General features: G+C 36.7%; 12 protein-coding genes across 13 annotated transcripts in view; 7 read left to right on the top strand and 5 right to left on the bottom strand.

Annotated features, from left to right (window-relative positions):
* Nucleotides 1–6,085, top strand: part of LOC117638302 (phosphate transporter PHO1) — a 7,996-nt gene extending 1,911 nt beyond the window's left edge. The window contains exons 3-15 of the mRNA XM_034373441.1: nt 1–28; nt 1,211–1,553; nt 2,233–2,281; nt 2,463–2,534; nt 2,673–2,802; nt 3,218–3,338; nt 3,796–4,042; nt 4,209–4,313; nt 4,423–4,467; nt 4,576–4,728; nt 5,026–5,307; nt 5,410–5,549; nt 5,704–6,085. The exon at nt 1–28 is cut by the window's left edge and continues 210 nt beyond it. Of these exons, the coding sequence (XP_034229332.1) occupies nt 1–28; nt 1,211–1,553; nt 2,233–2,281; nt 2,463–2,534; nt 2,673–2,802; nt 3,218–3,338; nt 3,796–4,042; nt 4,209–4,313; nt 4,423–4,467; nt 4,576–4,728; nt 5,026–5,307; nt 5,410–5,549; nt 5,704–5,794 (1,806 nt within the window). The 3' untranslated portion in view covers nt 5,795–6,085. The remainder of the gene's footprint in view (nt 29–1,210; nt 1,554–2,232; nt 2,282–2,462; nt 2,535–2,672; nt 2,803–3,217; nt 3,339–3,795; nt 4,043–4,208; nt 4,314–4,422; nt 4,468–4,575; nt 4,729–5,025; nt 5,308–5,409; nt 5,550–5,703) is intronic.
* Nucleotides 6,086–6,662: 577 nt separating this feature from the next.
* LOC117625116 (long-chain-alcohol oxidase FAO1) lies at nt 6,663–11,534 on the bottom strand. Its single transcript, XM_034356745.1, has 3 exons — nt 11,271–11,534; nt 9,552–9,824; nt 6,663–8,624 (listed from the first exon to the last, which is right to left on the bottom strand). Exons 1-3 carry the CDS (start codon nt 11,496–11,498, stop codon nt 6,831–6,833), a joined length of 2,295 nt encoding a protein of 764 aa, XP_034212636.1. The 5' UTR covers nt 11,499–11,534; the 3' UTR covers nt 6,663–6,830.
* Nucleotides 11,535–18,955: 7,421 nt separating this feature from the next.
* Nucleotides 18,956–22,906, bottom strand: LOC117625029 (KIN14B-interacting protein At4g14310). The gene is made up of 3 exons (XM_034356629.1): nt 20,988–22,906; nt 20,040–20,653; nt 18,956–19,678 (listed from the first exon to the last, which is right to left on the bottom strand). The coding sequence occupies exons 1-3, from the start codon at nt 22,806–22,808 to the stop codon at nt 19,150–19,152; spliced, it is 2,964 nt and encodes a 987-aa protein (XP_034212520.1). The 5' UTR covers nt 22,809–22,906; the 3' UTR covers nt 18,956–19,149.
* Nucleotides 22,907–23,588: 682 nt separating this feature from the next.
* Nucleotides 23,589–26,317, top strand: LOC117624942 (plastid-lipid-associated protein 6, chloroplastic). The gene is made up of 4 exons (XM_034356515.1): nt 23,589–24,062; nt 24,866–25,102; nt 25,645–25,771; nt 25,866–26,317. The coding sequence occupies exons 1-4, from the start codon at nt 23,787–23,789 to the stop codon at nt 26,078–26,080; spliced, it is 855 nt and encodes a 284-aa protein (XP_034212406.1). The 5' UTR covers nt 23,589–23,786; the 3' UTR covers nt 26,081–26,317.
* Nucleotides 26,318–28,762: 2,445 nt separating this feature from the next.
* Nucleotides 28,763–33,035, top strand: LOC117624811 (kinesin-like protein KIN-10A). 2 transcript variants are annotated; one of them, XM_034356393.1, is made up of 7 exons: nt 28,763–29,582; nt 30,217–30,372; nt 30,463–30,570; nt 30,669–30,779; nt 30,880–32,178; nt 32,266–32,400; nt 32,583–33,035. In XM_034356393.1, the coding sequence occupies exons 1-7, from the start codon at nt 28,941–28,943 to the stop codon at nt 32,865–32,867; spliced, it is 2,736 nt and encodes a 911-aa protein (XP_034212284.1). In that variant the 5' UTR covers nt 28,763–28,940; the 3' UTR covers nt 32,868–33,035. The 2 variants fall into 2 exon arrangements, with proteins under 2 accessions (XP_034212284.1, XP_034212203.1); XM_034356312.1 differs by having other exon boundaries at nt 28,828–29,582; nt 30,880–32,139; nt 32,227–32,400.
* A 974-nt stretch (nt 33,036–34,009) lies between these two features.
* Nucleotides 34,010–35,011, top strand: LOC117615569 (polyubiquitin-like). The gene is made up of 3 exons (XM_034344669.1): nt 34,010–34,027; nt 34,122–34,886; nt 34,934–35,011. The coding sequence occupies exons 1-3, from the start codon at nt 34,010–34,012 to the stop codon at nt 35,009–35,011; spliced, it is 861 nt and encodes a 286-aa protein (XP_034200560.1).
* A 6,365-nt stretch (nt 35,012–41,376) lies between these two features.
* On the top strand, nt 41,377–43,694 carry LOC117615397 (polyubiquitin-like). Its single transcript, XM_034344473.1, has 2 exons — nt 41,377–41,474; nt 42,573–43,694. Exons 1-2 carry the CDS (start codon nt 41,394–41,396, stop codon nt 43,482–43,484), a joined length of 993 nt encoding a protein of 330 aa, XP_034200364.1. The 5' UTR covers nt 41,377–41,393; the 3' UTR covers nt 43,485–43,694.
* A 659-nt stretch (nt 43,695–44,353) lies between these two features.
* On the top strand, nt 44,354–45,493 carry LOC117615558 (polyubiquitin-like). Its single transcript, XM_034344659.1, has 2 exons — nt 44,354–44,440; nt 44,591–45,493. The coding sequence occupies exons 1-2, from the start codon at nt 44,354–44,356 to the stop codon at nt 45,464–45,466; spliced, it is 963 nt and encodes a 320-aa protein (XP_034200550.1). The 3' UTR covers nt 45,467–45,493.
* Nucleotides 45,494–46,136: 643 nt separating this feature from the next.
* LOC117614053 (CRIB domain-containing protein RIC7) lies at nt 46,137–48,318 on the bottom strand. Its single transcript, XM_034342729.1, has 5 exons — nt 47,973–48,318; nt 47,585–47,769; nt 47,193–47,293; nt 47,038–47,110; nt 46,137–46,813 (listed from the first exon to the last, which is right to left on the bottom strand). Exons 2-5 carry the CDS (start codon nt 47,640–47,642, stop codon nt 46,338–46,340), a joined length of 708 nt encoding a protein of 235 aa, XP_034198620.1. The 5' UTR covers nt 47,643–47,769; nt 47,973–48,318; the 3' UTR covers nt 46,137–46,337.
* Nucleotides 48,319–49,758: 1,440 nt separating this feature from the next.
* Nucleotides 49,759–52,897, bottom strand: LOC117615849 (glycolipid transfer protein 1). Its single transcript, XM_034345013.1, has 8 exons — nt 52,654–52,897; nt 52,497–52,549; nt 52,143–52,272; nt 51,853–51,908; nt 51,460–51,590; nt 51,214–51,349; nt 50,517–50,648; nt 49,759–50,051 (listed from the first exon to the last, which is right to left on the bottom strand). Exons 3-8 carry the CDS (start codon nt 52,258–52,260, stop codon nt 50,016–50,018), a joined length of 609 nt encoding a protein of 202 aa, XP_034200904.1. The 5' UTR covers nt 52,261–52,272; nt 52,497–52,549; nt 52,654–52,897; the 3' UTR covers nt 49,759–50,015.
* Nucleotides 52,898–56,340: 3,443 nt separating this feature from the next.
* Nucleotides 56,341–57,739, bottom strand: LOC117615292 (dCTP pyrophosphatase 1-like). The gene is made up of 2 exons (XM_034344350.1): nt 57,585–57,739; nt 56,341–56,685 (listed from the first exon to the last, which is right to left on the bottom strand). Exons 1-2 carry the CDS (start codon nt 57,726–57,728, stop codon nt 56,452–56,454), a joined length of 378 nt encoding a protein of 125 aa, XP_034200241.1. The 5' UTR covers nt 57,729–57,739; the 3' UTR covers nt 56,341–56,451.
* A 10,041-nt stretch (nt 57,740–67,780) lies between these two features.
* LOC117634365 (60S ribosomal protein L14-1-like) overlaps nt 67,781–68,121 on the top strand; it is a 2,086-nt gene continuing 1,745 nt past the window's right edge. The window contains exons 1-2 of the mRNA XM_034368451.1: nt 67,781–67,900; nt 68,032–68,121. The exon at nt 68,032–68,121 is cut by the window's right edge and continues 12 nt beyond it. Of these exons, the coding sequence (XP_034224342.1) occupies nt 67,898–67,900; nt 68,032–68,121 (93 nt within the window). The 5' untranslated portion in view covers nt 67,781–67,897. The remainder of the gene's footprint in view (nt 67,901–68,031) is intronic.

Here is a 68,121-nt window from a genome sequence, read left to right as displayed (position 1 = left end):
TCTCCCCGGAATTCTGACTGTAGTAGTGGTAAGCCCTCTTCTTTTGAAATAGTAGGGCATGTGCTTATGTTTTTTATGCCGATATTACACTTAGTATTAGAACGACGTAGTTTTGCATTTAAGCACACAAAAAACCCATTAGGAGAAGACGCAACCTTTACATGTACATGATGAGGTCAGTGGAAACACATGGAAACTTGGAGACTATTTAGACCAATTAATGTTGGTTTTGGATTAGGACAAAGCCATGGGCCACATACGTAATTTCAAGAAATGGAGAAAGATGGGTCATGTCACAATTTCAATAATACCAAGAAAAAATTCCACCTCCTCTCTTCAGGATGATATGGCTTCTTTAGGCTAGGCCTAGGTGCATAAAGAAGCAATATATTTTTGTTTCATTAATTTTTTTCTTAAATGCTTCAAACTAAAATATGATAAGTAGCTCATCCTAAAAAAGTACCATAACAGTTACTAATTTACAATATATGATACATTCTCGATAAAATATCGGGTAAATCCTGATTGCAAGTGCATGCTTTCATTTCTCAATAATCCTCTTTCACATACATCTCCATTTGCAAGTGTTAATTAGTCAAAGTTGTAGGTTTAAGGGATATATATATATATATATATATATATATATAGATGAGCAAAGAAATCATTTTGGTATGCAAAACGTATGGGAATTTTCGTTTCCTTTATGACACAACTTTGGCTCTCAAGTCGCAAGTCTTATCGTTAGTGCACCTATCTATCACAGCTGGAGAAAGATAGATTTCGGACGAATCCAAATCCTTAACGCTATTGTTCATGAACGGTTCTCCTTTTTTGAGAAAGCGATAGAGGAAATCTGTTAAAACCTTGCCCTTTCACTTTATGTCACAAATATTTCCCACTATAGATAAATTAATTAGCTCTCAATAACTGAAAACTATTAAAATGAACAAAAAAAAATGTTGTTAGATTAGTCACGAAATGATACGATAGCGACAAGAAAATGAGGTAGAACCAAAAAAAATGTCTTGGTACTTGTTTTTTTAGCTCTCTCACATAGTGCGGGGTCTTAAATGAGTTACACAAATGTTATACATCTTATATAATGCGAGAAGTAGAAAAAATAGTTGAGAAAATAGTTGGATTCGAAAGCATTTTCTAACAAGAAAATTTGTTTGCTAGCATTAATTACTAATTATAGACCTTGATGCAGAGTGCTTGGCGGAATCCAATACGACCCCTACAGAAATAACACAAAGAGGTGAAGCAATTGCTGCACTAGAAAAAAATGGTGTTAACTTCATTAACGGGGCAACTAGGGGTAAGACCAAGAAAGGCAAACCGAAAGTGGCCATGAGGATTGATATTCCAAACACAACACCAACACGAACCATCACAGCCGTTACATCAATGCTTTGGGAAGATTTAGTGAACAATCCCAAAAAGGAAGGCCCTGGAGAATTCATCAATAGAAAGAAGATACAGTGTGCTGAAAAAATGATTAGAGGGGCTTTTGTGGAGCTCTACAGAGGCCTTGGTCTACTTAGAACTTACAGGTTCTTTCTCTTTCTTTATTTATATAAATTTTTTTGTTATTTTTATAAAATTATTATGATTTATACAAGGGATAAGAAAATAAATTAAAAATAGTAAGGTTGAGTTACAATTACTATTTTAGCCACTGTTGAAAGCAATCAAACCAATAGGTCTATTTGGAATATATTTTTGCTGGCCAGTTCTTTGAAGCAATAAGACCAATTGACAAAACATGGGTCTTATCTCGGTTTAGAGGGTAGTTAGATGATCAGTAAATGTGGCTTAAATAGTTTGTCAGAAATGGACGGGATTCTCATTAGTTTGGACAGCATTTTGTACTTTCTTTCTAGAGTATGAAATGTTTAAGCACATAGGTAACATCTTTTCAGAAATCCCTCACTTCATCAAATGTTTTGAGTAAATATCCTCAAGTAGGAAGTAAGAGAAATGTTTACGAAAGTAGTATAAGAAATGTATTCTTTCACTGAACTGCTGATGTCGGCGTTGGGTGAAATTTTTCAAAATGGTGATAGTTGCATTGCTCTTTCTAGAACTAGAACAGTTTTTAAAAATGAACTCTACTTATATATATATGTAGTTCCTACATTGGATCTACACGTCATTTACCTTTAGTTTGCAAGAAAATTTTTTTTTAACTCGATTAACGTTCTAACCGAAAATTGCTACTAATTTTGGCAGCTCACTGAACATGGTGGCTTTCACAAAGATCCTGAAGAAGTTCGACAAGGTGAGATATATATAAATGGTGCCATTTTTTCAGCCTTCATGACACAAGATAGAATATACAAGATATTTTGGGTACCCATTTATATCAATCTTGTTGTTTCTTATATGCATTTACCACACTAACTTTTGGTGCAAGTAAACTGAAGCAAACTACCTTTTTTTTCCCCTTTTCCTTTGTGTAGGTATCAAACCAGCAGGCGTCAGCAAGCTATCTGAAAGCAGTGAAGAGATCACATTTTATCAGTTCTGATAAGGTAACTGATCAGATGCCCTGCAACCCTAGCTCATTGTCCTGAATATGATATATTTCTAAGTACTTTTTTTTGTTGGGAAGAATGGGTTAATGGTTTTCTGATTGGGATTCTGTGTGTTATTATATTTGGTTTGGATAGGTTGTTAAACTAATGGATGAAGTGGAGTCCATTTTCACAAAGCATTTTGCCAGTAATGACAAGAAAAAGGCAATGAAGTTTTTGAGGCCCCAACAAAACAAAGATTCTCATATGCTCACCTTTTTTGTTGGTAATCTCTCTCTCCTGCCTTAACAGTATAATCAAATTGGCTACAAAAGCTAAACAGTATAATCACTGAAAATGTCTGATATCTTCCCATTAATGACAGCAACATCACTTGTGTAATGCAATATCATGTACGTATGGTTTAATCTTTGGGCCAACATGAACCGCATTATAATTCTCCATGTAAAATGCACTACGAAGCTCTGCTTCCCACTAATCCAGAAAGTGGGATTGCTCAATACTTAATTGAATGAATCATCACCACACATGTTCCTGGGGCCCACCAAGCAGGGGCCCAATTTTTGTATGAGTTTTCTTTTTTATTGTTTTTAGTTTTTTTGTGGTGACTTTTTAATAAAGTCGTTTTCCTCTGTCTTATTTCTAGAAAATAAAGAAGTTTTTTCTTTCTGTTGCTGCAGGTTTGTTTACAGGTTGTTTTGTATCATTGTTTAGTGTGTACGCAATCTTAGCGCACTTGTCTGGTATATTTTCCCCTACCACGGAAAGAGATTACTTGGAAACTGTCTACCCTGTTTTCAGGTGCCCTCTTCATCTCATTAGCCTTTTCTGTTTTCACATATACTGCAATTAAAATAATAAAAACAAATAGAAACTATATCATGATAATGAGAAAGTTTCTGTCATGAACTCCTCAAATAAAATTATTTGGACTATAATTGTGAACTATATTGTGCATAATAGAGGTGGGAGAGTGTGGAATATGATCTTTCTGTCACTCTTGAATGCATTGATTTAAGCTATGTATCCCTAACATCTCATTAGCTGCTAGATAATGAAGTTTTTAAGCTTACTTGTTGGCTCATTCCGTAACAACTTAACCTTTTCCGGGACAGTAATTGGCTAATAAACTATCATAGCTCTGGTTGTAGGAGGTCCTGAGTTCAAAATCTCTTTGTCAGCATTTCTCTGCAATCTTAAAATGAGGGAAACTTAACTTTATCAGTGTGCTAATTGTGCGGGTATGAATTTTGTGCAGTGTTTTTGCTTTGCTCAGCCTGCACTTGTTTATGTATGGTTGCAACCTATTCATGTGGAAGAATACAAGAATCAATTACAACTTCATATTTGAATTTCAACCAAGCACAGCCCTAAAATATCGCGATGCCTTCCTCATATGTACAACCTTCATGACAGCTGTGGTTGGTGCAATGGTTGTGCACTTGATATTAAGGGCAAATGGCTTCTCAAGCCAAGTTGATGCCATTCCTGGAATTTTCCTTCTGGTTAGTTCTGTTACTTTCATCAAGGTCTTGTTCAAGTCAAGGTAGCTAGGACTTGAGTAACTTATGTGGAACATAATAATCATAACTCAGGCTTCAAAGAAAGTAACTAAGAAAATTGAGACACATAGCATGAAGCATTGTACTAATCATCAATTGAATTTTGCAGTTCTCCATTGCCCTGCTCATATGCCCGTTCGACATCTTCTATCGACCAACTCGTTACTGCTTCATCAGAGTAATTCGCAACATAGTCTGCTCCCCACTTTACAAGGTACATTTACTTCTTTGCACATTGTCTCATCAATTACTTGGCTTATTTTAAGCAAATGTTTTGAAATTAGCATTAAGAAGCATTGCTTTTTTATCTGAAACCTGTGCAGGTTTTGATGGTAGACTTTTTTATGGCTGATCAACTAACTAGCCAGGTAATTACATTATGATCCACTGATAAAAGAAAATTTCTAATGCCACCATAAACCAATTCACAAAAGAAAATTTCATTAATCAAACACCTTTTATCTCCCTGCTTGTAGATCCCATTGCTGAGACACATGGAATCCACAGCCTGTTACTTTCTTGCTGGAAGTTTCAGAACGCACCACTACGAAACCTGCCGAACTGGAAGGCTGTTTAGAGAGCTGCTTTATGTTATCTCATTCTTGCCATACTACTGGCGTGCCATGCAAGTAAGACCACAAAAACCTTATGCAGATTCTCCCATTATTTTATTGTGTTATTATTTTCATTCTTACGCCAAATTTATCAGCATCGATATCAGTTTTCCCCTGGAAATTAGTTTGAAATAAATCCATTATAGGATTAACAAACAGCATTTGACTCAAAATTATGATTGGAAGTATGAATGTCAATGTGTATTCTTTTTTTACTTGAAGAACCAATATAATAGACATTTGAACACTTCTGCAAAGTTATAATTATTTAGTCCAACTAACATGTGGCCTTTGAATGCAATGAACTACCAGTGTGCAAGACGATGGTTTGACGAATGTGACGTTAACCATTTGGCTAACATGGGAAAGTATGTCTCGGCCATGGTGGCAGCCGGAGCCAGGATTACATATTCTAATAACCCCGGCAACCATCTATGGTTTTATATGGTAGTGATCACATCTGTGGTGGCTACAGTGTACCAGTTGTACTGGGATTTTGTCATGGACTGGGGGCTTTTCAACCCAAAATCCAAGAACCTATGGCTAAGAGATGATCTCATTCTGAAAAACAAAAGCATCTATTATGCTTCCATTGTAAGTTTTTCTTTAAATTTCTGTGATCTATTACTTCATTGTCTCCTTAATTAAAACAGATGCAGACAAATTTCTCAAACCAAATGTTAAAATTTGATCCAGATCTTGAATGCTGTTTTAAGAGTTGCTTGGGTGGAAACAGTGATGGGGTTCCAGAGAATTCCGTATGTTGAATCACGATTGCTAGACTTTCTCTTGGCTTCATTAGAAGTTATCCGGCGAGGGCATTGGAACTTTTACAGGTACTATATGTCTCACAAGTTTGATAATCAATTCAAATAGTTATCCTCTGTTACCAGAGGAATGTTTTTCAAAACCTGAGCCACATATTCTTCAGTGCAAGCACTAGAAATAAAAGCACAAGCTTCTCAACATGCTTTCTTTTGTATCAAACAGGATAGAGAATGAGCATCTGAATAATGTTGGGAAGTACAGGGCAGTGAAGGCAGTTCCTCTACCATTCCGTGAGACAGATTCTGATGGCTGAGAAAATTTAGTCTTGATATGTACAGAAACCCCGAAATGCTGATATGGGACAATTTAAGCCAAGGCAGAAGGAATCCACATTTTCTTATATCAATGTGTGAGATCCTGCCATCCATTCATCTCATATCCAATTCGGAACATGAATTGTAAAGCGCTAAGTGTAATGAAGAAAAGCGCTTCTCAAATGGAATTATGTTTCTTTGTCGTACGTTTGGCATTTTAATTTGGATTTGCTAATGTAGGTGTATCATATATTTCTGGAAAGACAGATCCTTCTTCGATTGACTATCAAGATGCTGCATTTAAAAAGATATATAGCCATCTATATGAACCCTGCTACATGAAATAAAAATTGGAATGACTGATCTGATTCCAACACATTGTCTTAATTGGATGAGAATAAGCAGAAAATGATTCTTTGTTATCTGATGACTGTCACAGAAAGAATAGCATGATTAGGGGCTTACCATTTCTTTATGGAAATTGGTCAAATATGATTCTTCAAAGCAAAGTTTCATCTTGGAAGTTCTGCATTAGAAATGTTAATGTGAGAATGAGGCTTTGTAGTCAAAGTTTCCTGATTTGTAATCCTAGTGGCAGATTAAGTAATGTTACATATGCAATGGCAGGAAAGGAAGCTCTATAAGCACACCAGCTCTCTCCCTACATAAATGGCGAGTCTTAAAGAACTTGAATGAAGTTCAAGCCATAGAGCCTCTTACATTGTAGTTTTTCCTTAGTATTTAAACATGCAAAGAATGTGCATAACATGCATAGTATGCGTAATACATTGTGCTACAATGCTTGAGCTGGTTCCCATAAGGTAGTAGTATAGGATATAATTTGAATCTTACCAAGCTCTGCATGCATTGGAAAAGAAAGCATCCATCGTTAAATAAGTATACATCCAAAGAAATATTGGAGCACTTATATGCACCTGCTAAAACATTATAATACATGATAATTTAGAAGTTTGCTATCGACTCTGTCGGGCAGTGTCTTGTGTATGTGTCTCTGCACACCTTCAGAACAAGGCATCAATCAACTTTACTAGACTGTTCCTTTTTTAAAGAGCCTGCTATTCTCTTACTAGACTGTTCCTTTTTTAAAGAGCCTGCAATTCTCTTTGAGAGACAGTAAGCAGTTGATTGGATGGTGATCATGGGATTGACACCAACAGCACTAGGCAGAACACTGGCATCACAGACGAAAAGGCCTTCTGCTTCCCAACTCTCCCCATTCTCATCAACCGCTCCTTCTTTTTCATTGATTCCCATTCTACAGCTCCCCATCTGATGAGCTGAGGAATAGGTTGTCCAATTCTCTACCAGTGACTGTGGCCCTTTCTCTGCAGAGACCATGTCTAAAAACTCCTCTAGTTTCTCCTTTTCAATCCCTTTACATTTGATTCTCAGCCCGTCACTCCGATGAGTGCCAACTTCAACTGCTCCTGCTGCTATCAGGATTCTAAGCGCCTGCCTCAAACCAGCCTCCAAGTTCTCTTTGTCTGATGCCTCAAACTCATAGCTTACTCTTCCTCCTTTCATAACTATCCCCGAACCCCTATCCCTGATAATTGAAATCAAATGGCAAGTTCTTCCATACTTCAGCATTCTTTTCTTTATGTCTTCCCCAGACTCCCAAGGGCACAAAGAAGAAAATGCTCCAGGCCCTAATGCAGGCGTTTCGATGATTGCTTTTACCTTGGAGTCAACTGAGGCCACCTTATGCACCGATGTAATTATTCCACCCTCATAGATTTTACCCTTGAACTCAGAATTTGATTCAGGAAAGTATCCCCAGGCCATTAAAACAGGGTGGAGATGAAGATTTCGACTGATGTTCTTGTTCTTGAGTCCACTAGAGATCATTAAAGGGGGTGTCAAAAGAGCTCCACACGCTGAGATTGTCACTTTGGCCTCAATTTGCAACTTTTTACTTATATTGTTGCTTAAACTTTTTGCCATTACTCCGGAGCATTTCTTTTTCCTTAAACTTCCACTTTTGATGTTCTCCAATACAAATTTCTCAGCTCTGCATCCAGTTAAGATCACTGCACCATGATCCACAGCATCTATCAGCCATGTAGAGTCCGTCCCCTTTTTCTCTCCTTTTCTGCAGCCATAACCACAAGATCCACAATAATGCTTCTCCGACGAATTTCGAGGCACAAAATCAACTCCAAGGCCCAGATTTTCACACCCTTTCCGAAGCACTTGATTTTGGAATCCCTCCTCTACACAATTGTCTGTAACACCAATTCTCTCACACACAGTATCCATGGCAGAAACATATTCAGGTTCTCCAAAGAATCTGATCTCATGATCCTTAGCCCATTCCTCAAGCACATTATCTGGTGTTTTGATGCAGGCTGACCAGTTAACAGCAGAGCCGCCACCAACTGTTGATCCGGCCTGGATCATCAATTTCCCATCAATAGTTGCAAAAATACCTCCTGACTCATACATTTGATCCTGGGAAGGACCTTCCAAAGAAGAATAATCTGAATGAGTGTAATAGTTTCCTTTTTCAAGAACGACGACTTTCTGGCCAGAACTTGCAAGAACAGCAGCTGCAACACCTCCTCCACAACCAGAGCCAACAACTACAACATCACATTTGATCTTGTAAAGCTTCTCTTGAGGGTCATGTCTGACTGTGAGGCCTTTTTCAGCAAGGGAGTGCAGAAGGGTAGTATCAGTTTCATAAATGGTTTCTATTATTCCCTTCTGAAGAGGTCTCTCTTTTGGGGCTGTTGGGGTGTTCTGATCATCAGTGTCTACATGATATCCAATGGCTTGCCATATTGGGTTTTCAGCATTTTTATCAACCTGAGAAAAGAACAAACATAGAAAAATTAAAATGCTCTTTGACTGCTTGGAATCCGCTCTTTGGTTAATTACTGGTAAATCATGGTTATCTTTCCCATGTACTTTGACATCAATGTGAAATTATTCGACGTAACTGTCACACACCACCACATGTTGTTACATTATTCGACGTGATTGTCACAAAAAGAAACTTAATTAAACACTATATGCTTGCTTGAGCCTTGAGAACACACAATTAATATCCCCTGATTTTAAGGGCATGACATATATACTAGCATTATGAAGAGAGTGGTTGGTGTAGGTGATACATCACGTGACATCACGTGAGACACTCTCAAAGCTTAATTGATTATAAATTTGTCCAGTGTACCAAAAAAGTCCTAATTAAATGTCTAAAAATATAGTTGATGGGCAGCCACCTGATTAGCTCAAAGGCATCGGCGGTGATGATGATGATGTTTCAACCACTGGTTGATTTAAATATGTTATTTTATCATGTCTCATTTGACTATGATTTGATACAGCGTTTGCAAATTCAATATTTCTTAATTTATTGGAATCAATACCATATTATTATTTTAGAGCATGCTCTTTGTCAACCAAAAGATTATGCCCTCTTTTTTTGGGAACTAGGGGAAAACCTCGAGGGTATGGACAAATATTTTCAACCACTTAAACTACAAACTTCTTTTACGCAGTAATATTTAGCAACTCGAACCGTAATGTTTCATTATATAAGAATGTTGAATTGAAATTTTTTATGAAAAACTCATATATATGTTGACTGCCCAATAACTCAAAAACAATAACGTTATATGATAAAAAAATTAAAAAATAATAATAAGTAAGCTAAATATCATAAATTCAAAATTATGAAAACTGTTGAGAGAGAGAGAGAGAGAGAGAGAGAGAGAGAGGAAATATTACCCGAGAGAAGAAAATGTAGAGGCAAAGGAACTTGATGTAAACAAATGCAAGCCTAATGGGTGTCAAAAACCTGTGCTTGAACCACTTCTGCAGCAGCCTCTCTCTTTTCGCCAACGGCAAACTTGAAAAGTTGAGAATGAAGGGCCATCTCTCACCAAAACAAAGCGAGCCACAAAGCAGTAGGGTCCCCAACCGAGTAGACAGGACCCATAAAACCACTCTAACCAACACCACAGCTTCTATAAAGGCCCTCTTCACCAGTAGTTCTGCAACCTGCAGTCCACGAGCGTCCCCAAATGATATAAAGTTAATTGAAGGAAAATCTTATATAATGATATTATTGATGTTTCTCTCTATTTTTGGTCGAAGAAGTTTTAGATTCAAATATTCTCTTTTTTTCTGTTTTTTGGTAAATACCACGAGGTGTCTCCACACTTGAAGGGTGGGATTAATCCCCGCTCAGGGTTTGGCTTGTCCAAAAGTGCTTTCAACGGATTTCGAACCCTTGTCATTGAGACACCAAGTAGCTCGCCAGCTAGAGGTGGCAATTTGCCAACTGCACCATAGCTTCCGGTTAAATCCCATAAAAAGAAAAAGAAATATTCTTTAATTATATATTTTTTATTATTTTGTACAAGTTACATTGGGAGAATGGGGAATCGAACTTATAAAATTTGTGTACAACACCTTGCATACTTTTAATACATCATATGTTGGCTACAATCATAATTAATATTTTTAGAAAAGTTGATATAGATTCAAATTCTTATTAAGGAGTTGTGTTTAATCCTCGAATTTAGTGACTTTGATCCAAGTCTTTTGACTTTTGTGCCACATAGAATTACATTCCTTTTTTAATATTTTATAATGTAATATTTTTATATTTTATTTTTAAAATTATTTTTTGTTCCAATGTTGCCCCTTTTGACTTGAATCGGTACATACAATTTTATGTGGAGACACCTATAAAATATGTAATAGTATTTTATGTACCTTTTTTTTTATAGGTAACATACAATTTTATTTTATCTATTTTTGTATGTCAGGTACATAATTTAATATGTGTGCTTGTATGATCGATTGGCATTATATGTGGGTCTTTATTTTTTATTGATTAAATTGTATTTTATCCATATATTAGGAATATTATCAAAGAAAGAATTTATAATTAATAATTTAAATTCTGGAATTCAATTATAAGGAAATAATGCATTAAATTTAGACTTTTAATGTTTTTTCCTTATTTACCTTAAAGGTAAAATCAACACAACAAAAAAAATAATAAATATCAAAGAATCTATATCTAAAATAAAAAACACAAAAACTAAACCCGATGACAATTAATCATTTTGAACCTAAATTTAATAACCCTTAATATTTCGTCGACAAAAGAGATTATAGTATAAGTGCAGTCCATGTACACCTAACCTGTTTATTTATTTTTTGTGTCAACTAGTACACCTAACCTGCAATTTAATATAATTATCTTTCTCATTAAAATATTTTCTAAAGTGTAAGTGGTGAGATTTTTTTTTCATTTCTTTTCATATGTGATATTGTAAAAGGAGGATTCGAACACAATACCTCAAGTATATGAATAAATACAATCTTAATCACTTGAGCTTTAAGCCCACTTGCAAAAGTGGTGACATCTTCATTACATCATAACACATAAAAATTGCTACCACTAGAGAGAGAGAGAGAGAGAGAGAGATGAACCTCATCAGGGATTGGAGTTTGAGCCCCAGAAGCCTGGTGGAAGGCCTGAACAGCCTTATTTGTCGGTTGTTCATCCTTCCCTTCAAAACAAAAATCATTTAATGGCAAAGCAGGCAATAGAGCCTCACAAACACTTGCCAAAGACTGCATCTCAGCTGAAGAGAATCCATGACTGTATTTTCCTGATCTTCTCCCTCCACTCAACAAAGGATGACACTCTTTTCTCATCTCTCTCTCTCTCTCTCTCTCTCTCTCTCTCTGAAAACTAAGTATGTTGTGTTATACACAGTGGAGCATTTCAAGAGAGAAAAAAAAGGGAAAAGACTCCCACCAAAGTTATTATGATACAAAACTATCACTCACTATATATATTTAGGCAGATGCATATAGGGCCATTTGCTTGGTTAGTTTCAGGCTTATCATAAAGTCATCATTGCAGCATGCATACGTGCCACTTTTATAAACCAGAATTGGGTTGCCCCACCAATAAAGGCTTTAAAATTCCCTAACCATAGTTACTATAGAACCAATTTGATATGATTTTCTAGACTATAGCAACAGTTTTGTCTAGGGGGTTTTTTTTTGGAGGGGGTAGACTTTTTTCTTTGAGAATGAGAGAAACTTATTGTTTAAGAAATATTGTGAAGCTATATATTTGATTAGATTAATGTTCTTGGTAGTCCAAAAAATTGATCATGCATTTCTCTTTATCTTTTTATAAAACTGGAAAAAAATACATGACAACTTTTTTAACGTGTCAATATCCGTTCTAAAAAAAACTCTTTATTATATTTACAAGTAAAATATTAGTACTTTGCATTAAATACACAAATTTATGTGTTAGTGGAATACACATAATATAAAGTGAATGAAAAAGGCAAGAAAAAAAAGACAAGAGAAAAGGTAGCTAGCATTCATATCATATATGAAAAATCTTCACTAACCAAAAGCATCTAAAACAAAATATAAATTGTCACAAATGTTTAAAATGAAAAAAATGTGTTGAAAGAGGTGGGGATCCTAATTTTATCTATTTGAATTTGAGCATCACCTCTCACAATTATTAATGCCATAATTTTTTTTATCTTATATAGTCTTTTTTAATATTTTTTACTATAACATACAGAGGAGTGTAAGTGGACAAAAGAGGAGCGAGAACACAAAATTTTTATCAAAATGAGTGTAAGTGAATAAAAGAAGAGTCGGAAAATCAGCTCTTTTTATTTTATTTTAAAAAATAAATAGACGTCTTTTATTCCATAATATGTTTACACCTACACGTGGCAAGAGAATAACCAACCATTAATAGTAGTCAAGTATCATTTTCTTGAAGTTGATGTTACAGCCAATCGGTGGGCACAAGAGGGCACCATCAGTCCACAATCATACGGGTTTATGTCCAATCAGCGAAAGCTGTCGTCTAAAATAGACTGATCCTCTGATTTAACCAAAATTGTTGAAGCCATTTTTGTAGCTTAAATTGGATACACACACACTGCCAAATATTGCAAAATAAGAGAGTGGATGTTAAAAAATTTAAGTAGCCGACAATATAGGTAATCTTCCGTATATATGAAGCTTCTGCGCTACATGAGAGTCACAGACACACCAAGCTTCTCCGTACCAAGCTTCTACGCACGGCACCAAACAAAAGTATATGATCCGTCAAGAAAGAGCTTTCAAATGTAAACAAATATGTAACTTGATAATCAGGAAGCGTCAAGGTTGACCATCTGTTGACTGTTTTAGCCATTTCGTGACGGGTTTTACCCGTTAGCAAACCCTTTTGTTTGATGGATCAAAAGCTTCAAGAATACAGATGAACGGAACTAGGATTGTATGTGTGGAGGAGCTGAATTATAACACAAGTTTTTGAAAAGAAAATTAAGTCTTAAAACAGTAAATAATAGACTGAAAAGGAAAAAAAAAAACATTGGTCTTGATTATGGACGATTAATAAACTGGAAAAAAAAAAAAAAGATTTACTATTATAACCAATATAGGAGCCTAAATTATAAAATAAAAAAACCTTATATGAAATGGACTTTAGAAACACACCCAAAATTCATTTACAATATGACAAAAAGGCTTTTAACTTCTTTTGAATTAAAAACCCTAAACTCTAAAACCCCATTAAAAAAAAAAAGCCACAAAGTAATTTAATAATCAAAATTAAATTCAATAAGGTCAGCTGTCATTTTTTGGGTTTGTTTATAGAAATCAAATGATGTATGGTTTATTTATAATTTTGGTGCTAAGAATGGGTATATGACTAAATATCTTCAAACAAAAAAAAGAAATTGTAAATAATACAACCTTTTTACTTTATATTAATATAAGCGTGTATATTGGACTTAAAAGTCTAATTGAATTTCCTAATCTTTTGTCTCAAATCCATGGTTAAACTAGTAATGTAAAGCTTGTATTTTTTCGTTGCGGGACAAATATTTTCAACTCATCCCGTGACGTGCATATACTTCCAGACTCCAGTTCCTCTATAGGACAAATACTTGACTGTCAGCTTGAAGGATCATGAAGGGTACGTGTTCTTGCCAGTTGCCACCAGCTACAACTCCTTTTATAAAGGTTTCACGCTCTCCAAATCCTTCTCTAGGAATATGACTTCCATTAACCCAACCAATATAAAGTCTTCTTTATTTTCTAGGTCAAGCAACCAATATTAAGCTTCTTTTGTTTAATTTCGCAATGAATCAAATCTAATGTTTGTAATTTGTTTAACTTCGACATTGGCGGACTAAACGATTGAAAAACATAAATTATGTCGGATGAAGTTTTGAATTCAAATCTCATGTAATGCCGTTGTTAAATCAAAACTAACAAATAAAAATAAATAAATAATGTGAAACATGTCTATTACTTCCCTTCTTTGTCATAATGGCCTTACCCTACAAATCAATTGGAGAGGGCTCAATGCAGTCTGGGCAGTGCACCTGTTTTTTCCTTCCTCTTTTGCGCACACAAATTATAGAATCACAACAATCACATTCATTTGGGATTGATATCACCTTACATTTATTTCTAGAGGGGTTAGGTTAGGTGTAGGGCCGTACAGGATCCAAACTATTAAAAATAGATGTAAATATTTGCCTTTTCCAGCGTTCAAACCTAAACCACTTTTCACGTTTCATTTTAACACACTAGCACAACTTTGTTGACATTCTTTCGAAAAATATATTTATATAGCATAAAAATTCTAGATTTCTAAGTTTTTGTGTTAACTTTAGCATTTCTTTTTTTAAGGAATGGATGTAACTTGAACTCTAAATGTCAAACTTCATGTTGTAGTGTTATTTTCTAAAATTTATTTATGTCTATTTAGAACATACTTAATGGTATTTTCTATCGGATTGAATTATATACGATCCTGACACTCGAACACATTGGATCGGATTGTAAAATCTCAAATCCAATAAAAAATTGGATTGGATCATGACATTCGAACACATTGGATCGGGTTGTAAAATCTCAAATCCAATAAAAAATTGGATTGGATTGATAAAAATTCATTGGTTTTGAACCAATGTACACCCCTAGTTAGTTGTCACCGAAGTCAAAGATTATTGTCAACATCACTCAAATTGTATCATAAAAGAAAATACGTGGCTCTTTCTTCTTTGTAGATAAATTATAGCCTAGCATATGTGCATAATTTTTTCTTTTTATTTATAATTTTAATACATTACCTTTGCATAAGTGTCAAAACATGATTTCTTTGTAAGAAGAATGACTCCTTAATGAGACCACCTAGACTTAAACATTTTAAATTTTGATGGTGGGATTGGCCTCCTCACTTTAAACTCATCATTGTATCCTCTCCCATTAGAAATGTGAATCTTCTTAATTTGAAAAGCAACATGCAAGAATTCTATAGTGAGGACTTTATATATGGCCCTTAGGTGAGGTCTATCTCTTAATCGTTGGATCAAATTGGTTAGCCGTCAGATAAGTTGGTTAGCCTAATCCAACTACTAAGAAATAGGACATCACATAAGGGCCATATATAAGGCCCTCACTAGGGCTATGCAGGATCCAAACCAATCCGCTAAAACCGACCAATCCAATCCAATTTTCATTGGTTTTGACGACATTGACATATTGGATTGGATAAGCAAAATAAAAATCCAATTGGATCGGTTCATATGGCAGATCAAGAATTGAAAATCCAACATAAACTGAACTAATCCAATATACACATTAATATACATTCATATTGTATAATATCTACACTTTCATCTTGTTTCTCACTAATATATTCATCTTACTTTCGAAAAAATTAAAACATTAACATATTAAATTAATGTATATTAAAAATTAATATATTAATGCCATATCTTTGATCATATTGAATTTTATATTATATGTAATGAAAGATTATGAAGTATTTTTTTATGATGATTATTTTTCATAACAACCGATCATCTAGTTCAATCCAATTCAAGGTACATTGGATTGGATTGGATCCTGACATTCGACTATATTGGATTGGATTGTAAAATTTGTAATCTAATAAAAAATTGGATTCAATTGGATCGGTAAAAAATCATTTGTTTCAAACCGATGCTCACCCCTAACTAGGCCTCATTATTTGGCCCGCGGGCTTATGGGCCAATGGGGGCCCGCCTGGCCCATCCGGCTCATAAAAAAGTCAACCAGGCCCGTTATGGGCTTTGAGATAGCCTGGCTGGCCTTGGACCGGGCTAGGCTTGGGCTTGGATGTCTGAAGCCCGACTCGGCCGAATTAAGCCCAAGAAAGCCCGGCCCGGACGGCCCACAAAAGCCCGGTCCGTTAGGCCGACATACATATATAATTATGTATAAATAAGAGTTTAGGTTAGGATTATATCACTTAAATCACATATATAATTTGTTTCATTTCATTTACTTTTCTTTACTCATTCCTAGTTTATAATTGGATGATTAGCACATTAATTTGTGTCAATTATTAATTTAACAATTATATATATATATAAGATGAACAACATATCACATCACCAAATATAATCATATCACGAAACATAATCGTACCACCAAATATAATCATGCTTTTCTTGAACATCATCAAATGGGCATAAGTCATGAAAGACATTCATCCTCCAACAACCTCCATAATAATTTAGGAAATAACAATGGCATAAGTCATGAAAGCCGCACTCTCATTTCTCCTTGCTGAAAACCAACCGCGAGGAAGCTAAGGGGGGGAGGTGGCCACTGCCCCTCCTCCCCTCCGCCCATCCTCCCCTTCCTCTCCTCATCTCCCTTTCTTTTTCTCCCACATTTTCCTTTCCTCTTATCCCTTCTTCTCCTCCTCTTCCCATCCCCAGATAGTCTAGATCTGTTTGGATCTAAGTCTATTTGTCTGTTTGTTTTGTTTGGTTGTTTTTGCAGTGTTTCAAGTGACTGGTGTTGTTTTTGTCTCGGCGGCGACGACAATAGTGACGCTGGATTGTGTCCCTCCTTGGGAGAGTTATGATACCTAGTGATTAATGTTTTGTCTCTGTTTTAACTGCAGCGGCAACAACGACGCTGGTGGTAGTTGTTGGGATGTGATGCTCTTCTTTACCCTGCGCCGACTAAAGAACTATGATTGGTCATAGAAAGTTTTCTTTGTCAGGTTCTAAGTTGAAGTGGAGTGCTTCTCATGGGTCTTTTTATTGTTGTTTCTATGTTCATCCTCCGTGTTCTCTTTTGGTTTCTACTATGGTATGACTTACAGTTTATATGGGTGTTAAAATACTATGATTTTGCTCATAGAAGGCTTCTTTTGACAATTGGGATGTTCTGGGTCCTCTCCTGTAGATTTACTATTTGGGGTTTCTACGATCCTCTCATGTGGGTTTACTGTATTGCTTTCTAGTTGCAGTTCTCGTCGGAGGTCTTTGTGTTAGGTTTTGTTTTTGACTTGTTCTTTTATTGTAATGGTCCAAAGTGACATGAATTGGACTCTCATGTTAGTCTATGACATGTGTGGTACTCTTTCCTCCCCTGAGATTTGTCTCATGAGGTTGTCCTAGAAAAGTTTTAACAAGACCACTGTATCATGTCGCTCTTTATATGTCTGTAGTTTAATGAATTAATTTCTCATTCTTTTAAAAAAAAAAAAAAAAAAAAAAACACAATGGCCTACCTACCCATGGAACGCTTGTGATCCTCGAGGCTTTCTATACTGATAATATTTATGTATTTATTTTGAGGTTACATGTGGGCCAGTTGCCCAAGAAACCCAAGAAAACTATAGCTACTAGTCTGGGCCCTAGCCCAGTCTCCTACCAAGTACAATGAAAGGTTGGGGGTCCTCAAATTAATGAACACCAAAATCTGCCTCTTCTGAAAAAACAAAAGAAAAATTGTTTATATTTGTTGTAACAGGCCTTCAAGGTCATCTCCAACTATGGACGGCTAAATATAAACCACCCATAAAATTTAACCTATCATTTATAGCTTTTTAAGAAATAGTACTGGATTATTTTTAAACATCTCCAGCAATGCAAAACTAAATCATAGCCCCTTCAATATTTTATTAATTTTTAGTATATTCTATTGGTTAATTTAATTAAAGTACTATTTAGACCCAATTTAAAATACATTTTAGAAGAGAAAATTATGAAAAGAAGTTGTTGGAAATTATCAGTATAATGGCCTCACCTGGATACTGAAAATTTTGTTTCAAACCACAACCTCAGAACCAACAAGTAATGGCAAAATATTACACTCCACGGTACACCGTACTGTCCCAGATTCTTTGCCCTCAAGTTGCTCAAGGCAAGATGACACACTCTTGAGAGAAGGCCTCACAACCTGGAGGCTTGGGATTCTGGGAGATGTTTAATATCTTCATACATATAAGATATAGCTAAAAAGAAGCCTGGCCAAAAATGAATTACAAAGAGGACAATTAGCCACATCAAATATATTCCTCTTCATCCTCTGGGTTTGGTGAGGAGCCTGCCTTGGGCTGACCAGTCAAATAAAATGTTCAATTGTTGTTGTCATAAAAAAGCTCCAAACTAAGCCTATAAAACTCCTAATATGAGAGGTCAACTTGAAAGGAAAAAAATACCAAAAAGTAGGGGTGGGCACGGTTCGGTTTGGACCGGTTTTTGCCTCAAATTAGAACCGATCCGATACTATTCATGCAGTTTGGTTCGGTTCGGTTTTAATTAAAAAAATTCAAAAACTGTCCGGTTCGGTTTGAACCGGTTTCGGTCCGGTTCCGGTTCCGGTTCGGTTTTGAACCGGATTATAAAAATTATTTTTTTTAAATTGTTTTGTAATACAATTCTCAACTGAAATATTATTTTTTTACTTGAAAATTAACAAATTATTCAATTTCATATAATAAATAAATATTAAAGTGAGAAAAGAGAGATATTTTGACATTGAACTTGGATAAATATTAAGTTTTTTTTAGTGAAATTAAAAATATAGCATTAAATATAAATATATATTGAAATTATATATATTTTTAGTTTCACCAGTTCGGTTCGGCCCGATTCGGTTTTTGAAGACATGGAACCGGATCCGAATCCGGTCCAAATCGGTCCGGTTCAATTTTTGACCGGTTTTTGACTTTTTGGTCAACTCGGTTTTTTTCCGGTTTGGTTCGGTGTGGTTCGGCTCGGATTTCCGGTTTGCCGGTTTGAGTGCCCACCCCTACCAAAAAGGTCTTACCAAAAAAAAAGATGCATGTGACACAGAAAGGAGAAGTTTACATCTAAATAGATAAGCCAATACATTATACATAACAATACACATTACAGCAGCATCTTAGCACACAAAACGCATTACGGAAGCACATTTGTATATCCTCTTTCCTAGATAATCATAAATGTATGATAAGAATTTAAACGCATGTGCAAACCTATGATAAGTGCCTCCACAGTGCTGGGCGATCTCTTGATATAAGAAGGGCCCGAGAATCCAAGTAATCAAAAGAAGGTGCATACAAGTCATCTGGACCAATAACTTCTCTGGCGTTTTGAGTCCCATCATCATTGGTCAACAAAGGCACTCCATCATCCTTCAAGGCATCAAATACAAACAGCCCTAATCCACAAACACCCATGACAAGGTTTGAGTTCCCCCAAACTTGCGTAATCGCTGTGCAATGGCTGTGAGCATTTGATTCTGGCAAGGAATAAGTGCTGATAAGCCTTTGTTTTCGCACAGAGAACTGTTGTACCTGTGAAGAGGACTGTTTTTTCCATCCTGACCTTGCACTACTGCAGCCAAGGAAGATAGAATCTCCGCGAGAGGAAACTGACTGCACATTTACACCAAGTTTTGGTATCTTAAGACCAACGCCAGACGGATGGCGAAAGTCTAGAATGTTAATAGAATCTTGGGTACAGAACACTCCATCATTTCCTTCTGCTTCCAAGGAACTTACTCTGCAATCCAAATAACCACTGTAAATGTTAATAGAGGTTCTTTGCAAATGTTTCAAAGATGGAAAAGCAGATTTCTACATCGCTTGTATATTCTCATTCTAACACTAATTTCCCACCTCATACAGTATCAACTATAAGCAAGAGAAGAAAATGACGTCCAGATGAAAAAGGGTTTATCACACATAGAAAACTAGTGAAGCAGTGACATATTCAAGCAGATGATGGAGGCCAAATCCATTAGAAAATCAATGTTGAGAGTAAATTCATCAAGCAATGCTAGCAAAACAAGTAAAAATTTGCAGGAACCAGAAAATGTAGAAAACGGAAAAAAGTAAAAGCCAAAAGAAGGTTTGACATCCACCTGTGTCGAACACCACCACCTAGTTCAGCATCCGTGTTATTCACATGAAGTGCGGAGATTCTCCGACCAGAAGAAGAAACAGATAGTAAAGCTTGAGGGTTGAGAGAGCTAACATCCCATAGGGAAATTGATTCAGCTTCAGCTACAACTACTTTTCCTCTGTTTCTCCACTGCAAGGGACTTGAATTGTCCATTGTTATCACAGGCTTCGCTACATCCCATTTCATAACTTGCTCGCCATCACGTATGTCATAAATTCTCACAACTCTCTGACAGCTGGCAGTTGAGACAATAAGAGGTCCGCAAGGTCTATACCACCATTGTTGAGTTTCAGGATCCAGAAGATTAGACAAAGCATTTCTTCCATATGAGATGTTGTTGGGCAAGGGGCCGAGCACTGTTCTTGACGGGGCTAAACCATCCTCAATATGGAAAGCACGCACATCTTTGGCATAGAAATCCCATGAGCAAAATCCTGAATCCATCGTATTTCCTGCAGATGCTGCCACAACATACCTTCCTGAACAACCATCAGCACTAGGAGCACGGATTATCCAACAGTCTCTCCACATATTAGGTGAAACTCCTACAGGAGGCTTGTACACCACTTTTTCCTGAAGAGACAATGAACCATCAGTCAATAAAGCAAATTTCATATGCAGTGGTTACGATTTTATGTCCATCTTTTCATACTGCAGTATATATCCATGTGTTGTATCTTGCTATTCCATGTCAATATTTGATATGGGATAATTGAAAGAAAATAAAAAGAAATTTGGAATGAAAGTAATATCAGATAAACAATTCAAATTCAAACTGAATATGCACAGGATCTGAGATTCCTTTTATTTCTCAATCAGTAAAGGGAAAATAGCAAGTAAAGGAAGGAATTTGAATACTGATCAAGGCACAATGAAGCTCCAACAATAAAGGGGAAAAGTTAAATACCTCACTATTTACGATATCATAGAAGGTGCATGAGCTATCATCATGAGCAAGAAGAACTGATTCTCCCTCAGACACAAACCACCCTCCAGTTGATGTTTTATGGCCTATTTCATTCAGCTGGTAAATGCAAGTGTCCTCAGTTTCCTCATCAATAATCATTTTCTGTGTATTCTCCTGATCATCAAACTCATCAAGTGTCTCATCCGTTGTGAGAATGAGCTCCGCATTTTGCTTTCCAGTGACCAGTTTCGAAGATTTTTCAACTCCTGCAGTGGTTATACCCTCCACTTCTTGAACTTCACAACAATCCAGAACTTCCTGACCATCCCTCGTTGTAACTTTAGTTTGATCCAAGGAAGCCAAGAACTCTACTGCAATTGGATTGTCATCTATAAGGCTCAAAGACTTCTCATCAACCTTTGATTCACAACTGGATTCAACAACTTGGGATCCATGACTTTGAGAGCTTTCTGATGATTCTTTCAATGCTGTGCGGTTTCGAAGCAACTTATGATGAGGAAAGAGTCTCGCTTCCAAGTCCTCACTATTCAACCCTTTCACCAAACTCTTAGCATTAATCTCCTGCTCAATATGACCCTTTTCAACCACTTTGGAATCCTGTTCGATATGCTCATCACTTTTCAGCAACCCCATCTTACCACCTAAATCATTCGGAACATGTCCCATGGCCTTCTCAATCCCCGAAATCTTTTCCTGAATATCAGAGAGTATCACCTTTGACGTATCTGGATTATTCATATCCAAAATCTCCTTTGTCTTCTTAATATCGGAGGCAATCCGCTTAACCTTCCCTTCCAAGAAAGCAAGCTTCTCATGAAGCTTACTCGGATATTTGATACCAGAACGACTGCCATTACTACCTTCTTCAGTCAAAGCCTTCCCTTTTAAACCCTCCAAAACCTTTGCACTACTCACAGATTTTTCACGAGACTCCTTCAGTCCCAAAGCAACACCATTTCCACTCTTCACAGCTTTATCATCAACCCTGACAAAATTTTGATCCTTTGTATCAACACTCAAGCTACTTCTATTACTATCGCAACTCTGTAAAGTCCTATTACCATCAACCCCATCTGGGTTTTTCAGAACAGAGCTCAAGTTAGCTTCTCCATCGCCACTTCCCAGAACCCTAAGCCTAACCCCATCTGAATTCTTCTCACTTGCAACCCCTTTCAGTTCTTTTTCTCCGCAAGGTCCATTCTTTTTATCCGAACTCAACCCAATTTTACCACTTTCTTTGATATCCCTCAAAACCCTAATCCCATTGGCGCCCACTTCACTCACCTTCACATCCAAATCCCTAAACCCTGTTCTCTGTTTCCCACTCGCTGATCCCCTAACCCTACTCAAACCCTTCCCTGCACTTGACACCGCCCTATCGTTTTCTCCGACAGAACTCAAAGTCGAACCGGAACCCCTATCGGTCCGGTCCACCGAAGCCCTCCGTTCTTTACTAGAATGAGAAAATACCCTTATAAACTCAGAAGGGCTAGAACTCCTACCTCTGGGCACAGAAGACATGGACCACCGAGCACGCGCGTCGCCGCCGCCACCACTGGTCGCCGCCGTCACAGACGCCTTGTTGACACGTGGGACGGGCCGGATCGTGGGCTTCTGGGCCGATGATCGGAAAGTGGACCCAGGTAAAGGGTTCTCTTTTCCGGCGCTGGAGGACCTCTTGTCGGAGATGGGTATCGGCGTGAGGGGCTTGGATTGCTTCAGAGTGGAACCGGCTTTGGCTCCGATGGTACCTCCAGCGCCGCCACGGTCTTTGAGCCGGCGAGCCGATGAGGCCGACATGGAAATTTGTCAGTAAATTAATTGATTATTAATAGATTAATAGGAAATGTTAAGGTAGAGGAGATGAGTTTTTTAAGAGAGACTGGAAGATGAATGAATGGAAGTCTTTTGATCTAATTTGAGTTTCAAGTTTACTCATTTCGATTCGAGTTTGGGCGGGAAATGAATTTTAGTTTTGAAATTTTGAAATTTTCGGGAAGGTCGGTGGCCTTTGTTTGGAAGCGTTGGGCCTTGAAAGTTATATAGTAAATGGGCCTCAATGTGCAGAGAACAAAATAGAGGTGTGGACCGACACCCAGCCATCTGCACCCAGCACCTAAAGAATTTGCAAAACTTTCAAATTTACCCTTGAATGCACTAAGAATTCAAGAAACAATAATTATAAAGTTTAAGAACAAAAGAAGGTAAGCAATGGCCAGCGAGAATGAGGCAACACCTCCATCTCAAATGGGGGTGCAGCAGTCTCGCCAATTATGGCAAACTTTTTATTTATTTTATCTAAACGTTTAAGAAAATTAGCCATCCAAAAAAAGGGAGGTTAGAGACCTTACCGGCCACTGCTAGTTCCCGGAAGTTATGGTTATGTTTTTTCTTTTAAATTGTCTAATCATTGGTACATCGATGGACAAAGTCAAAACTCTGCATTTTTCATTTTTGGAGTGCTGGGTGCACTGATCAAATTAGTGTTTGGTGGTACTTAAAAGATTGTTTTTTTGTTTAATTTTATAAAATCAATTGGATTCATTACAATTTACAAAGAAGAATTTGGACCGTTGCCAAATTGTAGGCCCAAATTTCATGGAACCTTCGAGTTTCATCCATCCACTGCAATTGCGTTGAATAATTTACTTTGAAGATGATACAAACGCGCGCATTCTCACTAACCACCAATCCAACCACATCCTGACAAATAAAAACTCCGAACCAATAAACACCGTGAATACTGAAAAGACTCAAAATCAAAACCAAGACTTAGCCATGGCCATGGCTTCTCTGAGCTGTCTTCCTCACTCTCTGCTCGTTGTCTCTCATTCTTCACCTTCCTCTTCTTCTACAAAATATCTTATTCCGAGCAACCCTCCCTACCCAAAACGTCTTCGTTTTGATTCGAGAAACAGCAAGTACAGCAAAAGCTTTGCTCTGAGAGCGGCTTTGGAGGAGGTATCTGTTCTTGACCCAGCTCCTCCTTCGTCTTCTGGAAGTAAGGGCAAACCCAACCCTGAGCTCGTAGCGTCTTTGAAGCTCAAGTTATTGGTACGTTGTTCAAATTGCAAGATGCCCATTTTTGGTGAATTTAGCTTATTTTGCTCGTGTTTTGATATGCGTTTTTAAAGGTGCTTGATTTTGCTTTTGGGCTTACTGGGTACCTCTCTGTTGATTGCTTTATTGTATGCTTTATCCTTGTGTGTGTAGCTATGTTGATATAAACTACGTCAATTTGGTTGAAATACTTTGGCAGGCCTTTTGTGATTCTGATTCAAAAACCCTGAGTTCATTCCCTGTGGGTGTTAATATAAGATCATTTTGGACTGGATTGATTTTATGATTGGAGGACACCAATTAAACTGTTTTGCGAGTTAAATATGCTGGAACGAGGCTGCTACTAGTGTTATAAGATTCAATAAGAGCTCTTGAAAAAGACTATTTTATGCTTCAAAAGATGCCATGCTTTCACCCAGAGACTTGATAACCCTTTATCATACGCTTTAGGACACAAAAATAGAAGTTTTCCGTTTCTTTCTGATGCATGTTTCAGTTATTTGCACTCTTATAACTCATTACAAAAGAAGGTTCTTCATTCTTGATATGCAGGTTCATCAATATTTTCTATCCGTGGAGCTTAATCAAACCACGCCCCTCAATTTACAGCTCCCTTTTTTTTATTTTATCAAAACTCCATTTTTAAACTTGTGGACAGAGCTTTGATTGTTGCCCCTTATAATGTGAATGTGTGGGCTTACGGTAGTTATGGGCATTTTTTATATGTATTTAACTATTTATCCTGCTTTGTAGTCATAATGGTTTTTTTTTTTAATGTGTGGATTATTCCGGTGCAGAGTGCTGTTTCTGGGCTAAATAGAGGTCTTGCAGCTTCTGAAGATGATCTACGAAAGGCAGATGCTGCTGCCAAGGAGATTGAAGCTGCTGGAGGTCCAGTGGATCTCTCAACTGATCTTGATAAACTGCAAGGGAGATGGAAACTGATACATAGTAGTGCATTTTCTTCTCGTACTCTAGGTGGGAGCCGTCCTGGACCTCCCACTGGAAGGCTACTCCCAATTACTCTAGGCCAGGTATGCTAGAAAAACTCTTCTGTTATGTTCGTGGACATTAGTGATATAGTTTCACCCATTTGCATATTTGTTAAATAAAAAACACCTTTTGAAATGTTATTTATGAATTTCTAGTGAATTTACCTGAGCCTAAGGTCTCAAGATACCAAACCTTGGATACATGACACTCAGTTTGGGTATAAAATCCACCACAAAGATGGGTTCCATGCCGAATATTCAACAAAAGCATACTGCAAAGTGACTACAAGACACAATGACTCGCATCAGAAGGAAAAATAATAATAATAAATAACAAGCGGCCAAAAGCACAACCACCATAGCAGAAAAATATCGGAACAAACTCCAAACTTACAATTGATGAAAACGAAAACAGAGAACTATCATGTACCAAAAAGAACAAAAGTAGAGAAGTATCTAAAAAACTCCTTAACTTAGTCTTAGGGAACAGTTTTATGATGTTGGTTCAACTTAGAAAACAATCTGACCTTGTTGAATACTCACTTATCATTTTCCTCCAAATGTAACATATGGTGTGTGAATAGGTATTTCAACGAATTGATATCTTCAGCAAAGACTTTGATAACATAGTGGAGCTCGAACTAGGTGCTCCATGGCCCCTGCCGCCCGTTGAAGCAACTGCCACGTTAGCCCACAAATTTGAACTCATAGGTACTTATGAACTCTGTCTCTTGGTGTATTTTAGTTTACATGGTAAACCAATGAATAATCTTTCTAATAAAGTTTCCTGTCATAATGATTACAGGATATGCAAGGGTTAAGATCGTATTTGAGAAAACTACCGTGAAGACAACAGGAAACTTATCGCAACTTCCTCTATTGGAGTTACCTAAGTTACCAGACGGACTAAGACCTCCATCTAATCCAGGAAGTGGTGAGTTTGACGTTACTTACCTTGATGCTGACATCCGCATCACCAGAGGAGATCGAGACGAGCTGAGGGTTTTTGTGGTTTCATAGTCTCTTGGTATTTTCTCTTTCAACTTCCACTGTATCACCAATTGTTTCGCCTCACGCATTTTTGGTGTCTTTTGATCTTATATTATTACTTTAGATTGTTGTATGCATGAACAGGTGGATGGAGTTCCATGAAACAGTGTTCGACAAGGAACTACTGCTATATACTTGTAAATTTGTCATTGATAGGGTTGTAACTTTGTTATAAAAAGCTTATAAAAAAACTTTGTTGAAAAGTTAGATTTTCGTGTACAGAAAGGAATTTATACCCCCTCATTCTCGTTGGTATTGAATACTGATATTATTCTTGCACGAAAACGTTAGTATAATTTTTTTGCGATTTTCTATTTAAACCCAACACTCCATGTTCTAGGTTCACTCCAATTTTTAATTTAAATTTTCACAATTTCTAAGAAAATCCCACTATCTTCCCAAACTACCCTTAAATACACCCCAAGCTGAAAAAATAGGAAATAAAACAAATTTTCTATTTAAACCCCACAAGCTACTCTTAGAGGAGGAAGTACGTTCTTCTGCAAGCTCTAATGCTATGTTGTGAATTGTTTAGTTGTGTCCAAAACACTTTTTGTCCTGACACCATGACTTGGAGTAGAAGTATTTTGTTCTGGTTGCCACCAAAAAAAAAAAAAAAACTGCATCAATACCAAAAGTGTGCGAGACCTGTGTGTCAATTAATATAACATGAAGAAAAATTTAAGCTATCCAATACTGGAATTCCAAAAGTGACAATAATATTACTGTTCCCAGCCAAAAAAAAAAAAAAAGAATTATCTGAACACCTCGATTTCTTTTGCTTTAGCCTCTATCAATTCTGTCATTACTCATTTTCTTCTTTTGTTTGGACCCAAAAGCGGTTGTTGAAAACTTTGTATGTAAATGTTTGAACATGTGATACCAATAGCGCCACAAAAGAGGAGCTATACAAGGATGTATACAGCTTTGGGGAGATCATGCGGGAAATTTTAAGCAATGGCAGGTTGACGAATTCAGGAGCAAGCATACATAGCAAGTCAAGGGAAGTTGTTCTGAGAGAAATTTACAATGAGAATGAAGTTGTTACGAACTTCCATGTGAGAGGAGATAAAACTGGTACTTGAGGTTGTTACACTTTGCACTAGGAGTAGGCTATCTGATCGGCCATCAATGGAGAATACATTGAAGCTTTTATCAGAGTGGAAAAGCAACAAGAAAAATAACCCAACTATTGAAGCAGCAGCAGCAGGATGATGATTTTAGATGCATACTGGAATTCTAGAACTGACAATAATATTATTGTTCCCAGCAGAAAAAAAAAAACACTAACAAATGGAACCCTAAATCCGAAATTTAATACTTCCTAGAGAAAGAGAACAGCTTTACCAAAACATCAGGTATAAAAAAAAAAGTAATTAAAGTAATTAAAAAAACGCTAAGGTATTACCAAAACATCAGCTTTAAATATTAACTAAAGAAATAATAATTAAATTATAATTACTAATTAAAGTAACTAAAAAAAGGCTAAGGTATTACTTAATTACATGTATTAAATTAAAAGGAGTTGGCCAAAATACAAAAGTGAAGAATATAATTTTATATTTTAAAATTTTACAAATATAAAAATAAAAATAAATAATTAAAACAGTACAGCCGCACGGCTATACCTTTAAAACATTCAATTTACTGTTCCTGAATTTAAATAGTATAGCCGCCCGGCTATACTCCTTAAATAGAATATTCTCTGTATAGCCGCACGGCTCTACCCCAAAATAGAATATTATAGAGTATAGCCGCCCGGCTATACCCTGTGAATTGTAAACTAAGAAAATAAATATAAACGTATTATCTTTAGGTCAATAAAATTCTTAAAAACTAATTATTCACTAAGTAAACAATAATTAAAACATAAGTAATAATTAAAGTAAATAAAATAGAGAAATTCATATTATGGTATTTATAAAACTAGTCTAGAGTATTATCCATTACGTTTAGGCCATTACCATGGTGTAGCTATTGTCCACTTTTAATTTTGTTTTTTTTTTTTACTTTTCAAGAGTTATTACCCCTATAAAGAATTTAGCATTTTCCCCATCTGATACTCGTATTATACATGTACGTATACGTCTTAAAAACTCGGTATAATAAAGGCAAACATGGAAAAGTAAAAAATATAATTTTCGTTTGCGTGTCTTAGTATAATTATTATTAATGAAAGCCGAATCCAAAGCTTGGCCTATAGCCTAGTCCGTTAGGCCTACTCTCCAATATTAACCACACTTACAAAACCATGATAGTGCTTTGTTTATAAATACCTTTATAAGAATGTGAATTTTCGATATGGGATTTTCACGAAGGGCACCTCCAAAGATAACATGTTGTGGTCAAAGTTAAACCTTAGAAATTTCATATTATGCTGTCACTTATAATATTGTAGCTGGGAAACTTGTATCTCTTTGGGGCAAAAATGAAGAAGAAGAAAACAATGACGAAGAAAATGTTCCCAAAAAGAACTCACGTTATGAAATCTACTTTCTTAAAGGTACGGGTTTGCCCAATGTGAAATGGCTTTGACCTTCCTTTAACAAGTCAATTTTTGAAAGGACAAAAAGAAAAAAATATGAAAAAAAAAGAAGAAGAAACAAAATAAGAAAACTAGACGTTACAAATCATAACGGCTAGATTTTTGTTTCAAAGTTTGAATAGAATTCTGAGAGCCCTCATTTTGAAATTTCATTCCTTTTGTCTTCGTTTCCTTTCCAAGACTCTTCCATTTCTCTCTCTCTCTCTCTCTCTCTCTCTCTCTCTCTCTCATCGCCCCCATCTTCAAGATCTGTCTGCAACTGATCTTGAATCTTTAATCGTAGTAATGGCTCCAACGCCTTCTTCTTCCAAATCCAATCACAGCCACACATCTCTGATGAAGACCCCACAATCCAAGCAGCGTCTCCAGTTCTTGAAAGCACACCCATCTCCAAACCCTAACTCTGCCGCAAAAGAACCACCCGCAGAGCACCCAGTTGAAGTCCTAGCCCGAATCCGAGATTACCCAGATCGAAAAGAACCACAACCAACATCGGTTCTTCAGATCAATCCTCAAAAGCAGAGTATTCGTGTCCGTGCTGATTTTGGGTACCGAGATTTCGCTCTCGACGGGGTTTCTTTATCGGAAGAAGACGATTTGGGGTCGTTTTACAGCAAGTTTGTTCAGTCCAGGATTGACAGTGTGAAATTGGGTGAAAAATGTACAATAATGATGTACGGTCCTACTGGTTCAGGCAAGAGTCACACCATGTTTGGGTGTTGCAAGCAACCTGGGATTGTGTACAGGTCGCTGAAAGACATTCTTGGCGATGGTGGAGAAGATGATTGTGCGGGTTCTATGGCTGGGGCCTTTGTGCAGGTCACTGTTTTGGAGATATATAATGAGGAGATTTATGATTTGTTGTCAAGCAATGGTGGCGGAGGATTCGGCTTTGGATGGTCAAAGGGCAACGGCTCCAATTCTAAGGTGATAACATTAACTGGGTCTCTTTCTTTCTATTTATTGAATTCTTGATGATTTATGAGTTTTTTTTTTTTAAATTGTTCTTTGTGTTTAGAACTGTAAGCCCGAGTGGGTTTTCTGTGCAAGTTTCGATTTTTAGATTTGGTTGTGTGTGGCTCACTGTTGATTTTGGTTAAGTTGATTGTGTTGGCTCAAATTAGAGAGAAGTAAAATTTCTGACTGTTTTCATTTTTTTGAGAGTACAGCACTTTGGATATGGTTGTGTAGGCTAAAATTAGAGGGAATGGCTCCAATTCTAAGATGATTACATTAACTGGGTCTCTTTTCTTTGACTGAATTCTTAATTATTCATGAGTTTTCTGTCAAATGTTTTTTGTGTTTAGAACTGTACGTTTGGATATGGAAATGGGTTTTCTGTGCAAGCTTGAATTTGTAGATTTGGTTGTGTTGGCCCGTGTAAATTTGGTTGAGTTGGTTGTGTTGGTTTAAATTAGAGAGAACTCGTTTTTGAGGGAGCATCTCTTGTGATGATGATGATAAAGGTTATATTGTATGAGGGATGTGGCTTAATCTCATAAATCATAAAGGGGAATATTCTTTTTGCTGCTCTTTTCTGCACTAATACTTGTACCTGCAGGTTAGGCTTGAAGTGATGGGAAAGAAGGCAAAGAATGCAACCTACATTTCTGGAAATGAGGCTGGGAAAATTTCCAAAGAGATTCAGAAAGTAGAGAAGAGAAGGATTGTTAAGAGTACTCTTTGCAATGAAAGAAGTTCTCGGAGCCATTGCATGGTAGGATTCCCTTGGACTTTCAAATATATGATAATTCTTCCCCAAGTCTTGGCACTAGTTGGATATAACTTGCTTTCTATTTCTGCACAGATAATCCTTGATGTCCCAACCGTAGGAGGACGCTTGATGCTTGTGGACATGGCTGGCTCTGAAAATATTGAGCAAGCTGGCCAAATTGGATTTGAGGCAAAAATGCAGGTAATGTCTTGGTGATGCGTAATTTATGCTGATACTGTATGCAGCACTTTCATTGTCATTGTAACAAATGTTAAATTATGGTTATATTGAATTCACAGACTGCAAAGATCAACCAAGGAAACATTGCTCTCAAAAGAGTGGTTGAATCCATTGCCAATGGTGATTCTCATGTGCCTTTCAGAGACAGCAAACTGACCATGCTTCTACAGGTAACTTTTATTCACACTAATGTCAGTTACTAAGGATTATATGGTGCCCTGCCCTCTAACCTTGTATGTGAATGACAGTTCTCATGTTCATTTTGTGCAGGATTCTTTCGAAGATGATAAAACAAAAATTTTAATGGTACTGTGTGCAAGCCCAGACCCAAAGGAAATACACAAGACAATCTCCACCCTTGAATATGGTGCAAAAGCAAAATGTATTGTCCGTGGCCCTCATACGCCAATCAAGGATAAAATTGGGACTGAAGATTCATCTGCTGTTATTTTAGGATCAAGGATTGCTGCCATGGATGAATTCATCCTTAAACTGCAAAGGGAAAATAAGCTCAAAGAGAAAGAGCGAAATGAAGCACACAGGGAGTTACAGAAGAAAGAAGAAGAGGTTGCTGCACTGAGAGCTAAACTTGAGCTTATGGAAGGGACAGGATCTGGGAAAAAGGAGGAAGAAATCAACTTGAAGGTGACTGAAGTGGCCCAGACTCTGAAACTTGAGTTGGAAAAGAAGTTGGAGGAATGCCAGCGTATGGCAAATGAGTTTGTTGAATTGGAGAGGAGGAGAATGGAAGAAAGGATATTGCAGCAGCAGCAGGAAGTTGAAATGCTGAGGCGGCGGTTGGAGGAAATTGAGCTTGAGCTATGCCGCTCAGGTGATGGAAATGGTAAGGAGAGTGGGACAAAGGACCATGATGGAACCCAGTTTGCCAAAAGGTTGTTAGGGATCTATGCCAGTGATGATGCAGGAGGAATGGTAAAGTCAATGGATTTGGACATGGATGATCAAGAACCTTTTGCTCGTGAGGTGAAATATGTAGGTGGGGTTGCTTATCAATCTGACAGCAGTATTGTAAATGCAGTAAACATTGATTCTTTTGAACCAAAATATGCTGATAGGGTATGCCTTAGCACTGTTTTTGAGGAAGAAGAAATGGAAGAAGAGGAAGGACTTAAGGAAAATGTGGAAGCTGAAGAAGTGGAGAAAGAAGTTATAGAGGAAAAGAGAGTGTGCATGGTTGATGGGTCTAGCCTCCAGAGTAATTGTAATATGGGATCCCTGACATCTTTACCTAAGGATTATCAACATACACCAACTGTGAATCGGCCAAGCAGAAATCCAGGGGAAGATGATTGCAAGGGGGGACCAGATGATAGGCTTGTCAGGATCCGCAACATATTTACACTCTGTGGAAACTACAGAGAGCTCTCTCAACATGTGACAAGTCCAGCACCTAGTGTTGCATCAGTTAAATCAGAAAATGAGCAGAAACTGACAGAACAGATAAACAAAAGTCGAGTATGTGATGAGATGGCATTGGCTTCCAAGGAGAACTACAACCCTTCAGATGTGGTCACTGATGCAGATACTGAAGTGTATGTGAAATGGGAGGCTTCAAAAGAGAATCCAGGGAAGTTCATTACAACCCCTTCAGATGTGGTCACTGATGCAGATACTGAAGTGTATGTGAAATGGGAGGCTTCAAAAGAGAATCCAGGGAAGTTCATTACAACACTTAAGGTTGTAAAAGATGCAAGCCTTGCTGACCTGCGAAAGTTGATTGAAATTTATCTTGGTGCAGACAATCAAGCATTCACTTTTCTCATGCTTGGGGTATGTCATTTCTAAATTCTCTAGCTTGTTGATCTCGTCTTAAAAAATGGAAAACTTTACTAAGACAATCATGCTAACATGATTGTTTTTATTGACAAAAAAGTTCTTATAAATCAAGAAATATAGTGCATCTCTGTGATTAAGAAACACTTGATTCAAACTTCTCTTGTGTATATATGCAGGACCCCACTGGAGCTTCAGTACCAAAGGAGAAGGAAGCAACAATTCAGGCCACTAAGCTTCCTCTATGCAACAATATATCAAATGGCTACCTTGCTAGCTTGAGACCACTGAAGGGAATGCAAAGCCCAAGTCAGCTCCCTTTAAGTCCTCTCCCATTAAAATCACTGGAAAATAGACTACCACTCACCCCAAGTTCCTGCTTCTCTGTCCAGGGTGATTGTATGACACCCAAAGTAGCACCAAACTTAGGTTCTACTCCTTATATTACTGTCAGGAGACATTAGTGGTTCTGATTGTGTTGGTTGTAAGAAGTGCACTTAGACACTGCAACTTATGTAATGAAAACTCCTGTGTCATACTCAGACAGTGCAACTTTAAACCCTATTTTGGTTGTTTAACACCCAAAAGTAGGATCAAACTTGTGTATTGAAGTTTCTTTTGATTGTGCCTCATGTTTGTGCCCCTCTAATTTCTTTTCGTATATGTGCCAGTATGGTTATGTACTGTACATCTTATGAAAGTTGGTGAACTGAAAAGATCACGTATTACAGTGCTAACCCAATACTTTGAAACCGTTAATTTATGAGTGAGAACTGGGCAAATAAAAATCCTAACAAAATTCAGCTGCAATTTACAAATGTTTAAATTCTAGAAATTCAAGATAATCCTTCACTAATATTTTAGTTTCCTGTGAAAAATTTGGAACCTTTCATTAATATTACGTATCTCCAGGAATTCTGAACTTCAACCATAGCCTTATCATTTGATCTCCAAAATAGCAACTTTATGAAATGGTAACAAAGAAAAATGTAATAGTTTTCCTTTGAAATTTAGTCTGGGTTGGAGACTCCAAACTGTTCACTCTAAGAAATTTAGCATGGTGTGTAACAGTATGCTGTGTTGCCTGTTGGAGTTGTTTCTTAGCTTTTAAATCTCCGGTAGAATTTCTATTAGGCTAGAAAGCTTGATTATCTCCTCAAAGAAAAGGAGGGCTTATCTCATTTGGTTTCGCTTTTGTGGCATTAGCCTCCCCTGCATTATATTTGCTGTTGGAATGTGTCTAATTAATGTTACCAATGGCCTGGTCATTTCTTTTACCTATGGATCATATTTCATGTGCCAAGTACCCCTTAATGTGGATTGCAGACTGCATGATCTGTGTATTTATTTTTTGCTCTCCTACTGTCCTTGAAAAATAATATAAATAGACATTTTATTTATAGGATATTAGAGTTAGACTCTCAAGGAAGAATTATAATTTTGTATTAGACGTTAGGCCTTATCATGAATGTCCATATCCTAGAGTTTCCTCCCTGGAACATGTTCACAGTTGGTGTTAGAATCTTTTATAAGCTCATTCATTGATTCTTGATGCTTGGTGTGAAGCATAGATTGCTTTTCCTTTTTCTTTTCTAGTCAACCAGATATGGGAACAATTATTCTGGTCGTAAAATTATTGTAAATTAAGCAGGTTTTCGGTTCAGCCTTTGTTATAGTATTGTTTGGGTTAAGTACATGTATCTTTTTATTTGTTGCAGATTAATGTTTTCTTGAAGATTATGAGAACTGTGGCCTTAACAGTCAAAAGCTCTGAGACGATAAAAGATCTTAAAGCACTGTTATGTGGGAAGTATGGATTTGCTGAAAATCATCAGGAGCTCTTCTTGGGTGGTGATATGCTCATGGACTACCAAAGTCTAGTTGTTGACTGTGGAGTTCAGAGGGAATCAACTGTTCATCTTGTTCTCCAGAATACTGTCGGAATCAAATTATTTGTCAAATCACCATCAAGTCAGGGCACCATTGAGATTGAAGCAAAAGCTCATGATACCATCCGAAACATCAAGGCCATGATTCAGGCCAAGGAGATGATTCCATCGGATCAGTTCACTCTTGTCTATGGTGGAGAATTGCTTGAAGAGGACAGCACACTGGCCTCATTAGGTATCAAGAGCGAGTCAACCCTGCAAATGATTTATGCTCCTCAAGATACCCTTTCAATATCTGTGAAAGCACCATCAAGAGAGACTGTGAAACTCAAGGTTAGAGCCTTGTTCACTGTCAATGATGTCAAAAATATAGTTGGGAACACTATAGGTGTCTCAGTCAGTTATCAGAGTCTGATCTATGCCGGAAAACAGCTTGAAGATCTCAAGACATTGGCTTTTTATGACATCAAAGATGAATATGTATCGGAGATGTCACCTCGTTTGTTTCAGATATTTGTTAAAGTTTTTAATGGGAGGAGAACCCTAACTATCGATGTGAAGCAGTCTGATGTTGTCGAAGATGTGAAGGTCAAGGTTTTTCGCAAGCTTAAAGGGTCTATGAAGCCTTACTATTGTTGTAGGCTTTTGTTTGGTGGGAAACATCTTCGTCATGGGCGGGATCTAGCAAGCTACAACATACAGAAGGACGCCACCCTTAGTTTCTGTTGGCGTGATTTGTGGATATTGACTTACTTTACTTACACACCAAGAATTCCTATTATAATTGTAATTGATTTACTTTAATTCTTGATTTCCTACTGTAAATAGATTTATGAATTTATTATTTACTTGCCCATTCAGGTTTCATTGTATTATAATTATAACCTCATATAAGGAGAAGAATATACAGAAAATTCCTACAAACAAATATTCTCTCATAGTTTTCATATTTTAGCATAGTATCAGAGCTGCGATCTTAGAATTGCTGACTCTAGTTTCAAACCCCCGTCGCCGCTATGGGAGTTGATGATTTTTTTCAACCCTCATAGAGGTAGCACCACCGACTCCTTCTCTTATTCTCAACCAACGATAGCCGAGTTGAGTGACCAGATGGCTCAGCTCCTACAGATGCAGACTTTGGCCCCGAACCCGATCCAGAATCAGGATCCTATTTTGACGACCCCGACCCCGACTCCGACGACGACCCCGACCCCGACCCTGAATTTGTCTCTGATTCAGACCCCAATCCTGACTTCGACTCCGACTCCGACCCCGACTCAGGCTCAGATCCCGATCCGAATTCCTACTAGACCTGTATCCTATGCATCTTCTGCTGCACAGATTATGACTTCTCGACTAACGACCCCGACACATGGACCAGATTGCACATACTATGGTGATCCGAGACACACTTGTGAGACTTTTTTTAAATTGCATGGCTACCTCGATTGGTGGGCTACTCTTAAAGATCGAGGACAACGCAATACGACCAGTAATGGTATTGGTTATGGATTCCATACTTCCGATAAGATTGATTCCATGAGCTAGATAATTGATTCCGGTACAACTGATTATATAACATTTCATCCTGATGATTTTCTGAATACTACACAACCTCGACGAACTTGTATTGCAAATGCCAATGGAGTTACTTATCCTGTGACAGGATCTGGCACTGTTGCACTCTCCTCCTCTCTCTCATTGTCTAATACTTTAATTGTTCCATCTTTATCTAATAAATTGTTGTTAGTTAGTCAGTTTTCTGAAAATTGAATTATTGTGTACTTATTTACCCGAGTTTTTGTTTGCTTCAGAATATTCACACTAAGGAGATTCTTGGTCGTGGTATTAAGAGAGGGGGGCTATATTATGTAGATGACTTCAGTCCCGGCATGGCTAACAGTGTGACGCATCCCTTTGATAGCAAACAAAAGCAAATCTGGTTGTGGCACCGTCGATTGGGACATCCGTCTTTTAGTTATATGAAGCATCTTATACCAAATTTATTCTCACTGTGCCCTATCCGTTGAGTACGAACAAGTGTACTACTCCATTTACGTTAATTCACTCTGATGTCTGGGGACCTTCTCCTATCACTACTCCTTCTGGTGTTCGATGGTTTGTCACATTCATCGATGATTGTACACGGATGACATGGCTTTATTTGCTGAAGAATAAAAACGAAGTGTTTTCATGTTTTCAGTCCTTCCACAAACAGATGAAAACTCAGTTTAATGCTCAAATCCAGATTCTTCGCTCAGACAATGGTGGAGAATTTGTCAATCATGACTTTCAGACTTACTTCCAACAACATGGAATTATCCATGAGACGACTTGTCCTCAGACACCACAACAAAATGGTGTTGCTGAACGAAAGAATCGACATCTTCTTGAAACCGCCCGAGCACTTCTGATTGGTGCTCATGTTCCTCGCCATCACTGGGATGATGCTATTGTCACCGCAGTTCACCTGATCAACCGCATGCCTTCTGGTGTATTGACCTTTAAAACTCCCTTACAGGTGCTTGCGCAACACAGACCTCTGCCTTCTGTTTTGGTACTCACACCCCGAATCTTTGGATGTGTGGCTTTCGTTCATCTCCACAAAAATCAATGTAGCAAACTTGATCCATGTGCGCTTCGTTGTGTTTTTGTGGGTTATGCCACTCATCAGAAAGGCTACCGCTGTTATCACCCTCCTACCCAACGAACCTATGTCACTTTGGATGTGACCTTTCTGGAATCTGAGCTGTTCTTCCATGACCCATCATCCAATTCTACACTTCAGGGGGAGATACGAAGTGAAGAGCAGAATTGGAGCAACTTGGAAAATAAAGAAATTCTCCTATGTACAGAAATGATTGATCATTCCGAGTCTGGAGCACGAGATTACTCTCTGTCGAAAAGCGACCAATCGCCCATTCATAGCGATCAATTGCCTAACCCACCTGATCCATGCGAAGATATTTCTGATCCGAGTCTCACACCTACAGACAATACAGAACAACAAGATGAAGACCCCCCTCTAACTCAACAGTACCAACAGACCAATCTCCTGAGAATATCCTTGAGGTAACTACTCCTACTAGACTTGTGCATTTAGATGATAAAACTATTGGATATCAATTACCTTTCAGGAAAATCGTGGGAAGCCACCAAACCGTTATTCACCTGATATTGGCAAGACATCCAAGTATCCAATTGCAAATCATGTATCCACTGAGAAGCTGTCTGAACCACTCAAGGCTTTTGTGCATCAGTTGTCTGCTATCCATATTCCAACCAAGGTCTCTGAAGCATTGAAAGATCCTAAGTGGGTCCAAGCTATAAAAGAGGAGATGAAAGCTCTTGAGAAAAATCAAACTTGGACATTGGAGACTATACCACGAGGAAAAAAGACTATCGGATGTAGATGGTGTTTACTATAAAACACAATGCAGATGGATCTATCGAGCGATACAAGGCAAGACTTGTGGCAAAAGGGTACACACAGACCTATGGTATAGACTATGAAGAAACCTTTGCTCCAGTTGCAAAGTTAAACACCGTCAGAGTCTTATTGTCCCTTGCAGCTAATTTGGATTGGCCACTACACCAGTTTGATGTAAAGAATGCTTTTCTACATGGCGAACTCACGGAGGAGGTGTACATGGACATTCCTCCTGGATATAATACTACTCAGACTGGAACAGTTTGCAGGTTACAAAAAGCATTGTATGGATTGAAACAATCACCACGTGCATGGTTTGGACGGTTCACCATGGCAATGAAGAACAATGGTTTCAAACAGTGCAACTCAGATCATACTTTGTTCTTGAAACATCGAAAAGGGAAGGTAACAGCATTAATAATCTATGTTGATGATATGATTATTACTGGGAATGATAAACAAGAAATATCACAGCTACAAGACTATTTGGCTACTGAGTTTGAGATGAAGGATCTAGGTGGACTCAAGTATTTCTTGGGAATTGAGGTGGCTCGATCGCAGCAAGGCATATTTCTTTCTCAAAGGAAATATGTCTTGGACTTGTTGACAACACAGGAATGCTAGATTGTAAACCTGCGGACACTCCTATTGTTCAGAATCATCATCTTGGAGAATATCCGGATCAAGTTCCAACTAACAAAGAAAGATACCAAAGGTTAGTGGGAAGATTGATCTATTTGTCACATACTCGACCAGACATTGCTTATGCGGTGAGCGTTGTCAGTCAATTTATGCACTCTCCAAGTGAAGACCACATGAATGCAGTTCTTCGGATACTTAGATATTTGAAGTCTGCACCTAGAAAAGGACTTATGTTCTCAAAGCATGGTCATCTAAATATTGATGGTTATTCAGATGCAGATTGGGCAGGTAATGTAACAGATAGAAAATCCACATCGGGTTACTTCACATTTGTGGGAGGTAATTTGGTGACATGGAGGAGCAAGAAACAGAATGTAGTAGCTTTATCCAGTGCAGAAGCCGAGTTCAGAGGCATGACTAAAGGGATTTGTGAACTTCTTTGGTTAAGAAAGTTGCTTACTGAACTTGGGTATAAACCTACATCCACAATGAATCTCTTTTATGACAACAAGGCTGCTATAGCCATTGCACATAATTTGGTTAAGCATGATCGTACTAAACATGTTGAGGTGGATCGACACTTCATCAAACAGAAGCTTGAGGCTAAAGTGTTTCAGTTTCCTTTTGTGAAATCCGAGGATCAATTGGCAGATATTTTGACAAAGGCAATTTCCAGTAAAACATTCCACAATTCAATGGATCAGTTGGGCATCGGCGACGTCTATGCACCAACGTGAGGAGGAGTGTTGGCGTGACTTGTGGATATTGACTTACTTTCTTTACACACCAAGAATTCCTATTATAATTGTAATTGTTTTACTTTAATTCATGATTTCCTACTGTAAATAGATTGAGGAATTTATTATTTACTTGCCCATTCAGGTTTCGTTGTATTATAAATATGACCTCCTACAAGGAGAAGAATACAAAGAAAATTCCCACAAACAAATATTCTCTCATAGTTTTCATATTTTAGCAGTTTCGTTATGTCAACAAACATTTTCTAGAGGGTCGTAGGCTAGCGTGGTTATCTATCTTTTGCAGATTAGCAGCAGCAACAATATTTTGGCACAAGTAAGGTTAGAGAAATGATGAGTCAAATGTGAGATTATCTAGGTTAGATTAATTTCAAATGTAATGTACTTAGAATAGGGTACAGCTGTGCAGAGCTCACTGTAGGTATGTGCAATGTTGAAGCCAAAAAGTAGGATCAAACTTAAATTGTGCAACTTTGGTATATAAATATGTTCCTTTTGATTGTGGCTCAAAATGTTTGTGCCCCTCTAATTTCTTTTTCTTTCATATTTCTTTTTGTAAATGAAAATTGTATTAAAACCAACTGCATTTTAAATTTATGAAGACTGTGTCTCAAATTTATGATCTTTGCTTGAAATCGTGTTCCTTTTTGGAGTAAACATCCAATTGATAGTGCAGTACAATCGATTCCTAGATTGTGCTTTCCAAAGGCTCATGTTGGGTTAAAGCTTTCACGTGATTCTCACGTGCAATGTAGTGTGTTATCTTCCTAAAGTGAATTGTTTTGGTCCTTTTTCTTTAATTATTTGAAGCCTTTCTTTACAAGGACGGTTCAGTTCCATTCCTATAGGCTATACTTAACCGCATGTAGTGAAAGAGGGCTTGCTTGTCAAGGAAGGTTTTTTTTTTATTTTTATTTTTATTTGTCTTTTATCTAAACTTGTCAAGGAAGGTTGAGAATCTTTTGAGTCCATAACAAGTGACCAACGGCTTGGAAGTAAAACTTTTCAATCATTGATCTCGTTGCCTTTGGTAGAACTGAAAAGATGAAGGGGCAGATGCTATGATAGTAAAAGCACCGTTTGATTAAAGATAGGAGAGAGAGGAAGAGGAAGAAGAAGAGAAGAAAAAAAGGAAGAGGGGAAAGTGACAGTAGAAAAAGAAAGAAGAAGAGCAATGCGGGTCCGGTCTTTTTTTAGAGAAAATACGGGTAAATACAAAGCAATTGGAAATTAACTATGCAAACACATGCATATGCAATTCAAATGGAATGAAACATGTATGAGCATCTTCAAGGGATGAGGTAAAAGAGTAGGCAAACTTTATTTGCCTAGACATATCAGCATTTTCATGCTCCAAGGTAATAGATAAATAGGTAGGTAAAATATACATACTCTCCCCATCAAGACAACGTGGACTACTTCAAAATGAATAGGTATATTGGGTGCCACTTGCTTTTTATGATAAAATATCATATACACTCATTTATACTTTTTATAAAATATAATAATAAATGTAAAAGATAAAAGTTCATAATATAATAATAGTTTGTACAATTGCATTGTCTAGTCCCTTGGAGTGGCACTGGCAATGGGTCAAATCGGGGTGGGTATGCCATTCTCATCCCCATCCCCGCCTTCATAACCACAATATTCATATCGAGAATTCTTCAACCCCGTCTTCATTGGGGAAGGGGTTCCCCGACCCGCACCATTACGAAAGAAAAAACCAACAAAAATGTATACTTGTAACTTATAAGACAATATAAGAATGTTTACATATTGGCGAGAAGTTAACTAAATATGTATAATATAAGTAGTGTAGCTTAATATTCGTATAAATTAAATAAATATATAATATAATAATATAGAATATAAAACTTGGTATGCACAATCACTTTAATAACATATATATATATATATATATATATATATATAGTCCCCTTCTATTGAGGGATCGCTCATTATTTGAGGGACACCTTTTAGGATCTCTTACTGCTGGAGTTGGAAAAAAAATCAATGGAATAACCGCAAGCAACGGGAAGGGTCTACCCAGCGAGTAAAGACTGTAGTAGGGGGCCCCGCAAAAAAATGACCTTAATTGTCCTTAGACTTTTCGTTTCCCTTTAAAAAAAATATATTTATAAATAAATGACCCATTAAGGAGCATCACTCCAGAGTCCAAACAATACAGAGAGGTCTGTCAAATTTCTCTCGTTCTCTACCACCTTCGTTAAAAAAAAAAAAAAACAGAGACAGTTGGGTTTGACAGTCATGGCAGCCAGCAGTAGTCGGATTGCAACAGTACTTTCTTCTACTCAGCACCACCAGTCCAGTTCAAGCCAAGAAGAAGAGGTCGTTAACGATTTTCAACCTTTCATCTTTTCTTTATATACTATTTTGTTTTCTCTTCATTTTGTGTATATTAATGATTTGATACTGATCACTGAGTATCTGGTTTCGTTGAGATTGGTTTTACCATAAAATAGAGAAAAACAGATAGCAAAGTAGAAAATGTTGTCATAACACATTCTTTATACTTTAGAGATTCAAGATAGAATCTTTCACTAATATTTTTGTTTCCTACAAAAAGAAGTTACAATCTATGAATAATATTTTGTTTCCTATGAAAAAACTTTGAACTTTGAACTTTTCACTAACATTATGTATTTCCAGAAATTCTGAACTTCAACCACAACCTTATCATTTGATCTGCAAAATAGCAACTTCATGAGTATTCTATTTTTAAACCAACTTTTCCTTTTGAATTTAGTCTAGGGTTGGAGACTCCAAATGTTCACTCTAAGAAATTTTGCATTGGTAGTAACTGTGTGCTGTGGTTGTCTGTTGGCGTTTTTTTTTATAGCTTCTAAATCTCCGGTAGAGTTTCTATTAGGCTAGAAAGCTTGATTATCTCCTCAAATCTGGTTTCTCTTTTGTGGCATTAGGCCCCCCTGCGTTCGATTTGCTGTTGGAACGTGTATAATGTTACCACTGGCCTAGTCATTAACATATTCTGTGTGCTAAGTACTCCTTAATGTGAATTGTAGACTGTATGATCTATATATTTCTGTTATGCCCTCCTACGGTTCTTGAAAAATAATATATATAGAGTTTTTATTAATCAGAGATTAGAGTTAGACTCTCAAGGAAGAATTGTAATTTTGTATTAGACCTTAGGCCTTATCATGGATGTCGATGTCCTAGAGTCTCCTCCCTGGAACACGGGCCACAGTTGGTGTTAGAATCTTTTGTAAGCTCATTCATTGCTGCGTGGGGTGACATTTGCTGCTTTTCCTTTTTCTTTACTAGTACATTTTTGATGGCCCAACCTGATATGGATAATGGGAACAATTGTTCTGGTTGTAAAAATATTGCAAATTAACGTTTTCGGTTTGGTCTTTGTTATAGTATTGTTTTGATGAAGTACATTTATCTTTTTCTTTGTATCAGATTAATATTTTTTTGAAGATTATGAGAACTGTGGCCTTAACGGTCAATAGATCTGAGACGATAAAAGATCTTAAAGCACTGTTATGTGAGAAGTATGGATTTCCAGAACATCATCAGGAGCTCTTCTTGGGTGGTGATATGCTCGTGGACTGCCAAAGTCTAGTTGACTGTGGAGTTCAGAGGGACTCCACTGTTCATCTTGTTCTCCAGAATACTGTCGGGATCAAATTATTTGTCAAACTACCATCAAGTCAGCGCACCATTGAGATTGAAGCAAAAGCTCATGACACCATCCGAAACATCAAGGCCATGATTCAGGCCAAGAAGATGATTCCAACGGATCAGTTTACTCTTTTATATGGTGGAGAATTACTTGAAGAGGACAGCACTCTGACCTCATTAGGTATCAATAACATGTCAACCCTGCAAATGATTTCTGCTCCTAAAGATGTCCTTTCAATATCTGTGAAAACACCATCAGGTGAGACTGTTAAACTCAAGGTTAGAGCCTTGTTCACTGTCAATGATGTCAAAAACATAGTTGGGAACACTTTAGGTATCTCAGTCAGTGATCAGAATCTGATCTATTCCGGAAATCAGCTTGAGGATCTCAAGACATTGGCTTTTTATGACATCAAAGATAAATATGTATTGGAGATGTCACCTCCTTTGTTTCAGATATTTGTTAAAGTTTTTGATGGCAGAACCCTAACTATTTATGTGAAGCAGTCTGATGTTGTTGAAGATGTGAAGGTCAAGGTTTTCCGCAAGCTTGAATTGTCTATGAAGCCTTACTATTATTGTAGGCTTTTGTTTGGTGGGAAATTTCTTATTAATGGTCGGGATCTAGGAAGCTACAACATACAGAAGGACTCCACCCTTAGTTTGGTTCTGTCAACAAACGTTGTCTAGAGGGTTGTAGGTTAGCGTGGTTAGCTATCTTTTGCAGATTAGCAGCAGCAACTATATTTTGGCGCAGGTGAGGTTATCTAGAAAAGATTAATTTGAAATGCAATGTGCTTAGAATAGGGTACAACTGTGCAGAGCTCACTGTGGGTATGTGCAGTGTTGGCCTGAACAGAACAAGTTGCTACATGTGGATATTGGCTTAAGAAAAACAAACCTGCTTGGATTGCATTTTCCTTCTTTTTTAAAAATGACTTACTGAGTTTTATGTTCAGTATTTGGATGATAATTCGACGAAGGTCAAAAATGAGAGAACTTTGGCCGTAAGCACAAGATCAGTAAAAAAAATCCATGTGGTCATATTTTCTTATATGCAACATGAATTATTAAAAATCAGAATACTTGAATCTTGCAGTAGTTCCTGATTCAATAATTCTTTCTTCTTTACTCAGTTGAACCCCATCAATAAATTATTTGAAGCACAAAGAGAGTTGACATTCTTAGGGCTTTCTTTTTGTCCTTCCATTCAAATGTCAGTGTCTAGTTTTGGACTTTTACTATACTATTCTATTGATTTTCCAAATTCTTTTACAATACCCGTGCTTTGTGTGAACCTACCAACTTGTATTAAAAATGAACCAAATTGAAGACTTTGGCTAGAGCCTAGGCCAAATAATTGTTTCATTATTATTCAACAGAGAAGCACTTATCCAATAAACAATGTACAAGATTTATATTAAAAGAATTCTATTTGTGTTTGTTAAAGAAAAGAACTCTACATAAGGCAGTCTTCAAACTCTTGAGTTTCATCAGAAATATAAAGTTTTGCCTAAACCTGGCAATCTGAACAATCACTCAAGTCTTGAAAATTTCCAATGGAAGAAGCACTGAGACTTCGTAGATCCTCACACCGGGGATACCGAACGCTCCCATCAAGTTACCCTGGTTCATCTCAGCAAAAGGTTGTTATTGCCTTTTATTTACATACATAATATTTTTCATTGGAACAGTTTAAAGTAATCTCTTCCTTTTTTGTTTTCTCTCACAATGTCTTATGTATCCTTCATATGATTGAAATTAGCTTCACAAGATTTGTTTCTTCTTTGTAGCAGAGGAATATACTGTGGAAGGTCTTGAAACAAGTAGCTCTGAGCGTTAAGAAATCGGTAGGACAAAGGAAGGAAAGCAATTCAGAAAAGCTTCAGGTGCCTCTCTTGGATGATAGTAGTAATTGGCTTCACGATGGCCAAATACCAGCTGATCAAGGAATTCAAAGGGAACCCAGTTACCATATACGTCATCAGAATTCAATGAGAATGAAAATATATGTGAAAATTCCATCAAATCAGAAGACCATTGTATTTGAAGCAAAAGTGTACTATACCATCAATGACATCAAATCCATGATTCAGTTGAAGGAGGGAATTCAATTAGACCAGTACACTTTAGTTTATGGTGGGAAACTACTTCAAGACTATCGGACATTGGCCTCGCTTGATATACGGACAGAATCAACCCTTTATATGATTTTTAATCCAAGAGATGTTATGCCAATTTTTGTGAAAACACCAAGTGGAAAGATTGTCAAGGTTGAAGTTAAGGTCTTGTACACTCTCCAGGATGTCAAAGCGATTGTTGAGAGCTTTATAGGATGTCCTGTTGCTGATTGTAGAATGATTTATGCAGGAAATGAGCTGCAGGATTGCAAGACTTTGGCTTTCTACAACATTGAAGAAAATTCCACTTTGGAGGTGCTGCCTTCTTGGATTCAGATATTTATTAAGACATGGAATGGGAAAACCATTACGCTTGATGTGGCACGATCGAATACTGTCAGAGAGGTGAAGGACAAGATATTTTGTAAGGTTAGAGTGCCAGTTCATTTTCAGAGTATTGTATTTTCCGGAAAACGCCTTGAAGATAAATGGCGTCTTGCAAGATACAACATCGAGAAAGACTCCACTCTCCACATGGTTTTGGCTTGGTGAACCAAATTCCACTATCATTCATGATACCAGAGGAAATGCAAGCAAGAGTTGAACTTCTGTAATAAGGGCGCTGTTAGATATATTCCTTCGGGTTTGATGAAGATGTATAGTGGTTCCCAGTGAAAGATTTTATATAGAAAAAGGGTGCTAGTCGTCATAAGTTTGCAACAAATTTAATTTTTTTTGCATTTCTTAATTTTTCATATTACAGAAGTTTGATGAACTCATTTGGTGATGAATATGCTTTGCTTCACGTGGAACAAAAGTTTTGGGAACAATCTGAATTCCTTAAAATTACATTTCATTAAAACGATAGAAATTCGATGGAATTTTATTCTTGATTCCTTCATGAAATCATTTTTTGCAAGAACAATTGCATAAAAATTATGGCATGGCAACACTCAAAGTTCTTTGGTAAATGAGATGAATGTCCTGCAGAGACTTAATTTGTATCCGACCTAAATTGGGTCAGAGATCTCCTACTCCTTCAACAAATAAGGCTATTTGCTTCCTCTGTTTCAATTTGAATTTTGAGTTGGCACCAGAATGAAATCTTTAGGCTGCAGAAGAACCTCACATGTGAGTTTGGAACAGTAATTTGGCATAAATACTTGGCTTGGAAACAACATGAAAACCAAGAAGCTTTCTCTGAACACCAGGCTGTTGTAGATTCAACTCATCAAATTCTTTTCTATGTATTCTAGGCAGTAAGACAGTGCATAAATTGGAAACCAACTTCTCAAATCTCACTTGGAGCTTTGCAAGTCACAGATATCAACATGATGACGAAAAATAAAAATGATCAATGAAGTAAGCCAGCAGAAGTCACACTTTGAGTTAGAGGGTTATGTTAAGACCTCCCTTTCTGCCATCAGTTAAGATTTCCTCCTGAAAATCCCTCAGAACCCGTCTCTCCTGCCAAAACTGTGTGCATTGGACTCTCACCACTCTTGGATCCATGCTCTGAACCTTCAAATGAAATATCTGTCATAGAATTCTGGCCTTTGGATCTTGATGACCTTCTTGATGATCTTGCTGACCCGCTTTCAGAGGAACCCTTTTTCCTCCTTTGTTTTGGTATCCCAGGTGGATCTTGTGAGGGAGATTCAGATCCAAGGTTGTTAGAATTCCTGCTTCTTCTTGAATGACGGCTACTACCTTCTTTAGCCTCTCGAGAAGGGGAATCCATTACTCCATCCTTGGAGCGGTGGCGCCTAGAATGCTTCTTTGGTCCATCAGAGATCTTCTTGGTGGGAGAACCTTCAGGTTCATCTGTAGGCGAATGGCGCCTCGACCTTGGAATGTCACTTCGATGCACCACCAATTGTTGGCCAGGTTTATGCATATCTTCAGAGAGAAGCATACAACATTCAAATGTGAATTGTTGCACATTTTTTTGATGATTGCATTTCCGTATAACAGGAGTTAACAAGAAATAGGTTACAGAAAGATCATGATCAATTTTAACTTCACGTTAAAAGTGACATGTTATATTGCCAGACTATCAATACGAACTATTAGCGTCAACATCATACAGTGAAAAGATATGTTGTGTTAGAAAATAAGCAAACCTTGGGAGGACAATTCTTTAACAGCCAGTTGCCCAGCGGATGAGACTTCAGGAGAAGATTTGAAATCGTTCATCTGCAAGATGAAATTTTATGTAGTCGCAATTGTATGTATCATGGAGAGAGAGAGAGAGAGAGAGAGAGAGAGGGGGGTTTACCCAGCTCGGCGTACTATTTGCAGAAGGACCTTCCCATCCAATGTGTGCAACATGCTTTACATCCGTGGGAAAGCCAATTTGTATTTCATCATCTTTCTCTTCTGCAAAATTTGTACCACTTGGTCAATCAATTTGCTCTTTCTTTTCAATCTCTATTAAAATAAATATTATTTACATCACAATGAAGAGAGATTAAACTAAGAAGAAAATTTATGCTCATGATTTCTCATTGGAAAGAAAAAAAAATCTGCAAAATTTTCGATCATTAGTTCTCCCCAACCAAAGAAAAACATGCAGAAAAACCCGACTGGAATTTATGCCACAAGACCTTGTAAAACTTGAAAAAGAAAATTATTCGAATTCAGGGAAAAATCAACGGAAATCGCACGTACCAAACATATGTGAAATGTATCTTAGGCCTTTCAAGAGGCCCTTCACCTTGGTTGCCATTTTGTTGGCTCAAGTGCTTTAGGACATGCACTTCAGAAACCTTCAGCTGGAAATTAAGTTGCTGGTAGAAATGGTGCTTATTCTCAACTTCAAATACAAAGAAAGCAAGAATGTATATGACAAGCTCCTGATCATGGAAACCACAAGAAGGAGAAAAGAATAAATATATACTATCAAAAACCATTTGGAAACTCCTCTGCCCAAAGAATATTCAGCTGCTAGTTACTACATCACCATATTATTTTTTATTATAATTTAGTTTTCCAAATTGATCCCCAATAAAAGTAACACCAAAAGAAAAAATGTGACAGGAAAAAGAACTATGTATACCTTGAGAAGAAAAGGCAGAGAAAAAGGCATCAGCATGATACAACCAGCTCCTGCAATCTCAAACCCACATCATGGTAAGTGTTCCCAAGCGTACCCATATAATCCAACAGTGCAAAGAGCGGTCTCATCTCTCTCAAACAATTTACAAATAAAAATTTGCAATTGTTGATTGTGATGCCATGGGGCCAGAAATTTTTTTGAATTGGCAAATCCGAAAAGAATCAGAGTGGAAATGAGAGCATCGGTTTTGTTGGATGGCCCGGTGGCGATGCAGTGCTCGTTCCCGGTGACCAGTCATCAAAACCTGTAGCTCACAGGATTTTCGGGTGGGAAAGTAGAGAGATAGAACTAGAAATGGCCAGGACCATAGGCTAAATTTGGGTGGAGGGGGCTTGTTAACGGTTTTTCAGTGAATGCGCGGGAAAAGCGGTTGGGGAAAACAATTGTGTGGCAATTGTGGAATTACTAGCTCACATCTCATCATCTTAATTTGTATATCTTCTTCCCCTAGAACTTGTGTGACAACCATGACGTACCAATCACTCAAATAGAACCATCTGTTCATATTCTTTTTTCTATAATAAACTAATTTAAATTTAAATTTTGGGTTTTCAATTAACCTGGACAAAATGGAAGACAACATTGACATGGTAGGTCTAATCTTTTCTTCTTATTTTTGCCAAATTTAGGACGAAGATGGGGAAAACTTACACACGGGTATCATGGAGACTTGAATCCAGGACCAGCACACCAAAGTCTTGGGCCAATCCAACTAATACCCAATTGGTGACATGGTCCAATGGACGGAATGGAAGACAACGATGACATAGGTCTAATCACTCAAATAAAAACAATTTCTACATTTTTTTTCTAATAAAAGGATACATCTTTGATTTTCAATTACCATGCATAGAAAAGACTGGAACAGAAGAACTTTCTTTTTGGTACAATTGAAAACTTCCTTTTTAGTTTCAGCACATTCTAGAGAACATGTTCATTATTAATACACCCTGAAGTATAAACTCGTCGACTATATCGTAACATACGGAGTAATAACACGACATGACAACGTTACGAGTAGAAACAAAAATTTGTTCATCCGTCTGTGCCTTTAAGAATTCTATTTGCCAGTCTACATTAGAGGCGCTCAAACCTATTTGTTCATCTGTCTGTGCCTTTAAGAATTCTATTTGCCAGCCTACATCAGAGGCGCTCAAACCTAAGAATTCATCGGGACCGCTTTCTTTTATTTTTTCAATGGAAACTAGCCATGTTTTTTGGTCAGGTGAAACTAGCCATGAAGAATTCGATTAGAGAGTGGGGATCTACATTTGATAAATTAACAGAAAGTTTTGCTACATGTAATTACATTGTTCTAATAGAGAAATTCCATATACCTACCACCCTGAGACGAGGAAAAATGCTTCGAGGAGTTGTTGAAAATAAGCATAGATCTGACTCTGAGTATTCCGAAATATGAATTATTCTAGGAGAGGAGATAAGCATAGATCTGAATATTCCGAAATATGAACTATTCTAGGAGAAGTTTAAATCCGTTCTGTTCGGATCTTCACCGGCATTGGTTTGGTTCGGACACCAGACTATTCAAGCCCATCCCAGTTACCGGACACCAAAAAGTAAAAACAAAAGAACCTAGAGCACATGCTTATATAACCTTAGCATTTGATTATACTGAATTACCCATCTCTATGATATCTTTGCTGTGTAGAACATAGCTTCATTCGAACCCTCTCAGGTCAACCTCAACACACTAGAAAGAAGCAGGGAAGAAAACAACTTTCCACGGCACAGGCAAGACATATGGAACCAAATAATAATAACTGTCTCTGTAGCAACCAATTATAAGTAAAAATTTAGCATTAAAACATTAATCAAATGGCCATATGAATTCAGGAAAAAGTCGCATTATTTTTCATCTTTGAAGTTGAAGGATTAGGCCACAAGGACATGATCCAAGGAGAAGGAAATGGAAGGCAAGGCAACCGAATGCACAAGCCTCCTCTCATCAGGAAACCTTCTCATTCATGAAGCCTTCAATTCATCCATGCCAACACTAGCCTGTGTTAAAGAGAAAAAGTTCATCAGCATACTAGCAGTTTAAAATAACAAATGAGTTAATAATTTATTGTCTTCTTTTTGTCATTGTATTTTCTAAGTAAAAAAATCAACGGCATCAGAACTGAAGCAACTTATGGAACTTTCCTTCCAACCACTGGAAAATATTTCAGCCCTTTGAGTTTCACTAATCTTACAACCACCTGCTTTACTTTTCAATAAAATGGACTGCGTCACGCATACCAGCTGGAAAACTTCAAAATTGAGCACTAAAGCTTCCAAAAGCAAACCTTATGTAGCTAATTAATGGAATATATCTTTTCCTTCAACTTCTCCTCTAAAACATCTATCAGTCATTAAATACAACTATTGTGGTCAATATATAGCAACCTTCAATCTCAAAACTCAACAAGGATGTTAAAGAGGTAACGATCTCACTAAATTCTGCAACATAATAAATTATCTTACCAAAAACTTGTGATTCTCTTTAAGCAGAGGCGTAAAAGTAGTGCAAAATTTCTCTATATCACCCATGATATCACCATTGCCTCCTATCACCTCCATGAACTTCTTCCTGTCAGGAGCAAGCTTCATGGCAACCTATCATTACGAGACTAATAAGTCCAAATTTCAACAAAAGTGAAGTTCTCGTTTGCAATTTCTTTCAGACTTTCAGTAAAGAAAAAGGCGGGGATACTGAATATTAATTAAATCATAGAGTATGAATCAGTGGATAAGCTAAGTGAACTTTGCTGGTACTTAGTATTCAAAAATATCCTTTATCAAAACAGTGAAACTATACTAAAGAGCAGGGTTTTTCTCTAATATGGGAAACACAGAAATGCTTTCAGGTTTAATAAATACAATAGCTTCATGCTTTCAGATGAGTTCTGTACTTTTTACATGCTAAATTCTTGAATTAGAATCTAGCATCAAAGCGTAGCTAGCAAAGATGGTGATCATGAGAAGTATATAAAAATGCATCCAGGACCAAATAATTAACAATGCTAAAGTTAAGCAGTAAAGCATTTAGAAAGGAAGCAATCTACGTCAGAATATAATCACCGTAATTCTATTAGAGTCCAGCATGGGACAGTCAAAGGATAAAGCCAGTATGAAAAATGGTTGCACATCAAATAATTGAAGGGGCATCAAAGACATTTACACTGAAACTTGAACTAGCAAGCCATCCATGCCATTTTTTCAGGGTCTTGCCATAGGAATCTGTACAAGCCTGTGACATTGTCCAATCTGGATGATCCAGTAAGTTCCGAAACAGCTCCACCAAGAAATCCATGGCTCTGAAAATAAATCAAGAATAGTATCATATATATAAGGTATTGCATTTCAACAATGGGCAAAGGCATAAAAGCGAGAAAAACACAAGTTAATGATTATATGTAGTGTTCACCTTGTCAGCCAAAGAAGACCATTGGTGCAGCTGGATGATGCTTTTGCAGTTTTTGTTTCAACCTCAAGTTGCACCAAGCTGTACAAGTAGTTGAACTTGGAAGGATTCGATGAATATTTAGATTCCAATCTCTACACAGCCAAAATTGAAGAAAGTGAGAATACTGATGGGCATTCAAACTCAATGAACAAAAAAAAAAAATTTATCTTACTTTCAACAAATATATCACCTACAAGATGTTCTAAGCAGATTGATGAATAAATGGGTAGATTAGCATTGCCATATCCAAGTCAGACAAGACAAAGCATATCTATGACTACTAAACAGGAAGAAGTACTAAACTGGCAGCGAACACGAATGGTGAAAAATACATGTAAAAGAAACATATCTTACCGTTATATTACCGCCTATGTCCGATTTAACAAGTGTCATAGCAGCTCCAAACTTATCTGGCATCAGAATTTGTAATTGCACTTGTTAAGTCAAAGGGTGATGCCCAGAACCAAAGCACAAAGCTCGTATTGTAAAAATAACAAATGGGTAGGAAACATTATGCTTAAAAATCATGTACAAGCGACAAGCATGCATTGTGAAAACTGAAAACTGGTTCAAAGTTTTGGAATCAAAGAGGTTAAAGCCATTTCTGGGATCAAAACAAAACAGGGAGGAGAGCAATGATGAACCTATAACAGGCAGAATCTGCTTGCACACTTCCAAGAAAGGCTTGGTCAGAATCTCTCCTCCATCAGACTTGACAGTCTTGAATCCTTCCAAGGCAGGAGCGAACACAGTCCCCTCCATCTTCCCAATTCACTGCGTACCCACATCATCATTTCAAATTCACATACCAAATAAATAAGTAAACTTTACAAGCAAGCTTCAATCTTTATCAATAAACAGCTTAATAAAAACATTTCAACTAATACCAATGATTTTAAAACAAGTTCCAGACGAACATACACTGTCTCCAAATTTACAACATAACTTGATCATCGCACGTATAATTCAAAGAGAGCGAGAAAAAGATCGGAGCTTACAAGCAAGCTGCTGGTACAATTTGCAGAGTTGGGTAGCTTCGGATGGCTTGGATCTGAGTAAGATCACAGAAAATGGTGAAGATCAAAACCAAAAATAAACGAATCAAAAAAGAGGAAGGAAATGTGGGTTGGATTCGATATTCCAAAAATGGGAAACCTTTGCGGAATTGCGTTGAGAAATTACGGGAGAATCGAATTCTTCTGTGATTTGAGAAATGGTGGTGGTGGGATTGGGATTAGGATTGAAATTGAATTGCTTTTGGGAAGTGAACAATTTTTAAAAGCTCAAGTGATTGAAGGGAAAGGATTTGACTAATTGACTGCTGGGACTGTGTCGTTTGGTGATTTGGGTGAGTGAATTGCGCGAATCCGCGGCATTTGGCATACGACATGTTGTACGCGTCATTGGATTGGCTAATTAGATAACCGCCACTGGGCTTCGTGGCCGTTATGATGTTTTATTTTTACTTTTTTTATCTGTTAGACTTTTACTGTTACTGGTACTGTTGCTGTTTCTTGTTGCATCTTTTTTTTCTTTCTTCCCGATGAAATTATCTGTTACTTGTTAACCGGAGATATTCATGGATTTAAAAGCGTTTCTTATCTTCCTCATAAGTCATAACCTCTCCAACTGAAGTTATCTTTGCATAATCATGAATCTTAAGATCCTGAATGAGTTAGAGTAGGTCGGATAAACCGATCAAAGTGGGGTGGTGGATCGGTTCAAGCCTAGACCTACAAATTGTTAGTTGATCAACGTATCAAGTTAGACGGAAATGCTATGATGAGGGGGTTATGGGAAGGGTTCAAACTTCAATTCCACTATCCAACAAGAGAGAGAAAATATTAGAGTTAAACTTTTTTAATGATTGAATGGTTGAATTGAACCCCACATTGAACACCCTCACCCAAATCCCACTCATTATAGAAGCTCCCCAAATTAAATTGCCCGTGATCAAAATATATGGAGGATCTACAATCTTACCTTGGGTCTTGGGGTCAATAAAACCTCTAGTAAGTTCAACCCTAAGAAGAAACGATGCCACAAATTTTCTTTAGTGAGGAAAATTTAATAAAGTATCACAATTTTATTTTATGTGTTAAAGTTGTAGAAAGATGGGAGTTGAAAAAGAGAAAGAGTTTATATGTTAAACTTCATTTTTTGAATCAAAATAAGAAGCATTGACAATTGAGAAATTATGAGGCTATGAGGTTTAACTCAGTAAAAAAAGGTATTAATTTATAAATCAATAGTCTTAAATTCAAACCCTAATGACACAATGACAGTTTGTGTATAAGAAAACCCCATCTCCAAAATAAATAAAAAAGTAAAGAAGTTGTGCAACATTGAGAAAATATAAAAGATGATAGGGAGAGAGAGAGAGAGAGAGAGAGAGAGGATTTGGGCCAATGACAGATGTGGGCAACGTGAATGGCTCTACTTAATGGACTTGCAACAAATGATTGAGACAAGTATTTTCCAGCCCATTGACTTTCATCAATATCAGAGAGCTGGCCGGCAAGCGGCAAGCGGCAAAGACCATGTTTGCTCCAGCTCAAATGGAAGCTTTGGAGCATTATTTATTTATGGGTTTGTCGAAATGTCCACCATAAATTATTTTTTCAGTCAATTTAACTATCAGACTATTTTAAATTGTCAATTTAGCCCCTGCCGTTAGTTTCTATGTAGTTTCATCTAATTTTTCGTTAAAAATAATTAAATCTTTAAAAACTAAAAAAGCGAAAAACAAAAAATAAAAAAAACCCTAGCAATCAACGTCTTCCTCACCCCATCCCCCAGACCCTCTCTCTGCAATCCCATATCCGCAAGGTTTTTTCGGTGAAAGAGCAGCAGCGGAGGTGGAGAAGAAGGAGGACTTGAAGATATACCCACTCTACAACACTGCCATGGACATTGCTATGTTTTTTTCTGAGCAAACCAATTTGCAATGTTCTCAAGCAAACCAATTTGGGTTTAGGGATTTATTTTCCTTCCTTTTTCTAGGTTTTGGGTTTAGAAATTTACAAACCATGGCTTGATGGTCTGCGACAACATCAGCTGGGTTGGGTTATTTGAGTTTCAAAGGTTGGGGGCTAAATTGAGTTTCTAGTAAAGGAGGAGAAGGTGGGGTGGTGTTGATGGATGAGGAGGCTCATGCCATTGCCACCACAATGCCTAGGCTGAAGCACCTTGAGATGACATACCATCTTATCAGCACAAAAAGCGCTCTTCAAATACTCTCAAGCTGCACCGAGCTCAAGTTTTTGGATTTGAGAGGGTGTTGGGACGTTCAACTTGAGGACAAGTTCCTCAAGGAAAAAGTACCCAAAATTGAAGGTTTTAGGGAAGATTGCTCCGATTTCTCGGATGCTTCTGAGTATTCAGATGCTTCTTCTTTTTTCTATTTTGAATTTTGTTTGTTTTTGTTTTTACATTTTTTTTAATTTTTATTAATATTGTACTTTGTAAAATGACAAACTTACCTTTATAATTGACGAAAAATTGGATGGAAGTGTAGAAACTTGATGGTATGTGTTAAATTGACGATAAAATTTATTATAAAGGCTAAATTGGCTGAAAAAATAATTCATTGTGGACATTTCGACAAGTGTTAAAATTCATGGGGGTTTTCGGCACTTTACCCTTTATTTATTTTTCAACCATATTTCATTTTTCACTAACTAGCTTTTTGATAAAACCAATATAAGGGATACAACCGGTACTAGCGAAGCGAGAGGGAATTGAATCTAAAATCTTAACTGTAAAGGTAAATATTCTTAACTATTTGAGCTAATGATAGACCAATTAACTCGCTTAATTTGTCTATCATCTCATGTAAGGAAATTAAAAATATCTTCTTTATTTTCCTTTTTGTTTCCGTAGTTTCATGCACACTCCCTAAACGCAAAAAGAAAAACGGAAAAAACAAAAAACAAAAAAGGTATTGATAGATCTTTTTTTTTTTTTTCCAAGTATTGATAGATCTGTTGAATCATTCATACATGGGTATACTAGTGATTTGCCCTCTAAACTTGTACCTAACTTTCGATTGACCCCCTATCTTTTTTTTTTATTATAGAAAATTAAGGATATAAACTTCTTTGTTTCTCGAATTTCCCCCTTACCGTCTAAATTCTCAAAATTTCATCCAATTTTCAGTTAAATCATTTTAAAAAATTATTTTTTTGAAAAAAATTGAAGAAAAAGAGTATACCTAATGCCAACCCCTTCCATCTCCTCCCATTCCCCCATGACCACCTTCCTTTACTCCCAGACCAATCCCCCAACCCCACAGACCCTTCCCCCCACCTCTCCCTTATGTATTTTCATCCCCCAAACCCAGCCCACCCCCCCTCTCCTCTTGGTTTTTCTTTTCCTCCCATTCCCCCATGACCACCACCCTCCACTCCCAAACCAATCCCCCACCCCACAAACCCCTGCCCTCACCTCCTCCCTTATGGTCTTTTACCCCCTCCCACTTGGGTTTTCTTCATCTACACTTGCAAAGAGAGAGAATGAGAGAGAGAGAGAGAGAGAGAGAGTATTTTTTGAATTTTATGGTTTTTACTTTATTTTTCATTATTTATTTATTTTTAATGTATAAAATGATCATTTTGCCCTCATATTTAATGGCAAATTGGATGAAATGTTGCAGATTTAAACGGCAAGGGGGAAATTGGCGAAAAAAAGAAGTTCATATCCTTAATTTTCTATAATTAAAAAAAAAAAGAAAAGGGATTCTATCGAAAGTTAGGTACAAGTTCAGGGGGCAAATCACTAGTATACCCTGTTCATACATAAAAACCCCATCAGCCAATGAGAAAAATAAGGAGGAAAATAAAATATTCCATTCTAAATTCATACAAAGATTTTATTAAAATCCAAGGTAAAGCTCATCAAGCAAAATAGACAAATACAAGTCTTCTTCTTCTTCTTCTTTTTTGGTTGGGGGAATTAGAAGGAGAGTTTGGGTTTGGGTGGGTATTTGATTGCGTTCTTGACAATCTTTTTGGAGGCAGCATCACCAAGATCAATGCCGCATATATCAGCCAACCTGATAAGGTATAGAAGCACATCAGATAGCTCTTCTCCCAGATGCTCCTTATCTGATTCCTCCCAATTTGGCAACCCTTTGTCCACCTCTCCCCTCCATTGGAATATTTCTGATAGCTCTCCTACCTCTCCCACCTACCACCACATCACCATATATTATTTGGCATCATCAAGAATCAATAAGAGGAGGTATATATTGTCAATGTATATCAACCATCAATTTATTATTATTATTTTTTTTAGTTTGTATATATTTTCATCCACTCATATACATGAATGCCTTGGATTTGTATGATTCTATGCAATCAAATCTTGCTAAAAGTGTTGCTTTCATAAAGAAGATGACATGAAAGAGCTTTTCCAAATCTTGGGCGCACATGTAAGTTGTAATTTGTAACCCCAATATGCCTTAGCCTACCAAATGTTTATTATGCCAAAGAATATTGCACCAAAGTGTGTGGCACATTGAAGCACCATTTAGCTTTGATACAAAACTGAAGTTGCAAAACCAGTTTCATCTTGCAGAAACTGTTAAACCACAACCTTAGCAGCAGCCATATGTGGATGAACATGGCAGCAGGTGCAAGCAGCCCAAACTAATAGTTGCTTTAATAAATCTGCCATCAAAGTTTTGGCAGATCTGCCAAGTTTGCAGCTACAGTTTACTGCTCATTAAAATTCTCAGTCTCGACTTTCATGAAAGGTAATTCATGTAGCTTATACCAACAAGAGACCCTTCATGCATGTCTAAAAGAAAATGTGTCTTTATCTACAAAGAGATCCAACAAATGGAACAATATAGAGAAGATTGCATGACCCTTTTGTGCAAAAATGACATAGAAGAGACATAGTGCCGTGGTTAACAAAAACATCTCATATGGTGTCTGCACATTATTACTGTGCGGATGTTATAGTTTGTAAACAGGGAGGGGTAGTAGAAAATACATGACATCCGCATAGTAATAACGTCTGGAAGTCCGCATCGGAGAATTTATATATATGTTGAGGGAGAAGTAGTGAGGAAGATTATTTACCATAGCAAGGAGTAGATTTCTGGGACTGTGGTATTTCTCCCAATCTCTGGCCTTGGCAAATTCCTCAAGCTTCTTAGAGAGGTCCTTCAGACTAATGTTCACTCTCTCATCTTCAGCTACATGAATCTCTTCTCCTTCTCCCATTTTTCAGTCTGTATTTGGGGTTTGCATGGAGAGAAGAGGGGGCATCTTATAGCTTTTAAAAGGATTACTAGATTTTTTCTCTCTATCTTTTTAAGGAATAAGTATCTAATATGCAAATAAAATTGAAAGGAAAGGATGAAAAGTCTTAAAATGCCGCCCCTCAGTCCTCAGTCCTCATATATGGTTTATACAAGAGATTCCTTACTGCCCTCCACTGTGCAAAATGACCCAACTTCAATGCATAAAATTAGATGAGAACATTCCATCATTAGTTACCATGGATTTCATGTTTAAATCACAAACCATTAAGGATGAGATGGTCATTCATTTAGTGTTCCAACCACTAGAAGGATTAGGTAGCTCAGAAGTGATTCATTCCCCATGACTCAAAATGCAATGATATCGGGTAAGAGACTTACTACTCAAGTGATTAAAAACGTTTATCACTGCATCTAAGATTTTGTTTCGATTCTCCTCTGCTCCAATATTACTTGCATAAGATATGCAACAATACAACTAAGAGTAAAGTTGTACAATTATTACCCCCTTTAGGTGCAAATTTTACTTTCCTTTTACTCCATGGCAAATTCATGAACCTTGATATAATTAAGTTGACTATTTTAAGGTGAAAGATGAAAATATATGACTCAACTTTCCAATTTCCCTATGATGAGATCCAATGCAGAAATTCTTAACCCATAATTATATATGACAATGCTAGTTAATCTGCAATTAAGGGACATAATTATATGGTACCATGGATGTGATCAATTGTTGTGACCATGTGCAACTCACATCATTCAAAAGATATTCAAAAATTTATGTGGACAAGCTGTGGTGTGTGGTAGGTGTCTTTGAATTTGTCAACCTCCTTATACTGCCCAATATGCAATGGATACAAACTAGAAAAATAACTTAAAAATCTTCTTACCGCAAACAAAACTTCCTTTTTTCCTCCTTTTCTTTTGGATTCTTTTCCTTTTATTAGCTGCAGCATCACGCATCACTATACTTTTAGTTTGTGAATGTGAAAGATATCCAAAGTTAATTAGAAAGTATACCTGCTCTCATGTCACACATTGATAATATTCTTTTGCTAGATAATTTGGTATTTGATGTCGTTGAACTATCAATTTGGACCACCGATTATATAATTTCTTGTCCGGACGTGTGGTTACGATTGAACAAGACTTCGAGAAACCTAAAACACCAATATTAAATCCAATAATTCTTTTCTTATGGTATGTGTAAGCATATATTGTGATTTCAACGATTCCAAAAGAAGTGTGAGAAATTCTTAGGCTATTCCACACAATGTTTAATCATTGTGTTCTAAAGCACTAAAGAAAAGAATATCATATGTCATTCCAGTTAAATCAATACAAAGCATTGTCCAAACGATCACCATGGCAATTACTTATTAAAAAATTGTTAACGCAATAGTTTGCCTGCACATACAACCTTGAGAATAACCATTACGAAATGTGAATGAAATCTAACTAAAATACAAGAATATACGATATGGCATTAGAGAAAGAAGAAGAAGAAGAAAAAAAAGCTAAGTTAAAGGTTGAAATCAACTGGCTAGGGCTGTGGATATGACAAAGATAAACTTAATAACGATTCAGTGCCATGTAGAAGATCCGATAAGATAAAATTCAGAAAGGGTCGGCACAATGCTTGAATTCTTTAAGTTTCAATTCCCATGTAGAAAATGTTAAGAATCTTGTTGTTCTAGCTAGGGATCAGTCGGTCGGTTTGACATTATTGACATTCATCTTGGGTGATGTTTAACTGCTGGGAAAAAAAAAATCATAAATTCTCCGATCCTTCCCAAAAGGATCCAATTGTTAGGCAAGATGCCAATAATATGGACTGGTGGTATATTATATTGACCATTTGTCATCTTTTTTTTCTTCTTCTTTTTAAAACATCGCTAGACCTTAAGTTTCGAACCTAAGATCACTAGCAACTGATGTTATGATATCATGTTAGACAATTTTTAGTAGATTAACAATATATGTGAAGCTAACACTCTCTCCTCATGATAAAAGTTTATACTACAATTTTAATTATTGAACACAAATTATGGTGTTGTCACCCTCTTTCGAGCTTAAGAGCGCTTTATGAGTATAACATCAAGGATCATGTACAACATTATACCCAATATAGGAGCCTAAATTATATAAATAAATAAAAACTCTACATAAAAAAGACTTTAGAAACACACCAAAAACACTCAATAGGGCATCAAAGTAATTTAATAATCAAAAGTAAATTCAATAGGGCTAGCTGTAATTTTTTGCATTTGTTTATAGAAATTAATGGTGTAAGATTTATCTATATCATTAATGCTAAGAATGAGTATATAATATCTCTATATATAAAAAAAATTGTAGTTTGACGTAAAAGTAAAACTATAGAAATAAAGAAAATTTTGTGAGAATAGAATGGGGGAATAAAATGAAAGATAGAGAGCAATGTTTTAGATATCATCAAGTCGCCCTTTTTCCATTCTATTAAAGGGTCATTCACGGCACTAGTTATAGTTCCATGAGTGAGGACGATACCCAAAAAGTTAATAAAACATTTGGACTGAAAGAATATAAATTTAAAATGTTATCTCTTTTTATTTATTTTTTTGGAAATTTAAAATGTTATCTAAGCATCAAACTTTGGTATGCTTGTTATTTATTTATTTTCCTTACAAAAGACATGAATTTTAGCTTTACTTGCGTGGAGACTTAAAAATGTTTATTCGAGAGGGTGCCACTTTTTTAAGATTCGAATTTCGTACACGTATCAACAGTTTCCTCCAAGCACACTGATACGTAAAAGATTTAGGGAAAGTGGTCACCATGTAACCTGTTGAATGGAGTGGCCCAGTTGAAGAGGAGGAATTCAACCTTGAAGATATTTGAGAAAAAAAAATGAAGAAGAAAAAACTCTTCTCGAAAATAGAGAGGAAATGGAGATGAAGTTGGTGATGATGAAGTTTTAAGAACTTGAACGAAATTGTTAGGGAGTAAATAACAAGATATTGTAACAAAATTCCAAACGATTGATAATGTTTTGGTTAGTTCATATATGTGGCGCTTAAGAGATGATAAATATTACCAGACTGAGAGAGTGAGAGAGTTAGTTGATATACGTAAGTCTAGAAAGTCTAACAAATAGAGTGTTAGTTGGATTGGCTCAGATTTTTGGTGAGCTCTCAAGTAGTCATGGGTTTAAGTCCCCATGGAACCCACGTATGTGAGTTTGCCCATCCTCATTCTTAATTGAGATTTTTAGTCATATACTCATTCTTAGCACTAAAACTATAAATAAACCCTACACCATTTAATTTCTATAAACATACCCAAAAAAAACTCAAAAAATGACAGCTGGCCCTATTGAATTTAATTTTAATTATTAAATGACTTTGACACCCCATTGAGTGTTTTGGGCTTTTTTATGAGGTTTTTGGGTTGAGTTTGTTTTAAGAAATCAATGTCAATTTTGTAATTTAAAAGAAGTTAAAAGCATTTTTGTTATGTTGTAAATGGGCTTTGGATGTGTTTCTAAAGTCCATTTTATATAGGGTTTTTTTAATTTATTTTATAATTTGGGCTCCTATATTGGGTATTATAGTGAATCTCCCTTCTTAATTTTAAATAAATAAGGTATTGCGGATCTCCACCTGCGTTTCGATTTCGAATCTCTACCAACATTCTTTTTGTGGTTTCTTCATGCTTGGAATAAGTCATAGAGTCTCTTTGGGTTTTCTGTATAATTTTCACCTCTCATTTGTGAGAGTTTTCCACCCCTCATTTGTGAGAGTTTTATTTGTATTGTTATGGCTTGGCTTTTTCAAGCTTTATCTATGTTTGGTTGTTTTGAGTTTGCACTCTTAGTTAGGATGCATATGCCAGAATTTCTTCGATCATGTGTGATCGTTAATAGAGGAGCTCCAAAATTTGTCAAAAAAAAAAAGAAAAAAAAAAGATATTGACATGTCAATTCCCACGTTATTCAGTGACTAGTTTTCGATAATTATATATCAATATTTTGCAAGATTCAATAATTCTAACAATTAATTATGTTTTAGAAAGAGAATTACCATTAAATTAAGAATTAATTAGTACAAGATATGCACACTTAAATTTAATTATAGAGTCATTTTCACTTTAACATTATTTAGGCCCCTCTCTCTCTTTAAAAAACCCTCTTAGAGCCGTTTTCATTTTGAGGGTGGCTTCCTCCACTCTCCCCCAGTGGCGAATCCAAGAATTTTCATTCCGGAGGTCAACATGTAAAATGTTAAAAGAAATTCTATATAAAATAGACCCATCAAAATGAAACTATAATATTATAATTCATAGTTAATAATATAAAACCATACAAACTAACAAATACAATCTAATAAAAAATCATACAAGCTAACAAAACCCTAATTTATTCAAACGAACCAAAATAAAATTCCAAAAACAACCAATCAAGAAAATATATATATGAATATTCATTAATTAACAAAGACAAAAATTAATCCAATTTATCAAGATACAATCTAATTAAAGCATACAAACTAAAAAAATACAATCTAATAAATAAATAAAAATAATAATTCTTTTAATAGAAAAAAAACCTAATTTATTCAAACTAAAAAAACACAAAAATTAATCAAGTTAATTCTTTTTAATCAAACCCATCCTTTTTGCAGTTTCTTTATGTTCGAAATAAGTCACAGAGACTCTTTGGGTTCTCTATGTAGTTTTCACCTCTCCTTTTGTGAGAGCTTTTCACTTCTCCTTTGTGAAAGCTTTTCACCTCTCATTTGTGAGAGCTTTTCATTGTTATGGCTTGGTTTTTTCAAGCTTTATATCTTTTGATTATTTTGAGTTTGCAATCTTAGTTGGGACACATACACCAGAGTTTCTTCGATCGTGCGTGATCATTAATCATGCACTAGATTGTCTTAATTTTGATATTAGATCGCTTCGTTATTGTATTGGCCCTTTGTGGCTAGTTTGTATTGGCCCTTTGTGGCCAGTGGCTTTTTTGGTTGAATTCTGAACGCAATCCTATAATTTCTATAATTAAAAAAAACAAAAACAAAAACAAATCATTCTCTAAAGTTATTATATCATAAGGTTCCAAAATAAAGGCCTCACCAATACATAAACAATTGAGATGCACCACATGGCATGCTTATTAATCCGTAATTGGAGTAGGAGGAATTGAATTGAAGAGGAGTTGGATTGAGGAGAATTAGATTCAAGATTCTTATTGAAGTTGTTTACTAAACTATATGGATTGAAAGGAGTTAGATTCCGGATTCGTATTGAAGTTGTTTGCTAAACCATATGGAATTGGAATATGAGTTGTACTAATTACTAAAATGTCCTCGTTGTTGGGTTAAAGTAAATGACGGATTTTAAAATTTTAAAATTGTGTGAGGATATAATGGGTTAAAAAGATGAATTCCTAGTAGGTTAGTTATTTAGGAATTATAATACTACATCCCACCCAAAAATTGAATTCCTCCAAAATCATGAATTTAATTCCTAATTTTGTGTGGGCCCCACTTAGTTTTTAATTCATTCATGTGAAGTAAACATATGAATCCTCCATAGGTGTAATTCAATTCCTGATTAGTAAACGCACCATCAGTATACTAAAGTCATTTAGATATCAAATATAAACTTTAAAAAATCAAATTCCCCATATTTATTATTAGTGATCAATTACTAGATTTTAATAAAATAGTATTATTCTTTCTAATGTTTTTTTTTGTGTGGAGAAATTCTAGAATTGTATTCATAATTCAGCAAAAAAAGTCACTAGTCATAGAAAGTCAATACAAATTAGCTATAAATGACCATTACAATAACGGAGCGATTTAAAAGAGGTTTCAATTTCAAATCTCATAATTAGCTAATTTTAGTCCAAGCTCAAACAAAAAAGTTGGACTTGGGAGTAGTTGGATTTCGAGAGAAGAACTATCCGTTAGAGCATTTCCACCAGTTAGCCCATTGCCATGCCAAGGGGAGCCCTAGGGCAGCTACTATTCAAGTGAATAGTGGCTGCCCTAGCCCCCTCCAGCAAAGTGTGTTTCCAGCAGTTTAGGTTTGCCATGACAAATACTATTCATTTTTTTGTCTTTTTACAACTTTGTTTACTTAAACAATTAATTTGGATAATATTTTCGGATAAGATTTTTGGGTTCCTACGTGTCAATACTATTCATATAGGATAAGATTTTCGATTTCAAATTTCAGATAAATTTCAAATTTCAGATACATTTCAAAATTCAAATTTCAGATAAATTCAAAATGTCAAATTTCAGATACATTTTGAAATTCAAATTTCAGATAAATTTCAAATTTCAAATTTCAGATAAGATTTTCACCCTCTAAGATTGCGCCGCGTGTCATATCTATATGTGTACATTTTTCTATAAAACCAGAGGTTCAGCTCATGCCTTCTACACCAGTTCTTCTCTACATTTCCATTTCTCATATTTTAGATTTCATTCTCCATTCTCAATGGCAGACATGCAAGAGGTTTTGGAGAGGCAAGAGCGAGAAACTAGAGAAAGAATGTGTAGACGAGCTGCAAGCAAAAGGGCGCAGAGAGAACTAGATGAGCAACTTGGCATAGCAGTTGCTTTGCTGGAGGAAGAAAACCAGAGTCGCCGTGGTTCACGAGAAGGCCGTGGCCCAAATGTGGACAGACATAGACATTCTCGGGGTAAGAATCTTATGGAAGATTATTTTATCCCACAATCTCTGTACTCTGATGTTCATTTTCAAGGGAGATATAGAATGCAACCCCATTTGTTCAATAAAGTCATGCATGATATTTGCAATTATGATGAATATTTTGTTCAAAAGAGAAATTGTGCTTGAAATTTGGGACTTCTTCCAGAGCAGAAGTTCACAGCTGTGATACGAATGTTGGCGTATGGGTCATCTGCTGATCAGGTGGATGAGATTGCTCGGATGGGGAAGTCCCCTGTTTTGGAGAGCTTGGTGCGATTTTGTGATGCAGTGGAAACTCTGTACACCAGAGACTACCTCCGCAGACCTACGCCCAGGGACCTGCAACGGCTTCTCCAAAAAGCTGAGTCTCGAGGATTTCCTGGCATGATTGGTAGCATTGACTGCATACACTGGCAGTGAAAAAATTGTCCAACTGCTTGGCAAGGGGACTACGGAAATAGAAAAGGGCAGAAAAGTATCATCCTGGAAGCAGTTGCTGGTTTTGATACATGGGTTTGGCACGCCTTCTTCGGAGTTGCCGGATCTCAAAATGATTTGAATGTCCTAGGTCAATCCCCGGTGTTCAATGATGTTTTGAGAGGTGAAGCCCCAAATATCACATATGAAATTAACAATACCATCTACTAGAACGGGTATTATCTAGCTGATGGCATCTACCCGAGGTGGACAACATTTGTGAAAACAATTCCACATCCCCGATCCCATAAGCAAAATTTTTTTGCTCGCTATCAAGAGGGGTACAGAAAAGATGTTGAGAGGTGCTTTGGTATCCTTCAAGCCCGGTGGGCTATTATCAGGGGCGCGGCACGTCTATTTGATGAGGAGGTGCTTAGGAGTATAATGATGACTTGTATCATCCTCCATAACATGATTGTGGAAGATGAATATGATTACGATGTTGATGAAGTGTATGAACCAAATCCCATGGACACGGCCCTAACACGAATTTATGAAAAACCAGTGGGGCCAAATGGAAAACCAGTGCAGCATGAACCGTTGGTTAGAGACGGTAGTTTCAAGCCCCGTATGATTGATCGCTACACGGAGATGCAATCGTCGTATATTCATGAACACCGTCAAGTTGACTTGATGGAGCATTTATAGGCGGTGAAAGGCAATGAAGGTGAATGAAGTGAAGTGAAGAAGTTTTTTTTAATTTATTATGTTTATGTTGTATTTTTAGTTATGCTTTGTTTTTTTTATACTTTATTATTTTTAGTTGTGGGTTGTTTATTTTTATGCTTTGGTTGTGGGTTGTTTATTTTTTATGCTTTGGTTGTGGTTTGTTTATTTTTTATGCTTTGGTTATGGTTTGTTTATTTTTTATGCTTTGGTTGTGGTTTTTTTTTTTTTTTTAATGCTTTGGTTGTGGTTTGTTTTTTATGTATGGAATGTTTTGAATAAAAAGGATTTTTGTTGAATATTTTCTTTATTCACTAAAAGAAAAGCAATACAACTAATAAAATAAAATACATGAATTAAACAAAACAAAAAAATACAATGAAATCAAAGGCAAGTAAACTAAGACATGAAAGGCAAGCAAACTATTTTAATGGTTTTCATCATTTAACCAATCCGTGTTGCTAGGTCCATCGTCACGAAAAAGTCTTCGTCTCATAACATCCCTCCGTTCTAGCTTCCAAAATTGTTTTGTTTCAGGGGACATATGGCTTGTATCCATGGCCATGGTTTCCCGATTTTTTTTTTTCAATGTTTTGTTCGCGTACATACTCCCTTTCTTTGCGTACATACTCCCTTTCTTTTGCATATTCTAGTTGAATAGCCATATCGTGCTCTTGTTGTTTCAAGTCCATTTCAATTCTCATGGCTTGGTGCTTTGAAAGTTCCTCCAAAAATTTAGATGCATTCTTGCTAGAATTACTCCCTCTCTTCGCCTTTGCCGCCTTCCTCCCAATAGGCCTTGGCTCCTTTTCAATGGGTGAGTCTTGACTCATCGGGGAATCCATAGGTGAATCCGATGTCGGCGTCTCATGAAGTGGAGTCTCGTTCAAGACTACCGTCGGACCGGTTTGAATAATTTGGAATCTCTTACAAGTCTTCACCACCTCCCAACAATGGGTATGGTTGAAACTTTTTTTCCCTTGCCCAGTAGCACCAAACCACATTTGTGCTTGCATAATCTATAAAAAAAAAAATTAAATGGAAATGCAAGAAACTTTAAAAAATATTGGCAATGCAACATGTAAAAAAAAACTAATGCAAATTCAATAAATTTAAAAAAAATGCAACATGTATAAAAAAAAAAAAAAACTAGAGACATATTAACAAAATATATAAATTGCAAGAAACATTTAAATAAAAATTAATATGACATAGAAATTAATAGAAGGAAAATGACAAATAATTTACCTCACTGCTAAGGTTTTCTCCGCTTCGATGGTTGTCCATCGCTTTTGCTAAGGCATTTCTCCATTTAGCCAACTCTTTATTAAGAACTTTCCACCTACTGGATAATGTCATTTCTGTACGTGTAGAACCAATTGCCCTTTCACAAAATGCTTGATGAATTTTTTTCCACATATGAGAAAATTTAATCTCATTGCCCGTTACGGGACAATGACTAACTTGGACCCAAGCCTCACACAAGCTAACATCTTCCATCATGCTCCATGCCCCTCCATTTTCAGTAGAAGAACCCATAATATGATAGACAAAAATACAACTTGAAAGTGAAAAAAATATTGAGTACAAAGTGAATAAATATTGAGGAGAAAGTGAATAATAGTAGAAGGAGAAGAAAATGTAAGATGATTTGGTGTTAAAAGTGAAGAGTATTGGTTGGTATTTATACCCCCAAAAAAAAAAAATCAGTAATTTTTATGTTTTTTTTTTCAATTTTTTATTGCAGAAAAATTGGCTACCGTTGGATTGAAGAAAAAAAAAAGAATCGAAAAGTCAATAGGCTGCCACGTGGAAAGTAGCCGTTGGCGGCTACTGTAGCGTGTTGTTTGAAATTTTTTTAAACGTTGGCGCATGCAATGCACATACCAACGGTAAAAAAAATTCGAATGCTGGGGGGCTGACGCCAGCCTGGCGTCAGCCATGCCGTCACTCCCCTTGGGCCCTTGCTCGGGCCGAACTCGCCTTCGGGCCTGCCCAGTCTTGTGGCCCCCATCTCTTACCTGAGTCCAGCTCTTGCTCATGGACTTGCTCTTATCTGCACAATGACCTAAGCCCATGGATCACCATGGGCCTACTTGATCTTCATAATTGCAAGCAAAAAGAAAAGCCCATTAAAGGAAAAGTGGATCAGACGGTCCACAGCACCCTACAAAACACCCATAAGAAAAACCCTAATCCCCCCGCTTCCATTTTCTCTTCTTCTAAGCTCCGCCTCCTACTTCTTCAGAGCTCTCACACTCACACACCTCACCAGAACCGGAAATGGTGAGCTCTCTCTCTCATTGTCCCTTACTCATCCATACGCCGGCGTTTACCTTCTCATTGTGTGCTCTCAATGCGACTTAGTTTTTGTTCTTCTTTGATCTCATTCTGTTTTTTGTTTTTGTTTTGGTTAGCCTTTCAAGAGGTACGTTGAGATCGGAAGGGTGGCTCTCGTCAACTACGGCGAGGACTATGGGAAGCTTGTTGTCATCGTCGACGTCCTT

Source organism: Prunus dulcis, chromosome 1 (genome assembly GCF_902201215.1).
Source record: "Prunus dulcis chromosome 1, ALMONDv2, whole genome shotgun sequence".
NCBI lineage: Eukaryota > Viridiplantae > Streptophyta > Magnoliopsida > Rosales > Rosaceae > Prunus > Prunus dulcis.
Note: the sequence above shows the minus strand (reverse complement) of the source record. Positions and strands in the feature narration are given on the sequence as shown.

Bases quoted from the DNA above. Each gene is read 5' to 3' on its own strand.
- LOC117625116 (XM_034356745.1), bottom strand. From the start codon at position 11,498: ATGAGAAAAGAGTGTCATCCTTTGTTGAGTGGAGGGAGAAGATCAGGA. The intron at 9,825-11,270 runs GTTCATCTCTCT...CGTGGACTGCAG, and splicing joins AAACTCCAATCCCTGATGAG to GTTGCAGAACTACTGGTGAA. The intron at 8,625-9,551 runs GTAATATTTCCT...TTCTTTTCTCAG, and splicing joins TCTACATTTTCTTCTCTCGG to GTTGATAAAAATGCTGAAAA.
- LOC117625029 (XM_034356629.1), bottom strand. From the start codon at position 22,808: ATGTCGGCCTCATCGGCTCGCCGGCTCAAAGACCGTGGCGGCGCTGGA. The intron at 20,654-20,987 runs GTATTTAACTTT...TTGTCTCTTCAG, and splicing joins ATGATATCGTAAATAGTGAG to GAAAAAGTGGTGTACAAGCC. The intron at 19,679-20,039 runs GTGGATGTCAAA...TTTGGATTGCAG, and splicing joins GGTGGTGGTGTTCGACACAG to AGTAAGTTCCTTGGAAGCAG.
- LOC117624942 (XM_034356515.1), top strand. From the start codon at position 23,787: ATGGCCATGGCTTCTCTGAGCTGTCTTCCTCACTCTCTGCTCGTTGTC. The intron at 24,063-24,865 runs GTACGTTGTTCA...ATTCCGGTGCAG, and splicing joins CTTTGAAGCTCAAGTTATTG to AGTGCTGTTTCTGGGCTAAA. The intron at 25,103-25,644 runs GTATGCTAGAAA...GTGTGTGAATAG, and splicing joins TCCCAATTACTCTAGGCCAG to GTATTTCAACGAATTGATAT.
- LOC117624811 (XM_034356393.1), top strand. From the start codon at position 28,941: ATGGCTCCAACGCCTTCTTCTTCCAAATCCAATCACAGCCACACATCT. The intron at 29,583-30,216 runs GTGATAACATTA...TTGTACCTGCAG, and splicing joins GCAACGGCTCCAATTCTAAG to GTTAGGCTTGAAGTGATGGG. The intron at 30,780-30,879 runs GTAACTTTTATT...CATTTTGTGCAG, and splicing joins AACTGACCATGCTTCTACAG to GATTCTTTCGAAGATGATAA.
- LOC117615569 (XM_034344669.1), top strand. The intron at 34,887-34,933 runs GTTTTTCGCAAG...CTATTGTTGTAG, and splicing joins TCGAAGATGTGAAGGTCAAG to GCTTTTGTTTGGTGGGAAAC.
- LOC117615397 (XM_034344473.1), top strand. From the start codon at position 41,394: ATGGCAGCCAGCAGTAGTCGGATTGCAACAGTACTTTCTTCTACTCAG. The intron at 41,475-42,572 runs GTCGTTAACGAT...TCTTTGTATCAG, and splicing joins GTTCAAGCCAAGAAGAAGAG to ATTAATATTTTTTTGAAGAT.
- LOC117615558 (XM_034344659.1), top strand. From the start codon at position 44,354: ATGGAAGAAGCACTGAGACTTCGTAGATCCTCACACCGGGGATACCGA. The intron at 44,441-44,590 runs GTTGTTATTGCC...TCTTTGTAGCAG, and splicing joins CTGGTTCATCTCAGCAAAAG to AGGAATATACTGTGGAAGGT.
- LOC117614053 (XM_034342729.1), bottom strand. From the start codon at position 47,642: ATGGCAACCAAGGTGAAGGGCCTCTTGAAAGGCCTAAGATACATTTCA. The intron at 47,294-47,584 runs GTACGTGCGATT...CAAATTTTGCAG, and splicing joins ATACATTTCACATATGTTTG to AAGAGAAAGATGATGAAATA. The intron at 47,111-47,192 runs GTAAACCCCCCT...TTCATCTTGCAG, and splicing joins CAAATAGTACGCCGAGCTGG to ATGAACGATTTCAAATCTTC.
- LOC117615849 (XM_034345013.1), bottom strand. From the start codon at position 52,260: ATGGAGGGGACTGTGTTCGCTCCTGCCTTGGAAGGATTCAAGACTGTC. The intron at 51,909-52,142 runs GTTCATCATTGC...TTCTGATGCCAG, and splicing joins GCAGATTCTGCCTGTTATAG to ATAAGTTTGGAGCTGCTATG. The intron at 50,649-51,213 runs GTAAATGTCTTT...TCGTAATGATAG, and splicing joins TTGCTAGTTCAAGTTTCAGT to GTTGCCATGAAGCTTGCTCC.
- LOC117615292 (XM_034344350.1), bottom strand. From the start codon at position 57,728: ATGGGAGAAGGAGAAGAGATTCATGTAGCTGAAGATGAGAGAGTGAAC. The intron at 56,686-57,584 runs GTAAATAATCTT...ATGTGGTGGTAG, and splicing joins GAAATCTACTCCTTGCTATG to GTGGGAGAGGTAGGAGAGCT.